This window comes from Elephas maximus, chromosome 11, assembly GCF_024166365.1.
Source record: "Elephas maximus indicus isolate mEleMax1 chromosome 11, mEleMax1 primary haplotype, whole genome shotgun sequence".
In the NCBI taxonomy this organism is placed as follows: Eukaryota; Metazoa; Chordata; class Mammalia; order Proboscidea; family Elephantidae; genus Elephas; species Elephas maximus.
Window position 1 is genome coordinate 94,380,706 of NC_064829.1, and position 60,948 is coordinate 94,441,653.

At 40.8% G+C, this 60,948-nt stretch overlaps 1 protein-coding gene and 1 pseudogene across 3 annotated transcripts; both read left to right on the forward strand.

Annotated features, from left to right (window-relative positions):
• The first annotated feature begins 9,901 nt into the window (after positions 1-9,901).
• Positions 9,902-10,815, forward strand: LOC126086216 (zinc finger protein 879-like; annotated as a pseudogene).
• Positions 10,816-30,636: 19,821 nt separating this feature from the next.
• LOC126085960 (zinc finger protein 501-like) lies at positions 30,637-45,880 on the forward strand. 3 transcript variants are annotated; one of them, XM_049901867.1, is made up of 4 exons: positions 30,637-30,704; positions 32,862-32,947; positions 35,071-35,197; positions 41,321-45,878. In XM_049901867.1, the coding sequence occupies exons 2-4, from the start codon at positions 32,894-32,896 to the stop codon at positions 42,847-42,849; spliced, it is 1,710 nt and encodes a 569-aa protein (XP_049757824.1). In that variant the 5' UTR covers positions 30,637-30,704; positions 32,862-32,893; the 3' UTR covers positions 42,850-45,878. The 3 variants fall into 3 exon arrangements, with proteins under 3 accessions (XP_049757824.1, XP_049757826.1, XP_049757825.1); XM_049901869.1 differs by lacking the exon at positions 30,637-30,704 and having other exon boundaries at positions 32,869-32,963; positions 41,321-45,880; XM_049901868.1 differs by lacking the exons at positions 30,637-30,704; positions 32,862-32,947; positions 35,071-35,197 and adding an exon at positions 35,208-35,408 and having other exon boundaries at positions 41,321-45,880.
• The last annotated feature ends 15,068 nt before the right edge of the window (positions 45,881-60,948 follow it).

A 60,948-nucleotide genomic window follows, 5' to 3' on the forward strand; every position in this document is an offset into this window, starting at 1 on the left:
TTAGAAAACCATCTGATCATTTGGTGAGCCATAAGCACCTGATTTACATAGCCCTCCCCAATCATTTTGTGGAAATTACAAGACCATAGTTAGAAGGGCCATGTAATAGCAGTTCACTGCACCATACTATTAAAGTTTACTTTTCCCATTTAAATTAGTTAAGTTTTTTACATTAGGAGTTTTGTGTATCTTTGGAATATACACTTTGTATTAAGTGACTCTCTTAAATCTGACAAATACCATAAAATTAACATGCCATAATTTGTTACGTAAAATGTGTTGGTTTTTCTATAGTACATTTTAAAATTTGTAAACATAGCTTGTTGGGTTTTGTTTACATTTAGATAAAGGTTTTTTTTGTGTGTGTGTGCAATGCCTTGTTATTCTTCCTGCCTAGATTTATCATACACATCTTTATATATCAAACTAATATTTAAATATCTTGTATTTTACAAAAAAAACTTTATTTTTTGCACTTCATGTATTTCTTCACCCCCGCCTGCTTATAATGCCTGCATTTGCCACAAAATTAATAAAGGTTTGGAAATTACGTTCTTCACTTTACATTTGATGACTCATATGTTCCTCGTCTTTCTTTAAAACTCAATAGAGGGGGCCAAGATGGCTGACTAGGTAGAAGCTACCTTGGATCCTCCTTGCAACAAAGACTTGGAAGAACAAGTGAATCGATCACATACATGACAATCTACGAACCCTGACCATCAAACACAAATCTAAAGAGTTGACCTAAGTGACAGAGACTCAGCCAGCGCAAGCAGGCTGCACACTCATGCGGCTAACGAGAGAATGAGCAACCATGGGGAAGCAGTGACTGTTTTCGGAGCCTGGAGCCAGTGTTCCAGTCAGAAAACCTTGGCACTGGGCTTTGGACTGAGCGCAGGAGACCTGAGCACGGCATCCTGAGACGGCGCAAACACGGGATGCAGCCCTAGCCCCCAGAATTGACCTCGGGGGAAGCCCAGCCAGTGCACGCAGCGACGTGGCTGACAGGATGAGAAGTCATCGGGAGGCAGCGACTGGTTTTGGAGCCTGGAGTGCAGCATCCCAGCCAGGCAACTTTGGCGCTGGGCTTTGGATTAGGAGTGGAGGAACTGACCACGGCTTCTGAGACAACACAAGAACAGGACGCGGGCCTGACCCTCGGGGGCAGTCTCGACCCAGCCAATGCACACAGGCTACACACTCCTCGGGAATCTCAGATAAAACAGTCATCACTGAGCAAGATGAGTAACTATATTCCTGGGTGCTACTCTCTCCTATCTATCCAATCCCTCCCCTTCCCAGGCGACTTCATTAACATTGGAATTTTCTGAGCCAGAGAGTGAAGTGCTCTGTGTTTTTTTTTTTTTTTTTGTCTTTTCCTAACCCATTCTCCTGGCCTGAGAGAAGCAGCTACAAAAAACCCAGGGACCAAAAATCCTTCCCTGACTTCCCGAAATTCACTAAAAATACAGAACCAGCTGCAGCCCAGCATATGAGATCCACAGTCTTGGGCTTTCATCCCTACAGGGAACAAGGTGGCTATTATAATGCAAAGGCAATTCTGATAGGGATCTGACTGTAATAGTTTTAGCGGATTACTGGAAAGACAAGTTTCCCAGGTCTGATATCTCTACCTATTAAACAGAGCCCTCACTGACCGACAATGGGGAACTGAGGGCTGAAGCTCCACCCAAACCACCTAGCCTCCTGCCATAGGGGTCTGAGGATAGTGACATCTACCAATCTGTAGAGGTACATGCACTGGGTGCCTAAGGTACAGCTGCAGAGTCCACCCACCAAAGTGCTTTAGGAATAGAGACACACCTACCTCACTGGCACTTGGGGGAAGCCTGTCAGCATCCTGCCCCCCCCGGAGTGTGACCCCCTGCTGCTACTAGAATCTGATGCACACAACTATCACCACTACTCCTCTAAGTGAATAGGTGACAGTCTACACCACACACTTCGTGATCCAAGATCAGATTCAACTCAAGAATAGTGAATGGACTCTTAGGCTTATATATCTGGTAACAGCCCAAACTAGCTGGTAATAGGACATAAGTGACTCAAGGGCTACAGCAATCAAGACAGCGCAATCTAGTAGCCTATCTACGTATATTGCAGGAAAACAAAACAAGATAAGACTCGGTGAGCAAATATAAAATAAATCATTACAATCTCTTATAGATGGCTCGGAGACAGCAGTCGATAACAAACCACATAAAGAAGCAGATCATGATTGCTTCTACAACTCCCCAAATTAAAGAATCAAACTCTTCCCCAAATGAAGATACAATCCTGGAATTGCCAGATACAGAATATAAAAAACTAATTTATAGAATGCTTCAAGACATCAGGGATGACCTCATAAATGAAATAAGGCAATCTACAGAAAAAGCCAAGGAACACACTGATAAAGCAGTTGAAGAAATCAAAAAGATTATTCAAGAACATAGTGGAAAAATTAAAAAGCTGAAAGAATCCATAGACAGTATTCAGAAATCCAAAAGATTAACAGTAAAATTACAGAATTAGACAACTCAACAGGAAGTCAGAGGAGCAGAATCGAGCAATTGGAATGAAGAGTGGTAGACCTGGAGGATAAGGCAATTGACACCAATATAATTGAAGAAAAATCAGATAAAAGATATTAAAAAAATGAAGAAACCCTAAGAATCATGTGAGACTCTATCAAGAAGAATAATTTGTGTGTGATTGGAGTTCCAGAACAGGGAGGGATAACAGAAAATACAGAGAGAATAGTTGAAGATCTGTTGGCAGAAAACTTCCATGACATCATGAAAGAAGAAGGGATATCTATCCAAGATGCTCATTGAACCCCATATAAGATTGATCCAAAAAGAAAATCACCAAGACATATTATCATCAAACTTGCCTAAACCAAAGATAAAGAGAAAATTTTAAAAGCACCCAGGGATGAAAGAAAGGTCTCCTACAAAGGAGAATCAATAAGAATAAGTTCAGACTACTCAGCAGAAACCATGCAGTCAAGAAGGCAATGGGATGACATATATAGAGCACTGAAGGAGAAAAACTGCCAGCCAACGATCATATATCCAGCAAAACTCTCTCTCAAATATGAAGGTGAAATTAAAACATTTACAGATAAACACAAGCTTAGAGAATTTGCAAAAACCAAACCAAAGCTACAAGAAATACTAAAGGAAATTGTTTGGTCAGAAAATCAATAATACCAGATAACAACACAACCCAAGGTCACAGAACAGAACATCCTGATATCAACTCAAATAGAGAAATCACAAAAACAAATTAAGATTAATTTTAAAAAGAAAAAAAATGCTCAAAATGGAATCATTGAAGTCATTATGTAAAAGATCACAATAATCAAAAAGAGGGACTAAATACAGGAGGCATAGAACTGCCATATGGAGAGGAAAACAAGGCGATATAGGACAATACAAGTTAGGTTTTTACTTAGAAAAATAGGGGTAAATGTTAAGGTAACCACAAAGAGGTCTAACAATTCCATAACTCAAAATAAAACCCAAGAAAAACATAACGACTCAGCAAACATAAATTCAACTACTATGAAAATGAGGAACACACAATTTACAAAGAAAAACCTGTCAGCACAAAAAAGTAAGTGGAAAAATGAAATTGTCAACAACACGCAAAAAGGCATCAAAATGACAGCACTAAACTTATCTATAATTACACTGAATGTAAACAGACTAAATGCACCAATAAAGAGACAGAGAGTCTCAGACTGGATAAAGAAGCACAATGCGTCTATATGCTGCCTACAAGAGACACACATTAGACTTAGAGACACAAACAAACTAAAATTCAAAGGATGGAAAAAAATATATCAAGCAAACAACAATCAAAAAAGAGCAGGACTAGCAATATTAATTTCTGACAAAATAGACTTTAAAGTTAAATCCACCACAAATGATAAAGAAGGACACTACATAATGATTAAAGGGACAATTTACCAGGAAGATATAACCATATTAAATATTTATGCACCCAGTGACAGGGCTGCAAGATACATAAAACAAACTAACAGAACTGAAAAGTGACGTAGACACCTCCACAATTTGTAGTAGGAGACTTCAACACACCATTTTCGGAGAAGGATAGGACTTCCAGTAAGAAGCTCAACAGAGACACGGAACACCTAATTGCTATAATCAACCAACTTGACCTCAGAGACTTATACAGAACACTCCACCCAACAGCTGCAAAGTATACTTTTTTTTCTAGTGCACATGGAACATTCTCTAGAATAGATCACATATTACGTTATAAAACAAACCTTTGCAGAATCCAAAACATCGAAATATTACAAAGCATCTCCTCAGACCACAAGGCCATAAAAGTGGAAATCAATAACAGAAAAATCAGGGAAAAGAAATCAAATACTTGGAAATGGAAAAATACCCTGCTGAAAAAAGACTGGGTTATAGAAGACATTAAGGAGGGAATAAAGAAATTCATAGAATGCAACGAGAATGAAAACACTTCCTATCAAAACCTCTGGGACACACCAAAAGCAGTGCTCAGAGGTCAATTTATATCGATAAATGCACACATACATAAAGAAGAAAGAGCCAAAATCAGAGAACTGTCCCTACAACTTGTACAAATAGAAAGCGAGCAACAAAAGAACCCATCAGGCACCAGAAGAAAACAAATAAGAAAAATTAGAGGTGAACTAAATGAATTAAAAAAACAAATAAGAAAAATTAGAGCTGAACTAAATGAATTAGAGAACAGAAAAACAATTGAAAGAATTAACAAAGCCAAAAGCTGGTTCTTTGGAAAAATTAACAAAATTGAAAAACCATTGGCCAGAGTGACTAAAGAAATACAAGAAAGGAAACAAATAACCCGAATAAGAAACGAGATGGGCCATATCACAACAGACCCAACTGAAATTAAAAGAATCATATCAAATTAGTACAAAAAATTATACTGTAACAATTTTCCAAACCTAGAAGAAATGGATGAATTCCTAGAAAAACACTACCTACCTAAACTAACACATTCAGAAGTAGAACAACTAAATAGACCCATAACAAAAAAAGAGATTGAAAAGGTAATCAAAAAACTCCCAACAAAAAAAAAAGCCCTGGCCCAGACGGCTTCACTGTAGAGTCCTACCAAACTTTCAGAGAAGAGTTAACACCACTACTACCAAAGGTATTTCAAAGCATAGAAAATGATGGAATACTACCTAACTCATTCTATGAAGCCACCATTTCCCTGATACCAAAACCAGGTAAAGACACCACAAAATAAGAAAATTACAGACCTATATCCCTCATCAACATAGATGCAAAAATCCTCAACAAAATTCTAGCCAATAGGATTCAACAACATATCAAAAAAATAATGGACCACGACCAAGTGGGATTTATACCAGGTATGCAAGGTTGGTTTAATGTTAGAAAAATCCTTAATATAATCCACCATATAAATAAAAGAGAAAAACCACATGATCTTATCGCTTGATGCAGAAAGGGCATTTGACAAAGTCCAACACCCATTCATGATAAAAAAAACTCTCAGCAAAATAGGAATTGAAGGAAAATTCCTCAACATAGTAAAGGGCATCTATACAAAGCCAACAGCCAACATCATTCTCAGTGGAGAGAGCCTGAAAGCATTTCCCTTGAGAACGGGAATCAGACAAGGATGCTCTTTATCACCGCTCTTGTTCAACATTGTGCTAGAGGTCCTAGCCAGAGCAATTAGGCTAGACAAAGAAATAAAGGGCATTCAAATTGGCAAGGAAGAAGTAAAATTATCTCTATTTGCAGATGATGTGATCTTACACACAGAAAACCCTAAGCAATCCTCCAGAAAACTTCTGAAACTAATAGAAGAGTTCGGCAGAGTCTCAGGTTATAAGATAAACGTACAAAAATCACTTGGATTCCTCTACATCAACAAAAAGAACATCGAAGAGGAAATCACCAAATCAATGCCATTCACAGTAGCCCCCAAGAAGATAAAATACTTAGGAATAAATCCTACCAAAGATGTAAAAGACCTATACGAAGAAAACTACAAAGTACTACTGCAAGAAACTGAAAGGGACTTACATAACTGGAAAAACATACCTTCCTCATGGATAGGAAGACTTAACATAGTAAAAATGTCTATTCTACCAAAAGCCATCTATACATACGATGCACTTCCGTTCCAAATTCCAATGACATTTTTTAATGTGATGGAGAAACAAATCACCGACTTCATATGGAAGAGAAAGAAGCCCTGGATAAGCAAAGCATTCCTGAAAAAGAAGAAGAAAGTGGGAGGCCTCACTCTACCTGATTTTAGAACCTATTATACAGCCACAGTAGTCAAAACAGCCTGGTGCTGGTACAACAACAAGCACATAGACCAATGGAACAGAATTGAGAACCCAGATATAAATCCATCCACATATGAGCAGCTGATATTTGACAAAGGCCCTGTGTCAGTTAATTGGGGAAAAGACAGTCTTTTTAACAAATGCTGCTGGCATAACTGGATATCCATTTGCAAAAAAATGAAACAGGACCCATACCTCACACCATGCACAAAAACTAACTCCAAGTGGATCAAAGACCTAAACATAAAGACTAAAATGATAAAAATCATGGAACAAAAAATAGGGACAACGTTAGGAGCCCTAATACAAGGCATAAACAGAATACAAAACATTACTAAAAATGACAAAGAGAAACCAGATAACTGGGAGCTCCTAAAAATCAAACACCTATGCTCATCTAAAGATTTCACCAAAAGAGTAAAAAGACCACCTACAGATTGGGAAAAAATTTTTAGCTATGACATCTCGACCAGTGCCTGATCTCTAAAATCTATGTGATTCTGTTAAAACTCAACCACAAAAAGACAAACAACCCAATCAAAAAGTGGGCAAAGGATATGAACACGCGCTTCACTAAAGAAGATATTCAGGCAGCTAACAGATACATGAGAAAATGCTCTCTATCATTAGCCATTCAAGAAATGCAAATTAAAACTACGATGAGATTCCATCTCACTCCAGCAACGCTGGCATTAATCCAAAAAGCACAAAATAATAAATATTGGAGAGGCTGCGGAGAGACTGGAACTCTTATACACTGCTGGTGGGAATGTCAAATGGTACAACCACTTTGGAAATCTATCTGGCGTTTTCTTAAAAAGTTAGAAATAGAACTACCATACAACCCAGAAATCCCACTCCTCGGAATATACCCTAGAGAAATACGAGCCTTTACACGAACAGATATATGCACACCCATGTTTATTGCAGCACTGTTCACAATAGCAAAAAGCTGGAAGCAACCAAGGTGTCCATCAACAGATGAATGGTTAAATAAATTGTGGTATATTCACACAATGGAATACTATGCATGGATAAAGAACAGTGATGAATCTGTGAAACATTTCATAACATGGAGGAACCTGGAAGGCATTATGCTGAGTGAAATTAGTCAGATGCGAAAGGACAAATATTGTATAAGACCACTATTATAAGATCTTGAGAAATAGTATAAACTGAGAAGAACACGTTGTTTTGTGGTTACGAGAGGGGGGAGGGAGGGAGGGTGTGAGAGGGCTATTTACTGATTAGTTAGTAGATAAGAACTACTTTAGGTGAAGGGAAGGACAATACTCAATACAGGGAAGGTCAGCTCAACTGGACTGGACCAAAAGCAAGGAAGTTTCCGGGATAAACTGAATGCTTCGAAGGTCAGCAGAGCAAGGGCGGGGGTTCGGGGACTATGGATTAAGGGGACTTCTAAGTCAATTGGCAAAATAAATTCTATTATGAAAACATTCTGCATCCCACTTTGAAGTGTGGCGTCTGGGGTCTTAAATGCTAACAAGTGGCCATCTAAGATGCATCATTTGGTCTCAATCCACCTGGATCAAAGGAGAATGAAGAACACCAAGGTCACACGATAACTATGAGCCCAAGAGTCAGAAAGGGCCACACGAACTAGAAACTTATATCATCCTGAGACCAGAAGAACTAGTTGGTGCCCGGCCACAACTGATGACTGCCCTGACAGGGAGCACAATAGAGAACCCCTGAGGGAGCAGGAGAACAGTGGGATGCAGACCCCAAATTCTCATAAAAAGACCAGACTTAATGGTCTGACTGAGACTAGAAGGATCCCAGCGGTCATGGTCCCCAAACCTTCTGTTGGCCCAGGACAGGAACCATTCCCGAAGACAACTCATCAGACATGGAAGGGACTGGACAATGGGTTGGAGAGAGATAGTAAGGAAGAGTGAGCTACTTGTATCAGGTGGACACTGGAGACTGTGTTGGCATCTCCTGTCTGGAGGGGAGATGGGAGGGTAGAGAGGGTTAGAAACAGGCAAGACGGTCATGAAAGGAGAGACTGGAAGGAGGGAGTGGGCTGACTCATTCGGGGAGAGTAAATGGGAGTATGTAGTAAGGTGTATATAAGCTTATATGTGACAGACTGACTTGATTTGTAAACTTTCACTGAAAGCACAACAAAAATTATTAAAAAAAAAAAAAAACTCAATATAGTATAACATTCGTCTGTTCCTTACTGATTCACATCCTTGTGGTGTCCTGTTTTTGTTCTCTGGTTATTGTTGGCTGCTTGTGTTGCTGACTGCCTCTCTCTACAATGAATTCATCCCTTGGTTTCGGTGGAACTGCCAGAAAACGTTTCAACACCCGCTACTACTACCAGCACCATTCTGCACAAGCTATTCTGCACTTTGGTTTATTTATTTACCCAAAAAGGGTGAATCAGCATATTTTAAATATTGTGTTTACATGAACATGATATTTCAAAAGCAGGTGTTCTCATCATATGTTGTCTTTCTCTTACTGTATTTTCCTTCTGGAATTGTGCTTCAATCCTCTTAAAAGATAATTCTTGATAATTCTACATACTATGATTTTGTGTTTTTGTAGTTAACTTACGTACTTGCTGGATTGTTTATGTTTTACTAGATTGTGTTGTGAATTAACTTTCATTATGATTTACAGATGATTGTTTTTCAGTATCTGTTATGGCATATAACTGCCATGCACCAGTTGTTACTGTTGCAAATGCCTATTCCACATGGGTACAAATAGTTTTGTTAGTCTTACAATGGTGTTTACTCAAATTCTTTCTTACCTTACTCACGGTTTTTATTTTGCAATTCTGAATTGCCACTTATTTATCTCCTTCATTAGAAAACTTCATTCAGGATTACTTAGCATTACATTGCATAGGTCTGTGCTTGAGCATTTATTTTTAAACAATATTTATGCTTCAACATGCTTTAATATAATATTTGTTTTGTTTTTTAATATGAGCCAGCTACATACCTTTGTCACCTGTTGTGTGATTTAGGATGGTGGCCTTCTCCTAGGGCTTACATTTTTACATAGCGTAAATGGTATGGCCATAGAGTATTTGAAACTTAAATTCCCTGAAAATCATTTGAATTACATGAAATCATACTTTCTTTATTGAGGAATCATTTTAATTTTGTGTGCCTAATCATTGGAAATCCTTTGGGTAGAAGTTTCAAAACTCTTAAATCATAAGTATTCTTGTTAACAGAAAATGATATTTTTCAATGTAAAATATTTTCGTACTGGTGTTAATAGGAAGCCTATGGTTCTTTATATCTTTTAGATGTCTTTTCTACATCTGCGATCAAGGAATTATCACCAAGAGAGATCACTAATAAAGGAGAATTATTCCAGAGAGTGATGTTGGAAAGATATGAAAGTCATGGCACCGAGGATTTTGACTTCAGGCAAGTCAAAGAAAATATACATGAATTTGAGAGTCAGTGGGGAGATGATGAAAGGAATGGCAAAGGAGTGATAACAACCCACAATAAAATTCTCAGTGCCTTTTACAGTGGCTCAAACTTCAGTAAACATCAAAGACTCCATAGTGGAAAGAAACTATATAAATGTGATGTATGTGGGAAGGTCTTCAGTCAAAATGAACATCTTGAAGCTCATCCAAGAATACATATTGGAGAGAAAGTTTACAGGTGTAGTGTTCGTGATAAAGCCTTTAATTTTGGCTCAGACCTTAGTAGACATTAGAAAACCTATACCGGTGAAAAAAACCACATAAATGTAATATATGTGGCAAGATCTTTAGTCGATATTCAGGCCTTACAACTCATCAGAGAATTCATACTGGAGAGAGACCTTACAAATGTATTGAATGTGGTAATGCTTTTACTCAATGATCAAAACTAGTAGAACATCGGAAAGTTCATGCTGGAAAGAAACTTTACACATGTAACGTATGTGGAATATCCTTAACGAAAGGCTCAAGCTTAACCAGGCATCAGAGAATCCATACTGGTGAGAAACCATATAAATGTAACGTATGTGGCAAGGTCTTTAGTCGAAATTCGGGCCTTATAACTCATGAGAGGATTCATACTGGAGAGAGACCTTACAAGTGTATTGAATGTGGTAAGACATTTATCCAAAGATCACATCTTATGCAATATGAGAGAATTCATACTGGAGAGAAACCTTACAAGTGTAACAGATGTGGGAAGGCTTTTATCCGAAGAGCAAACCTTACAGAACATCAGAAAATTCATTTGGTGCAGAAATCTTACAAATGTAATTTGCGTTGTAAAGCCTATAACTCTGCCCCACTCTTCACTACACAACAGAGCATTCATACTGGTAAACAGCAATATAAATGTAACATATATGGCATAAACTTTAGTCAGAATTCAAGTCTTACAATTCATCTGAGAATCCATTTGGGAGAGAAACCTTACAAACGTAATAAGTGGCAAAACCTTTAACTGGAGTTCAGTCCTCACTAAAAAAAAAAAAAAAATTGCCATTGAATTGATTCTGACTCATAGTGACCCTATAGGACACAGCAGAACTGCCCCAACACCAGAAAATTTATACTGGAGTGAAATTGTAAATGCAGTCTATAAAGCAAGGTCACTACTTAAAATTTGCAGCTTGTAAATATTCATTCTGGAAACTAACAAATGTTTTATATTGGGTAAGCTTTTATCAAGCATTTACACTTTTGAGGACCAGAGAGAATTCATACTGGAAAGAAACTTTATAAACAATTTGGTAAATCATTTTTCCAGTCTCACAATTTGTTACTGTATTTTTTCATGAATGAAGGGTGTACACATATAATGAGCAGAAATGAAATCAGGTAAAACAATTCTGGAATAGTGCACTCATGCATATACTGTGCATGCCTCATGACATTTTCAGAAGTGAATTTGGGCCTAATCACCCATCCTTCCATATTAACAGATAAATCATATCATTCCATTCATTTTCTTTAATCTCTCGGTTATACATATAAAAATAGTCCAAAAATGTTACTTTTGATCACAGTTGTATAATAAACCTGTAACCACAGTCAGGAACTTATGGATCATGTTTAGTAGTCTCCTGGTAATAGGAAAATAAGCAATAGAAATTGTGCATTTGTTTGTATAAATTTAAGTTGATAATTATAGTGAATTAGTTCAATAGTTGAATGCAAAAACCTTGTCAGATTGTTTTAGGTTGTGTTGCAATACCTGTTGTCACTGAGTCGATGCAGACTCAGCAATCCTTTAGGCATAGTAGAACTGCCCCATAGGGTTCCCAAGGCTGTAATCTTTACGGAAGCAGACTGCCACATCGTTCTCTCATGGAGTGGCTGTTGGATTTGAACCGCTAACCTTTCAATTTGCAGCTGAGTGCTTTAGCCACTGTGCCACCAAGCCTCCTTTAGGTTATGTTAGGTCTGCAATGTCTTTGATCGGTGATCATAAGTCACTGTAATCACATGTTTGGGAGCATAGACCTATAAAAGGACCCTTCTGTCTTGTATACCTCACATTTGAATTTTCCAGTCTCTGCTAGAATCAGTTACTGATTATATTGTGCATATTTATTCAGTTTATACACCTAAATCTTAGTTTTTTTTAAAAGGACAACGCCAACTCAGCTTTAGTAAATTTTCCGAAGTTATGGGTAAGATCTCTAAACTCCCTTATTTTATAGGTTGTGGTACAGGTCTTATTCTAAAATGAACTGTATTAACCATAGGTACACGACTTGCCCCAAGTTTCCTAAGTAGGCTAAATTACATATACAAAACCAAACCTGTTGCCATCAAGTCAGAATGACTCATAGCAACCCTATAGGACAGAGTAGAACTGCCCCATAGGGTTTCCAAGGAGTGGCTGGTGGATTCAAACTGCTGACCTTTTGGTTAGCAGCTGAGCTCTTAACTGATGCACCACCAGGGCCCTAAATTAACACAGGCCCATATATTATTTCCTAACTTTTTAAGATCATGCCAGGAATTGGATGGAAATCTTACACCATCAGCTTCAAACTGAGAGTTGTTACGAGAGCGGAAGGAACAAGCAACGGCAGCAGAGGGAGAACCCAAGGTTGGAAAGTCTCCATTCCCAAATGCAGAAAAGAAAAAGGAGTTGGAGAAAAATGCACTCACGAAAACGCACACATCATGGACCCAAAGTGAAGTGGCCTCAGCTGGAGAATGACTTGAAAGAGTGGATTCTTTCTCAAGAACAAAATCCAGCTGCCTCTACTGTCACAGCTCAGATGAAAGCAAATGTCCTGGCAAATGAAGGAGGAATCTCAGATTTCAGTGTGCGTTTCCCCTGAATTTCTCAGTTCATGACAAGGAATGGCATTTCTGTGAGAATGAGAACCATTGTTGGCCAGTGGCTTCCAGATGACAGCAAAAGATGGTTGACTTATGCAAATTTGTCACCAAGGAAAATTTCTAAACTAGGTATCTTTGCAATGAATGTAATTAATATGGACAAGGTTCTGCTGTCTCTCCACATTTTGGCCACCATGACTGTAGCTGCTTCAGGTACAAAAACTGTAGCCATTACGTATAATCACTGGGCACAAGGGGGCTTGCTTCACTGTAGTCCTTAGTTGCACTGTGAGTGTGGTGAAATTAAAGCCAGCAGTGATTTTTAAGAGAATTACCATGCCCCTCGAAAAACTTCCCACCAGTGTGGCTGTTCATGGTAATAAGAAGGGATGAATGGATGGTGACTTTGTGAAAGTATGGGCAGATAAATGTTATAGGGCTAGGCAGGGTGGATTCTTTTTGAAGAAGTCTTTACTAATTTTTGATGCCATGGCTGCCCACAAAGAAAAAATGTTCACAATTATATTAACTGGTGCCCACTATCAGTCATACCTGATGGCCTTACCTGCAAGCTGCAGCCATTAACCACCCATTCAAGACTTTCATCAGAAGAGAGTGAGATGGATGGATACATTCTGGGGCTTACGAGTTCACACCATCACGATGACTGAAGTAGGCACCACTTACGGGTCTGCAAGTGGGTGGCATCTGTTTTGGGGAAAATAACTCCAGAAACCATCTACAATGGCTTCGGAAAGGCTGGGATCGTATACCAGCAGAGTGAGGAGCAACTGAATACCAATAACAAAGATAAAGATGCCAAAGGCAGAGACAATGATGGCATCAGTTCAGAAGTCACAGCAGAGCATCTGCTGGCATCTTGGGATACTTCAATGATGATAGTGATGAGGGATCTGACTTTGGAGGGTTCCAGGCGTTGGATGATGATGAATGAATAAAATGGCCTATTTTAAGATGAAAACAGTTTCTCCTGGAGACTTGTATTTGTTGAATTCAAATACTGATTATCCTAAATTGTGTTTCAGTTTAAGATTTATGAAAGCAATAAAATATTTTTTAAAAACATCATGCTTTTTGGTTTTAGGCCTAGGATCATTTCTTAGTTACGAATTTGTAATTTTTCGTGCATTCATACTCTTTGGTTTCAACATGGCGTCCCACTGGTCCATTCATGTTTTATCAGGAAATTACAAAAGTTAAATTTTATATCACTTTTGATCTGGTAAGTACTTTGGTTAAATTTCAAATAATATAAAATCAATATCTACCGTAAGTGAAATTTCCATGTCATCAGAAATAGAAATTGAAGTCAGCAACATGTTAAAAAAAAAAAAAAAAAATTGGCATAGTACACTTATGAAGATAATGCACAGGCAGGATTGCACATGTGGCAAAAAAAAGTATGTGCACATTATTTGAGTAAAGATATGATACACATTGGAATTTATACTGGGGAGAACTAAGTCTCTAGTCCTTAAATCAGCCTCAGATGTTACATTCTACATTATATACTTGAAGGTCAAAATCTCTTCAAACTCAGGAGGTGTGTGTCAATGGATCAGTGACGTGTGGAAAAATCCATTTATCTTCATTTAATAAAAAATTTTCATTTGAGGTTTCTTGACAAGGCTTCATTACTATTCATGACTTTCTACCTAAGGTTTAAAATCTGGCCATTATGCCTTCATTATTAGCCTTTTACATGTTCCCATGTGGTCTCCTAGAAGTGATGAATGAGATGACAGGTCTCCTTCATTAGGTGGGGGTGGTGCAGTGAATTACGTAGGTATATCTGACCACCACTTCAAAGGAATCCACCTTGGGCTTACGCTGATGGTGATGGAGGTCAGACTCTTCTACACTATTTTTTATAGTGGGGATGATTCATATCCATGTACCCTAAAAGAACAAGGACCTTGACTTTTAACATACATTATTGTTGTTAATTGCCATCAAGTCAATTTTGATAGATGGTGACCCCATATATGCAGAGTAGAACTGGTCATAGGGTTTTGAAGGCTGTGACCTTAAGGAAGTAGACAGCCAGGCCTGTCTTCCAAGGTGCCTCTGGGTGGTTTCGAACCACCAACCTTTTGGCTAAAAGTAGAATGCTTAACTGTGCCACCCAAGGACTCTTTAACATACATTATGGTGACAATTTGAGAGTATGGGGAGGGGTGAAGAATTGATGTAAAACAATAACTAAATCATGATAAGTGTGTTCAGAGCCACCTTCAACGGCATGTCATTTTGAGTAATAGGACTGGATTATTCTACCAAGAGACGATGAAACAGAGCAGGCCAGGACATTGAGTGTCAGACATTTTCACAGAAGCAGATTGGTAATAGGGACAGTTCATGTGGTAGAAATACTGGAAAGCTATTGATGGTTACCTCATTTGAATTGCAATAGCTGTTGTATGTCACGGTGAATGAAAACTTATAAGTCTTGTTCTTGGAAACTGAACTGAGAGTAATTATTGGGGAGGGTTTAATCAAAAGAACAAAAATACATTGTATATGTGTTGATTTCACATTTAGCCACTAGCATTGCATTTTGCTTCTGTTTTATTCAGAATGTATCATAGGTATTAAGGTTTCTAGGTGGTGTAAACCCTTTACCCTCAGTTATTAACTGAAAGGTGGGTGGTTGTCCTAGTTATCTAGTGATGCTATTCTACAAACAGTCTCTCCAAGGCAATCTAGGCTTTTATTATTAAGTACCTTAAAACTTCTCCGGTCTCTACCCATTACCCAATTCCATAACCACTTCAACACTTCAGGTGTTTGTCAGAGGAGTGCCCTCATTTCTGGGTACCAGTCTATCTTAGTGAACTAGTGCTGTTATACCAGAAATACCAAGTGGGTGTCTTTCACAAACAGAAATTTATATTCTCAGTTTCAGAGGCTAAAAGACTGCAATCAGGGCACCGGTACTAGGGAAAGTTTTCTCTCTGTGTCGGCTCTGGGGAAAGGTCCTTGTCTTGTCAGCTTGGTTCCCTGGAGATTACCATGTGGCTTGGCATTTATCTTCTCTGTCTCTGCTTGCTCGCTTGTTTAATCTCTTATGTTTCAAAAGAGATTGACTCAAGATACACCATACATTAATCCTGTCTTGTGATTCCTGGCACCATTTCCCTACCATTCAGCTGTGCTGACTTGTCATTGTTTCTCTGCCACTAGGCCCTCTTCTGGACCACTTGCTTCAGTGCTACAGCTCTCTGTTACGGGTACATGAGGTTCTCAGCACAGGAAACCTAGGTCCAAAGGACTTGGCTTGTTCCAGACTCTTCTTGTTGATAATGAGGTCCTCCTCAACCTGCATGGGGTTGGCCACTTACATAAACAAACTCCTTGTCAATTTCAAGGTGTGGCCCTCCCAGCAGGTCCCCTTGAGGACCGCAAGTCAGACAATCCTATTGGATGGCTTTTCACACCACTATTTGAATAGCAAATAGACCAGTCCCAGCGAGGTGCATAAAATAAACCAATCACCGGGCAGACTGTTACCCAACCAACCATTTGTGACAAAATTATAAGCCCAGGACCAGAAAGGTCATATATAAGAGAAACCCATTGCCCTGCACCATCCCACCTCTCCATTCCTTGTCACCAGCCACTTCCGTGGTTGTTCCTCTCTCTGACTTTTACCACTCAGAGGTTGATCAGACCTCATCCCCAGCTACCTTGAACCAGGCCAAAACATCCCTGGCCACCCAGGGCCAGGGTATCAGGAACCAGCCATAGGCTCAGGAGTCTACACAACTTCCTGCAGTTCAGCCCAGCTCATCTCCCCTTTGTCTATCCCTGGTACTAGGTTGCAAGGTAGAAGGACTCTGTCATTCTACAAGTTATTGCATATAAAGAACAACAGTAAAATGAACATAACATTGTGTTAATCAAAAAATAAAAGAACCACTAGAAATTTATAAAAACCTTTATATTTAGAAGACTTATTGAATCACAAAGGGAATATGGTAACTGTATGCCCACATTTGTGTATTTAGGATAAACTGCTTATTTTCTAGAAAAAGAAGTGTGACATGTATTAACTGAGGGAAAAAAAAATACTCTAATTTTACTTTGAAATTATAATGTAGTAAATATATATACCAGATATTGCAAAAAATCTGATATTTTAAGGGCAAGTTACATAAACATTTCCAGCAGCAGGTAGCTACCAAACTGTAATCTCTGTAAGTATTTTTTAAAGAATAAGACATCCTCCACCATTCTGTCTAGTTTATATAATAAAATTAAAGAAAAATCTAGAATAATTAAATTCATATTTATATCAAACACATATAAAGAACAATATAAGGTAAACATTAGCAATTTTAATGCACTGGTATGGTATAGTCTTCCAGAAAAGACAAAATTGCTAAGTGGAGTTTATTCTACCAGTGTGAGAATAGTTCAATTAGGTGGCCGTGGGTTAAATAATTTAACTTTACCCAAAGCAATTTGGTTTTTGTCCTTGGCTCCTGAGAGATAACTCTAAACTCTTGGAATTTCCTGAGTAACTGTGGTATCTTTCTCATCTACAAACCTCCAGTCCATATTTTGTAGATTATGGTAATCATGTGACAAAGGTGCCAGCTGGCTAGTATAGAAGGACCACCTTGTGACATCAAACTGGTGTGCAGTGGAGGACATGATTCTATCAATCATGCCTACAAAATGAGGTCCCAGTGAAAGGTCTGGACACAGAAGCACCATTGGCTTCCCGGTCAATGAAAGACATTGATGCACGTAGGAGGGTAGCACATCTCTTTTTAGGATATTAAAGTTCTATGTTGGAAAATCTCTCAGACCTTGCACTATGTGTCTCTTGTGTCCTTTTTTCAGGAATAAAACTGTAATCATATGTTTAGCTGTAAAAACATTCTTGAGCACCAACTGAAAGGCCAACCCTGACCACAAGAATCAGCACAAAACTAGTTTCCATAAGGTGGAGATCAAATATGTCCCCTTTCTCCAACTTTTCCACCATTTCTGACATCAGCAGTTCTCACCACGGCGCTCTTTATTGGGTTGATAATTTACTGAAACCATCACAGAGAACTCATGGAAACGACATAACTGCAATAACAACTTTAATAACAGAGAAAGATACGAACACAAAAACGAAGATATGCAAGGGGTGAGGTTCCGGGTTAGTCCCAGGATGGGGCCTCAATGTTCAAAAGGAGACCAGTTTACATCACAAAGGGGACCCACTTACCCTTCTGGAAAACCGAGGTTCATTCTTACTCATCAGTAAATATCAAAGAGGAAAATCAATGCTGTCACTTGGTGGGCTTGGCTATTCGTCAGTCCTCTCATCTCTCAGCTGTGGTTATGTATTTACACTCTATTGCCATGGTGTGGATCTGCTCATGGCTTAGGTTAGGCACATGTTAGTCCTTAAAGTGACACTTCTGCTTTTTAACACTTTAAAGAGCTCTTTTGCAGCAGATTTGCCCCAAACAATGCATCTTTTGACTGCTGCTTCCATGGGTGTTGATTGTGGATCCAAGTAAAATGAAATCCTTGACAACTTCGACCTTTTCTCCCTTTACCATGATGTTGCTTATTGGTCCAGTTGTGAGGATTTTTTTTTTTTTTTATGTTGAGGTGTAAGCCATACTGAAGGCTGTAGCCTTTGATCTTCATCAGTAAGTGCTTCAAGTCTTCTTCACTTTCACCAAGCAAGGTTGTGTCATCTGCGTATCTCAGGTTGTTAATGAGTTTTCCTCCAATCCAGATGCTGAGTTCTTCATATAGTAAAGCTTCTTGGATTATTTGCTCAGCATACAGATTGAAAAAGTATGGTAAAAGGATACAACCCTGCTGCATACCTTTCTTGACTTTCAATCAGGCAGTATCTCCTTCCTTGTTCTGTTCAAATGACGGCCTTTGGTCTATGTACAGGTTCCTCATGAGCACAATTACCACCAAAACCAAACCCACCGCCGTCGAGTCGAATCCAACTCATAGTGACCCTACAGGACAGAGTAGAACTGCCCCATAGAGTTTCCAAGGAGCGCCTGGCGGATATTGAACTGCTGACCTCTTGGTTAGCAGTCGTCACACTTAACCACTACGCCACCAGGGTTTTCGAGCACACTTAAGTGTTCTGGAATTCCCATTCTTTGCAAAGCTATCGATGATTCGTTATGATCCACACAGTCAAATGCCTTTGCATAGTCAATAAAACACAAGTAAACATCTTTCTGGTATTCTCTGTTTTCAGCCAGGATCCATCTCACTTCAGCAATGATATCCCTTGTTCCACGTCCTCTTCTGAATCTGGCTTCAATTTCTGGCAGTTCCCTATGTACTGCTGCAACAACTTTTAAATTATCTTCAGCAAAATTTTACTTGTGTGTGATATTAATGTTATTGTTTTATTATTCTGCATTCTTTTGGATCACTTTCTTTGGAATAGGCATAAATATGGATCTCTTCTAGTGGGCAGCCAGGGAGCTGTCCTCCAAATTTCTTGGCATGGACGAGTGAGCATTTCCAGTGCTGCATCCATTTGTTGAAACACCTCAATTGGTATTCCGTCAATTCCTGGAGCCTTGTTTTTCACCAGTGTCTTCAGTGTATCTTGGACTTCCTCAGTACCATCAGTTCTTGATCATCTATTACCTCCTGAAATGGTTGAACACTGACTTTTTTTTTTTTTTTTGGTACAGTGACTGTGTATTTCTTCCATCTTCTTTTGATACTTCCTGCATCATTCAATATTTTACCCATAGAATCCTTCAATATTTCAACTTGAGGCTTCAATTTTTTCTTCATTCAGTTTGAGAAATGCTGAGTGTGTTCTTCCTTTTTTGGTTTTCTACCTTCAGGTGTTTGTTTGCACATGTCATTATAATACTTTACTTTGTCTTCTCGAGCCACCCTTTGAAATCTTCTGTTCAGCTCTTTTACTTCATCATTTCTTCCATTCACTTTAGCTACTTGACATCCAAGAGCAAGGCTCAGAGTCTCTTCTGAAATTCATTTTAGCCTTTTCTTTCCTGTCATTTTAATGAGCTCTTGTTTTCTTCATGTACGGTGTCCTTGATGTCATTCCACAACTCTTCTGTTCTTCAGTCATTAGTGTTCAATGTGTCAAATCTATCTTGTGATGGTCTCTAAATTCAGGTGGGATATACCCTGGTGAACTTGTTCTAATTTTCTTCAGCTTCAGCTTGAAATTGCATGTGAGAAATTGGTGATCTGTTCCACAGTCAACCCCTGGCCTTGTTCTGACTGATAATATAGAACTTTTTCATTGTTTCTTTCCACAGATGTAGTCGAAACAACTCCTGTGTATTCCATCCAGTGAGGTGCACGTGTGTAGTCACCATTTATGTTGCTGAAAAAAGGTATTTGCAATGAAGAAGTTGTTGGTCTTGCAAAATTCTTTCATGCGATCTTCAGCATTATTTCTATCACCAAGGCCATATTTTCCAAATACCACTCTTTTTTTTTGTTTCCAACTTTCACATTCCAATCTCCAGTAATTATCAATGCATCTTGATTGCATGTTTGATCCATTTCAGACTGCTGAAGTTGGTAAAAATATTTGATTTCTTCATCTTTGGCCTTAGTGGTTGGTGCATCCATTTGAACAATAGTCCTATTAACTGACAGCATTGTACTTCAGGATAGATCTTGAAATGTTCTTTTTGACGATGAATGTGACACCATTCCTCTTCAATTTGTCATTCCCAACATAGTGTACCATATGATTGTCTGATTCAAAATGGCCAAAACCAGTCCATTTCAGCTCACTAATGCCTAGGATTTCGATCTTTATGTGTTCCATTTCATTTTTGATGACTTCCAATTTTCCTAGATTTAAACTTTTTACATTCCATGTTCTAATTATTGATGGATGTTTGCAGCTGTTTCTTCTCATTTTGAGTCATGCCACATCAGCAAGTGAAGGTCCTGAAAGCTTAACTCTATCCATGTCATTAAGGTTGACTCTACTTTGAGGAGTGCCTTCCAATTTGAGGGGCTCATTTCTGGCACTTTATCAGACAATGTTCTGCTATTATTCATAAGGTTTTTACTGGCTAATTTTTTCAGAAGCATACTGCCAGGTCCTTCTTCCTAGTCTGTCTTAGTTTGGCAGCTCTGCTGAAACCTGTCCACCACAGGTAACCCTGCTGGTATTTTAATACCAGTGGCATAGCTTCTGCATCACAGCAACACACAGGCCACAACAGTATGACAAACTGAGAATGTACAAGGAACCTAAAAATTTGTAGCAAGCATTTAGTTTTTATATCAGAAGTGAGGGTGTCATGTAGATTCCCAGCTGGCATCTGAAGTCTTGTGCTGACCTGGCCAACTAGAGGGCTGTGCCCTGTAACTTATGAGATTGAACCTAGCTCCAGGTAGTTAGGGTCGGAGGAAGAAGTCTTGCATATGCAGCTTGTGTCTGGACAGAAGTGGAAGAAAGAGTGGGTTTTGATTTTTGTTATATATTGATACAGTGGTATATTAAAATGATCTATATTAATACAATGAAAGGGAAATATAATGTGATCACTGCAATTTAAGCTGATGAAAATGATGAGACAAAATCCATGGTAAATATGGAAAAATATTTTTTGTACAACAACTTGCAAGAACGTCATAATAAGGGTCTACTTGTGAAGACCTACCAAGCTGCTCCCGTAAAGATTATAGCCTAGAAAACCCTATGGGGCAGTTCTGATCTGTCATGTAGGGTCACTATGAGTTGGAATTGACTCAGTGGCACACAACAAAAAGCGTATATATGTAAAACCAAAAGACCCAGAATAGCTAACAGAATAGTGAAGAAAGTAAGAATTGGAGGAATGCCACTACCCAGCTCCAAGCTTTACTATAAATCTATAGTGACCAAGATACTGTAGTACTGGGAAAGCACAAATAGATCAATGGAACAGAATACAGAGCCCAGAAATAAACACGCATCAATATATTCAGCTCATCTTTGACCAAGAGGACTGGCAATTCATTGGAGATAGAATAGTCTTTTCAACAAACGGTGCTAAAACAGTATTCTGTATTATAATGAATTCTATGAAAAATTTGCTCAATACATAACTCCCTTTTGGTTAGATAACTGGGGTATGGATTACTTCATGAACCTTCTATATTTATGCCGATTCCATTTAGGTTGATTCCATTTTATTTTTTAATCATTTGCCAAATAAATCAAATGAATCATCTGGTTTAAAAGGTAGGAATTATATTTCACTGATATTAATGGAATTATTATTCTAATGCATTGAATTCCTCTATTTTGTTTCCAGTAACAGTGTGAATCGCTTTCTCTAGATGTCTTATCATTTTACAATCTGTCAGAGCAAGTTTTCCTTATTACTCTTCTTTTTCAGAATTTCATTCTGGTCCATTAATATCATTCATTCAAGTCTCGAGTCCTGCTCAACATAGAGCTGATCACCCCTTCAGAAGGGCTCTGAACTACATTCTGTCCCTTCTCAAAGATACCAACACCCGACCCTCTCTTTAATAGGAATCTTGTGTATCAAGGTCTTCCCAGATCGATTTGCCCTAAAGGGACCTTTTCAGTAATTCCAGGATATTAATTCATAGAGAGAGTTCTACAGGGAATAAAAGAAGCCAGAATGGAGAAAAGAGAAAATGGAGAGAAACCTCTAGGGTATCACAAAAAAAACCAAACCCATTGCCATCGAGTCGATTCCAACTCATAGTGACCCTATAGGGCAGAGTAGAACTGCTCCATAGAGTTCCCAAGGAGCATCTAGTGGATTTGAACCACTGACCTCTTGGTTAAGCAGCCATAGCACTTAACCACTACGCCACCAGGGTTTCCCTCTAGGGTATAAAAAGTATAGTTGAGAAATATTCCATAAAGATTTTCTTGACCATAATAAGGTAAAGAAACAGCTGAAAACAAATATCTTAGGCAGAAACATAGGATGTAGAGAAGGAAAGACAGTCACATTCTAAATTCAAGGACTTCCAGGAGGAAGAGAGAACTTGGGCCCTGACCTGGGAAACCACATTCACCTGAGAAACAGCCATTCCCTCCCTTTCCTCCTCCTTTGTCCTTCTGCCTCAGACTATCTTCACAAAACACAAGCAACATTGTGAGAATACAGCTTTTGATATCAACATACCCCTTCCCATGCCACCACCACACCCACAGGCAGAAGTACATCAAATTATAAGCAGGCCCTCCTGTAACTTTTGTCACAGGAAAGATGCAGTGAGATTCATGGAATCTGTAAAATGCTAGTACTGTAAGAAATAGTAGTAGTAGCATCAGAACCTGTCTAACTTCAGATGGGATAATGACTAGTATCAGCCCAAAGCTGATTCAGACATGCCTCCACTCTCCAACCTTTTTACCAATTCTGACACCAGCCATCTTTCCCACAGCATTCTCCTCTTTTCTTCTGAGTTCAATAACCATTACAATGGCCACAAAGAACTCACAGATCATACTTACAGTTAAGTGGTTTATTAAGGAAGCAACAGGGTAAAACTTGGGATCAGGATCAACAGGCTACAACTCAAGTTGAGGATCGGAAAGTATGCAGGCAAAGTCTGGAAGGCTCCCCAAAAAGAAGAGTATATCCTTCCTTCTTCAGTTCAGGACGGCTCTCTCAGCTTCTCTCTGCCACGCAAGCAAGGAGGTTCTTCTCTCAGCTATACATGCCCCCTCTCAGCCATGCAGGCCTCCTCTCAGCCCCTTGATACAAGCTCCTCTAGGCCTCTTCAGAAAACCCTGGTGGTGTAGTGGTTAAGAGCTACGGCTACTAACCAAAAGGCTGGCAGTTGAAATCCACTGGGTGCTCCTTAGAAACCCAATGGGGCAGTTCTACCCTGTCCTATAGGGTCTCTATGAGTCAGAATCTTCTCGATGGCAACAGGTTTGATTTTTGGTTTGGTTTAGACCTTCTCAGGACAGGCTCCTCTCAGCACCCATCCCCTCAGGACAGGCTCCTCTTGGCCCCTTCAAGACAGGCTCTTCTTTTCTCTGCCATCTGTCACCACCAACTCTGCCACAGGGCCCCTTCCGGCCCTGTCACTGCAGACTCAGCTGCTGGGCCCCTTCTCACTGTCTTCAGTGTTATAGCTGTTTTAGGAGGTTTCTTGCCTTCTCTCACTCTGCTTGTCTTCTCTACTCTCTTCCCTTTCCTTCTCCCTGCTTCTTCCTTCTTCCTGTCTGAAAAACCTCTGTGGGGCTGGCTGCATAAATAAATGTCCTCATAAATTTCAAGGTATGGCTACCAGGGCCATGAACTGATGAATCACCTCTTAGTAAGCCACAGATACTTCTTTGCATAGTAGGCTATAGTCACTTCATTGCATAAATTACAGTCAATTCATTTGCATAGTCCACTGACCAATCCCTGCAAGGCGCATACCAATCACAGGTCAGGCAGCAGCCCAGGACCAGACAAAAAGTATCAAACCAAGTTGTTTACAGCTTACCCAGGAAATGTAACAAACCCTCTGGGGTAGAAAACTAGGCCAAAGGTAACTCCTCAGGGCTTAGGGGGAAAAGCTATATTTCCAAAGAACCAAGGCAAAGGGCCACATAAAGGAACTCATTTCACAACAGAGACCAAATGTGAGTTCTCCTGCCCGTCATTAGGTGCCTTATAGAGACACACCTTAACTTCTGCTACAGCAATGGGCATGTGGGCAGGACTGGCCCCCTCCCCCAACTCCTAAACCCATGTAAAGCAAGAATTCCTTGGGCAGCTATGGTCTCAGGAGAGGATCTGGTAGAGACGTTAGTCCTATGAATGTGTTCAACCTGCTGTTTGTGTCTGTACAGAATGAAAGCCATGGAGCTGCTGGTCAAGATCGTGTGTCAAAATCCAAAACCCTAGGAAGTTCTTACTGGGGGAGATCTTAAAATTATAGTGAGTGAGGCAATGTATTTAACCAACAGTCAAGTTTGATAAATAACAGAAAGTAAATACCTGACAGAAATGTTAAAAAATAGAATGTGTGTGGCAAGGTTATTGTTCAAAATTCAATCATTGGTGATCATCAGAATATTAATTTCCAGATGAAAACTTACAAATTTTATGACTGTGGCAAAAAAAAAAAAAAAAGATTTTTTTTTTTTTAATGTTCAAGCCTTACTATTTCTCAGATAATTTCAAATGTGATAACATCACAAAGACTACAGCCAATGCTTCAAGCTTATCAACCGTCACAAAATGTACACAGCAGTGAGACCTTATAAATGTACTACAGGTAGTCCCCGATTTATGACAGGGTTCCATTCTGAGGACTCTGTCGTAAGTTGGTTCTAAAGGAAGTCAAATACCTTTTTTTTTTTTTTTTAGCTTTCATTATTATTGATATCTTTATAAATCTGAACTTTATTTGTCTTTGGGGGTTGGAAACATTACATATAAACTTACAGATATATTTTAATACATTCATACATACCGTACCCAAGCCATGGTATTTTTAATCGCATCATATGCATGCAAAGGCTGGACAATGAATAGGGAACACCGAAGAATTGACGCCTTTGAATTGTGGTGTTGGCGAAGAATATTGAATATACCATGAACTGCCAAAAGAACAAACAAATCTGTCTTGGAAGAAGTACAACCAGAATGCTCCTTAGAAGCAAGGATGGCGAGACTGCGTCTTACATACTTTGGACCTGTCAGGAGGGATCATTCCCTGGAGAAGGACATCATGCTTGGTAAAGTACAGGGTCAGCGGAAAAGGGGAAGATCCTCAACGAGATGGATTGACACAGTGTCTGCAACAATGGGCTCAAGCATAACAATGATTGTGAGCATGGTACAGGACTGGGCAGTGTTTCATTCTGTGGCACATAGGGTCGCTATGAGATGAAAGCGACTCGATGGCACCTAACAACAACAACATACATACATTAAAAAATACATAAATCATAAACATTTACTCTGACAAGGAATAAGAGTTGGACAACATTGACACAGACTTCATCATATACCAGGCCATAGCCTGCTATGCGGCAACGTTTTGAACAGTGTGAATCATAAATTGAACATCTGAGAGTGATCATCTGAGAATAACATAAGCAAGTTTCTTGCTGCAACATTGTATATAGTACATTTTGCTAACAATAAGATGTACAGAAAAAAAAAATGGTCATAAGAGCAGTTCATCCTGACTCGAATATGTTGTAAGTTGGGGACTACCTATATATGTAAATAGGCTTTTTATCCAAAAGAACTTCACTTCATCAAAGAGTTTTGACTTAGAGAAATTTTCCAGATGTATGGACTTCAGTTTACCACATACTTCATACTAGATGTTAATTCACAGGTCATGCCTTACAAATTATTGAGAAATGAAGCTTTGGGAAACATGAAGTTTTTGTTATTGTTAGGTACTTTACAGTCAGTTCCGAATCAGAGGGACCCCATGCAAAACAGAGAGAAACACTGCCTGGTTCTGTGCCATCCTCAAAATCGCTGCTACACTTAAGCCCATTGTTGCAGCCGCTGTGTCAATCCATCCCGTTGAGGGTCTTCCTATTTTTCGCTGACCCTCTACTTTACTAAGCATGATGTCCTTCTCAAGGTACTGTTCCCTCCTAATAATATGTCCAATGTATGTGAGACAACGTCTCCGTATCCTTGCTTCTAAGGAGTATTATGACTGTACTTCTTCCAAGACAGAATTGTTTGTTCTTCTGGCAGTCCGTGGTATGTATGTTCAATATTCTTTGGCAATGCCATAATTCAAAGGCACCAATTTTTCTTCCATCTTCCTTATTCATTGTCCAGCTTTCACGTGCATATGAGGTGACTGAAAACACCATTGCTTGGGTCAGCCACACCTTAGTCCTCACAGTGATATCTTTGCTTTTTAACACTTTAAAGAGGTCTTTCACAGCAGATTTCTTGACTGCTGCTTCCATGAATGATGATTGTGGATTCAAGTAAAATTAAATCCTTGACAATTTCAGTGTTTTCTCCGTTTATCATGACGTTGCTTATTGGTCCAGTTGTAAGGATTTTTGTTTCCTTTATGTTGCGGTGCAATCCATACTGAAGGCTGTGGTCGTTGATCTTCATCAGTAAGTGCTTCAAATCCTCTTCCACTTTCAGCAAGCAAGCCTGTGTCATCTGCAAAATGCAGGTTGTTAAAGAGCCTTCCCACAATCCTGATGCCACATTCTTCTTCATGTAGTCCAGCTTGTCAGATTATTTGCTCAGCATACAGATTGAATAGTTATGGTGAAAGGATACAACCCTGACATACACCTTCCTAGACTTTAAACCATGCAGTATTCCCTTGTTCTGTTTGAATGACTGCCTCTTGGTCTATGTACAGGTTCCTCCTGAGCAAATTAAGTGTTCTGGAATTCCCATTCTTCTCAAGGTTATCCATAATGTGTTATGATCCACACAGTCATGATTGCCTTTGCATAGTAAATAAGACACAAGTAAACATCTTTCTGGTATTCTCTGCTTTTGGCCAAGATCCATCTGATATCAGCAAAGATATCCCTTGTTCCACATCCTCTTCTGAATCTGGCTTGAATTTCTGGCAGTTCTTTGTCAAACTATGGCTGTAACTGCTTCTGAATGATCTTCGGCAAAATTTTACTTGTGTGTGATATTAATGATATTGTTCAATAACGTCCACATTCTGTGGGATCTCCTTTTGTTGAGGTTTGAATTGTGTTCTCCCAAAATGTGTGCCAATGATTCCCAGTGTTAAGTGATTTCCAACATTTTGTCATGTAATGTGATTTTCCTATGCCTTTTTTTGTTTTTTACCATTGCCTTCAGTTCAGCTTAAACTTCTTCCTCCAGTACCATTGGCTCTGGATCATATGCTACCTCCTGAAATGGCTGAACGCTGACCAATTCTTTTTGGTACAGTGACTCTGTGTATTCCTTCCATCTTTTTTGATGCTTCCTGCGTTGTTTAATATTTTCCTGTAGAATCCTTTAATATTGCAACTCAAAGCTTGAATTTTTCTTCAGCTCTTTCAGCTTGAGAAATGCCAAGCATGTTCTTCCCTTTTAGTTTCCTAACTCTGGGTGTTTGCACATGCCATCATGACACATTACTTGTCTTCTCTAGCTGCCCTTTGAAATTGTTCAGTTCTTTTACTTCATCATTTCTTTCATTCGCTTTAGCTATTCTACATTCAAGAACAAGTTTCAGAGTCTCTTCTAATGTCCGTTTTGGTCTTTTCTTTCTTTTTAATGACTTCTTCCTTTCTTCATATATGGTGTCCTTGATGTCATTCCACAATTCGTCTGGTCTTCGGTCATTAGTGCTCAATGTGTCAAATGTATCATTGAGATAGTCTCTAAATTCAGGTGGGATATACTCAAGGTCTTACATTGACTCTTGTGGACTTGTTATAATTTTCTTCAGTTTCAACTTGAACTTGCATATGAGCAATTGATGGTCTGTTTTGAAGTCAGCCACTGGTCTTGTTCTGACAGATGATATTGAGCTTTTTCATTGTCTCCTTCCACAGATGTAGTCCATTTGATACCCGTGTATTCCATCCAGTGAGGTCCACGTGTATAGTCATCATTTATGTTGTTGAAAGAAGGCATTTGCAATAAATAAGTCATTGGTCTTGCAAAATTCTATCATGCAATCTCTGGCATTGTTTCTATCACCAAAGCCATATTTTCCACCTACCAATCCTTTTTGTTTCCAACTTTTGCTTTCCAATCACCAGTAATTATCAATGTATCTTGATTGCATGTTTGATCAATTTCAGACTGCAGAAGTTGGTAAAAATCTTTAGTTTCTCCATCTTTGGCCTTAGTGGTTGGCACATAAATTTGAATAGCAGTCGTATTAATTGGTCTTCCTTGTAGGCATGTTGAGATTATCCTATTACTAACAGAGTTGTACTTCAGGATAGATCTTGAAATGTTCTTTTTGATGATGAGTGCAATGCCATTCCTCTTCAATTTGTCATTCCTGGCATAGTAGACCATATGATTCTCTGATTCATAATGGCCAATACCAGTCCATTTCAGCTCACATATTCCTAGGATATCAGTCTTTATGCATTCCATTTCATTTTTGATGATTTCCAGTATTCCTAGGTTCATACTTCGTACATTCCATCTTCCTGTTATTTATGGATGTTTGCAGCTGTTTCTTCCATTTTGAGTCATGCCACATCAGCAAATGAATGTCCTGAAAGCTTGACTCCATCCATGTCATTAAGGCTGACTCTACTTTGAAGAGACAACTCTTCCCCAGAGTTTTTTCCAACCTCAGGGGCTCATCTTCTGGCAGTATATCAGACTATGTTCTGCTGTTATAAGGTTTTTACTGGCTAAATTTTCAGAAGTAGAGTGCCAAGTCCTTCCCCTTAGTTTATCTTAGTCTGGAAGCTCAGCTGCAACCTGTCCACCATAGGTGACCCTGCCGCTACTTGTAATACCAGTGGCATAGCTTTCAGCATCACAGCAACACACAAGCCATCCAGTAGGACAAATTGACAGATGCATGGGAGATTGGAAACTTGATAATCTACTTTTACTTTCTTTAAGGTTTGTATAAAGAAGAATAGGCCTACCTATCAAATTCTTTTAGAAATATTGTAGAATTATTCTTTATTTGAAATGGAATACAAATGCATTTTACAGGCTTTGTTATTCAGACCAGAGAGAATATTTCAAAACATAAATCAAAGAAAATATATAAAATAGATACAAATTTTTAAGCTAAATATATGCTTTCTAGTTACTCTCACAATAAACGTCAAGTAAATTTGAAATTATAGAAATGAAAGATTTAAGCAAAATACGATGTTGCCCAAATTTAGCTTAGTGGTACTTGAGTTCATTATTCACCTCAAGTTTTGAATAAAATTGAGAAATACAACATAATTTATATCTATTTTTAAAAGTTATTGGTTTAAAAAAAAAAAAGCTATTGTGGTTTTTAAGCAACAGTTGGTGACCTAAATACCACATGCCTTAGCCCTCCAGGCCACACACCCCATGAAATGAACCTCTGGGCAACTGAGCACAGGGTTGAGTTTCTGCCTACAGGGTGCATGAGGGAGAGAAATGAAAATAATATTCAGTGTGGGGTCAGGATGGAATTGTACATTTGCACAGGCACAGTTTTGCATTTCACCTTTTAATCTGCATCCCCTATACAGACAACTGCGTTAAGAGCTAAGGCTGCAAACCAAAAAAAGGTCGGCAATTCCAAGCCACCACCCGCTCCTTGGAAATCTTTTGGGACACTCCGTCCTGTAGAGTCACTGTGAGTCGGTATCGACTGGACAGCAATGAGTATACAGACAACTCCAGCCCTTCTTAATTAAAACGCTTAGATTAAATTCCAATTTCTGAAGACATTACTCATCCAACCCGTTCCAAATATCGACCCCCTCACCGAGGTCTCAGGGCCCTGACCCCTGAGTCGCCACCACCTCACCCAATCCAAAAAATTCGATGGACTTAAACCCCTTTTATCATGAGGAAAATATTGCAGCTTCCAAAGTAAAATATAAAGCCCACACGACTCATCTTTTATTAGTACCTTAAACCCTCTGAAACACTAATTTAAAATATGCAGAAAGTAACGCTTCTCCACGCCATACTAAAGACATTCAGCAGTTTCCAAACCTGGGAAAAAATGTCTCGGAATCTAAGCCAGAAGCCCTGGTGGCTTAGTGGTTGAGCGCTCAGCTGCTAACAGGAAGGTGGGCTGTTTCCTCCAGGAGACAAACATGTTGCAGTCTGCTTCTGTAAAGATTACAGCCTTGGAAACCCTATGGGGGCAGTTCTTCCCTGTCCTATAGGGTCACTATGAGTCCAGTCAATTCGATGACAAAAACTCAGGTGGAGGGAAGCCCAGCGCCTGTCCACTGAGGCTCGGTCCCTCCCGAGCTGGCCTGTCTACTCGCCCCGCCCCTTACGCTTTGGCCCCGCCCCACGCCGTTGCGTCACTAAACGCCACGCGCCTGCGCGGTTTACGGCAGGGGAAGAAGCGGGTTGTCTGGAGTGTCACAGTGAGGTGAGCTTCCGACTTTCTGGTTTAAATCTGCATTTCGTGGTCCCGGGCTTCCACTTGCGTGCCCGGGGGGTGCTGCGGACGTTAGAGCCCCCGCACCCGCCCATCCCACCACTGGAGATGCCGGCGCTGTCGTGAGACGTTCCGAGTCCCGGTCGCTCCGCCGCCGGCCGCGGATTCGCGTTCGTTTTGCTGTAAAATCGCACTGAAGAGGGTCCCCGCCCCGGGCTTTCTGCCCTCGGGCCCTGCAGGCGCCGCCTGCCGCGTCGTCTTCCTGCTTAAACCGTCCCCTGGCCCCCGCCCGCCTGCGCCGAGTCCGGTCCTCACCGGGGGTCTCTGGCGACATCCCGTCCCTTCCCCCCTTGTGTCGCCCCTGGAGGGCAGCGCGGGTCGCCCGTCCTCTCCTGGCCCTGGGACTCTGAGACCCCATTCCATCCCGAGACCCCGACCACGCGTCTTCTTACATGTAAAGCCCACTTAGTTGCCCTCCTGTCCGCAGTTTACTGCCGGCACATCCCGCTCTGCCGCTGGGCCTCTCTTCCCGGCCTCTCGCCACCGACTCAGCGGCTGGTCCCCTTTGTCCCGTTCTGTTGCTGGGCCTCTCTGTGCCTCTCCCCTAGTCTCTCTCTCACCCTCTACTCCCCCTTCCCCCCCTCCCCAAAGCCTACCGTGCTATCCCCAGTGTTACAGCTGCCTTGACCTGTATTGCAGTTCTTTTGGAGGTTCCCTGCACCCCTCTCTCCTCTTACCTCTCTCAAAATCACTGTGGGTTTAGCTGCTTATATAAGCAAGTTCCTTACCAATTTTAAGGCATGGCCTTCCCAGGAGAACCGCAAACTGACCAATCCCACAAATCACTCAGTCCTAGTGGGTGGTTTTACCATCTCCATTCGCATTTGGAGCCCTGGTTGCTCAGTTGTTAAGAGCTACGGTTGCTAACTAAAAGGTCGGCAGTTTGAATCCACCAGCTGCTCCTTGGAAACCCTATGGAGCAGTTGTACTCTGTCCGGTAGGGTCACTGTGAGTCCAAATGGACTGATGGCAACGGGTTTGGTTTTTTTCTTTTTTTACATAACAAATTGACCAATTCCTGCAAGGTGCATAAAACAGACAGGGCAGACTGTTGCCCAATCAATCATTTTTGGCTGAATAATAAACCCAAGGCAATATGTAAATAGAAAACTACTGCACTGCACATGGTTTCCACAATTCTTTTGGGATATGGGCAAAAAAACTTCTTGCAGACCTGGGCCCTTCCTGACCTGCTATCCCAGGGCCTGTCTGACTTCATGCCCTTCTTGTCTCCTTGTTCAGTTACTCTGCTGGAGCCATCAGGCCTCTTTCCCTCCTTCTGGGGCCAGAATCCCTAACTCCTCAGGACTTCCACATGGCTAGTTTCTCTGCCTGTAACTCTGTGGTCCCTCACATGCATGTGGCAAATACCCTCCCTCCCTCAGCTTTTTGTTCTGATATCACATTCCCAGGGTTATCTTCTCTGGCCACTATTTAACATTCCAGCCACACCCTCACCCCCATCCCTGGCCCATAATGCCTGCTCTGCATTTTTCTCTCTGCTCCTGCCCCTTGCAGTTACTGAATCCAGGTGACAGCATGGCCCTACGGGAGAGTAGAGTCACAGGTGGAAGGTGTGCTGGGTCTGGCTCCTCTGAGAGGGCTCACCCCTGGTTGCACCCTAGATTGCTGAGGCATTTTGCAAATACGTGGCTAGTTCCCCCTCCTGCCCTCTAGGGAGTCCCTGTCAAAATAGTCTAGGTATGGCCCACCCTCAAGAATAATTACAAGTGCTCCAGTTTTGAGCGCCAAGGCTTTGGGTCTGAGACCAGTCCCTGTTCTGTGGGGAGGAGGGAGGGGCTCTGTCGTGCTTGGCTTTGGTATCTGGACCAGGTCTGTGATATGAAGAGGAGGTCACCCCAGCCCAGATACCCCTGCTGCAGCACAGTGTGAGCTTCACCAGGAGAGGATGATAAACTCACCTGTTGGTCTCCATGTAGGAGTTTGTTGTCTCTGAGTCCCTCCTGGGACAGTGGGCAGCAGGGACCGTCTTTCCCCCTGGTGAGGTCCTCCCTGTGTGTGTAATTGTGACATGGGAATAGGGGTCTGTTCATTCTAAGTATTTAACAGCGCATTGTTGACATTCAGGATTGCCATCTCGAGACTGATCTTGCCTGAGAATGAAGCTGGGAGGAGGAGGAAAAAAGAAGGTGTCTGGAATGGCTCTTTCCCAAGTAGGTCATATTCTCGGTTAGTGACTTTGTCCTCTCCTTCCCAAAATGCTGTGCTGAGAAATCTTTCATCTTCTCTGATGTGTCCTGCCTGACATGTTTGCTCCTACTCACTCAGGGCCTTCCCTCAGTCCCCTTTCAATTCCACACAGATTCCATCTCACCCTGTCCCAGTGACATGGGACTTATGAAGAGGTTCCATTTGGGGAACATCATGGGAAGTACTTCACAGCAGGCCTAAGGTGGGAGATGGGGAGTGGGCCCATGGGGAAAGTGATTGTGGGCAGTAGAGAGGGGTTATGACCCGCATCCCCTTGCTCTGTCAGCTCTCTGGCCCAGCATTAAAGCAAATGCACATTTATGTGCGGTATTAGTCTGCAGGAACAGTTGGAAATTCTGGAAAAGAAGACTCACAATGGGAAACCTACTCTGACTTACTTTATAATACATTGGAAGCTAAGCAAGCGAACCTGCGTTACTGGTTCCAAAATATTAATGATTTGAAATGGAATGGAAAGTTCAGTAACAGAAATCAGGGATAGAGGATGCTTTAGTCCATAATCAGTTTTGAAGTATGGAATCAACCTGAATGTCTAACAGCAGGAAGCTCTTTAAATCATTCACATTTGCTGAAAATCACATCCCAGTTCTCCCTTCCCTGATACCAAGTGTGTTGATCAGTGCAAATGAATCTCTTATCAGTTTTGTTCACCTCTGTTTCACTTTTTTTCTGACACCAGCTGTATACGTAGCACTTACTCCTCTGACCCTAACCACCTGGAGCGAGGCCAGATCTCACAAATAAAGGACACAGTTCTCCAGACTGCCACGTCTGCCCCAAACTTCAGATGCCAGTCAGAAACCCGGGGACCTCTGTGGGCTCCCTCACTTCTGATCTGCTCGCTACAAGTTTGAGGATTCTCTTTACCATCCTCAGGATATCAGCCGTATCTCAGGGGGGCTCAGCTTCCCTCACTCCTGACCTGCTGGCTCCTACTACTCCCTTGGGTTCGATAATTTGCTAGAATGACTCACAGAACTCACAGAAAATGCCATACTTATGATTGCTGCTTTCTTATAAGTACAAGTCAGGATCAAAATAAAGAAGAATAAAAAAGGAAAGCCGGGAGGGTCTTTAAATATTCTTATTTCAGTTACTTTAAATGTTTGCATGTGTGTATGAATGCAAGCTTATATGTACAAGACTGGTTTTTGTAAAACATCATTTAATAAGTAATTTATATTTTTTTAACACTTGAAAATGTGTCTTAAATATTTTCAACGGCCTTAAATTTTTGTAAACTATGTTAACAAGTTAATAGTATGAAGAATAGCAACTCGTGTGTGCATGCATGTACATGCATATTTAATGACCCTCTATCCAATTCTGTGTTACTGGCTTTTACCTTCTTTCAGATTTTCTGTTTGGAATCCCTCTGTCACCATCCTTTTAATCCTGTATCAGTTATTTCACTGGTGGGTTGTTTGGATTCATTTCTAAAGCTCGTCCACCTGGGTCTGGCTTTGCCACTGATTGGCTCTTTCACCTGAGGAGAGTTTTTTGAGAGTGTCTGTGACACAGTTGTCTCCCCTGTAAAGCAAGAACACATCTATTTCTCATAGGTGTTATGTTGTTATATATGAGTTAATTCATGTCAAGCCTTTAGGATACAACTTAGCAAATGGTAAGCGTCCAAAAATTTGTAGCTTTTGCAATTGTCTTCATCACCACAATTTTTCTATTCTGAGTTTCTTTAATGCCACTTTGTCATCCCTAAAGATGCCACTCCTGCTGTAGCTCAGCTGAGAAGCTGAATGTCACTTGGTGTGCACAACATCAGATCGAGTGCTTCTACGTAGACCACCCTGTGGGAGTTCTTTTCATTTGCATATTTATTGTCCACAAAAATGAAATCCCCGGAGATTTAATGGATTTCATATCCTCTGCTGGAAAAGTCTAGTAAAACACAGTTAGGGACATACAAGTTGCTCAGCATTATCTTACGCTGACTGGTCAAAAGTCTCACATCAATTGAATTGATATGCATACCTTTCTTATTTTATCATTTTGTGTGAAAATAAGAACTCTCCCTTGTCCACTTGGTGAGATGTGTTTCTCATTTCAGGGACTATTGACATTCAGGGACGTGGCCATAGAATTCTCTCAGGAGGAGTGGGCATGCTTGGACCCTGCTCAGAAGGCTCTGTACAGGGACGTGATGTTGGAGAACTACAGGAACCTGGTCTCCCTGGGTGAGTATAACCTCCCTCCGGAAGTCGGGATCTGCCCTTGTATATCTTTGCATTTTCCCTTATGAGTTTCTTGTAAGCCTTTCCTCTGCTTGATGTAGCTTGGAATCTGTGTTCTTAAGGCAGAGATTGAGGTTGTTTCAGAAATCAAAACTTCATGATGACCTTCGGATGATCTGCTCAGTTCACACTATGTCATTCCTGGTTCCAGGCCGTAAGTAACCACACAAGCTTATAACCAACTTTTAATATATCTAATTCTCTGGCTGGAAACCCTGGTGGCGTAGTGGTTAAGTGCTACGGCTGCTAACCAAGAGGTCAGCAGTTCGAATCTGCCAGGCGCTCCTTGGAAACTCTATGGGGCAGTTCTACTCTGTCCTATAGGGTTGCTATGAGTCGGCACTGACTCAACGGCAGTGGGTTTTTGGTTTTTTGGAATTCTTTGGCTTTACTTCTGTGCTTTTGTTTGAATACTTGTTGCAGAGGGCTTGATATCTGCTTAATTAATGCATTCCTTAAGCATTAAGAAGGAGGTAACCGTGGATGAATTTCTGGAATACTTTTGTCGAGACATCTGTGACGTCCTAAGCTTACAAACAGCTTGGATAGTACTCTGCAAAAGCTACCTTAACATCATGTTCCTTTATTCATATAAGCAGGAATCTATCCTTCTGAGGGAAACCCTGGTGGCATCGTGGTTAAGTGCTATGGCTGCTAACCAAGAGGTCGGCAGTTCAGATCTGCCAGGCATTTCTTGGAAATTCTATGGGGCAGTTCTACTCTGTCCTATAGGGTCGCTCTGAGTCGGAATTGACCTGATGGCAACGGGTTTGGTTTTGGTTTTTTGGATCCTTCTGAGATGAATATTATCTCCATTTCGAAGAAAGGGACAGAGCTCTGGACTATGGAGAATAAGATGAAAATTGGAAAAATCCCAGGTAGCTGGGAATGTATCAAGGTGTTAACAAATGGTCAGATGTGTAAGAGGTCAGATGGTTATAGAAGAAAACCCTCCATTAAAGATTGTTCGGCAAAACTCTCCCCAAATGAGAAAACACAAGTTTATTTCTTGTGAGCTCTCAAAGGGAATTTTTTCATCCCCACTCTTCCCCGTCCCTCATTTTTCACTCTCTTCAGACGTGTGAAGTTCATCCTCCAGTGGTGTTCCAACTCAAGGAAAGACAAAGGTGCAGTCTTTATTATGACCCACGGCACACTATTACGTGGTCCCTGTAAGGCTTTGGTGCCAAGGCTCTGAGAGGGCTGTTTCAAAGATGTCCTTTCACCCCTTGGCTTCTCCTTCTGTACTTGATTTCATCTCATCCTCAGTCTTAGTTCATATAGGTCAGAGCTGAGGGCTCCATCATCCTGAATCACCTATCCAGGTTCCATTCTCATTCCATGTACTTGGGAGACCTCAGGAGATGGTAAAACATTGCCAGCTCTTCCGTTGCAGATGAGCTCTAGGATATTGCACAAGACTTTCTCAAGACCTCTCTGTCTGTTCAGACCCTCAGTCAGTTCTTCTCTTTTGATTTTCTATACTATTTAAGGAGTGTATGTGATAAGAGAGTGGGTCAGATAGTCTGAGATTTTTACTCAGCAGTACTGTAAAGGCAATAGACAGATACTCTTTTAAAACCCCCGTCCTACATGGCAGCCATTTCTCTTTGTCTTTCAGATTCTAAGCCTGAATTCTTTGGGCAGAGCACACAGCTCCTTCTCAAGGACCCTACCAATTCTGACAGCCTTACTTTACTTGCAGTTTTTGTACTTTTCACTTTCTTTCAGCTCTCCACGTAGACTAGGAATCTTGAAAAACCTTGGCTCTTCTTGTCAATTGCATTCTTTTCAGTTTGTGTGATTTTTCCTCTGAAACTTGCTTTTGAAGTACATGTTTCTAGATTCTGAAATTCCACCCTGTTTTTCTGCTGTGATACCCTACCTTTAGGTGATGGACAGTTTGAGGTGAACTTCCCCAGAGTGGGGGCTTACTGGGTACAGTTGTTGTTGTTAGGTGCCATTGAGTCGGTTCTGACTCACAGCGACCCTATGCACAGCAGAACGAAACACTGCCTGGTCCTGCACCATCCCCACAATCGCTGTTATGTTTGAGTTCATTGTTGCAGCCACTGTGTCAATCCACCTCCTTGAGGGTCTTCCTCTTTTCCGCTGACCCTGTACTCTGCCAAGCATGATGTCCTTCTCCAGGGACTGATCCCTCCTGACAACATGTCCAAAGTATGTAAGACGCAGTCTCACCATCCTTGCTTCTAAGAAGCATTCCGGTTGTACTTCTTCTAAGACAGATTTATTTGTTCTTTTTGCAGTCCATGATATATTCAGTGTTCTTTGCCAACACCACAATTCAAAGGCATCAATTCTTCTTTGGTCTCGCTTATTCGTTGTGTCGCTCTCACAGACATATGATGCAATTGAAAATACCATGGCTTGGGTCAGGCACACCTTAGTCTTCAAGGTGACATCTTCGCTCTTCAACACTTTAAAGAGGTCCTTTGCAGCAGATTTACCCAGTGCTATCCGTCTTTTGATTTCTTGCCTGCTGCTTCCATGGCTGTTAATTGTGGATCCAAGTAAAATGAAATCCTTGACAACTTCAATCTTTTCTCCATTTATCGTGATGTTGCTCATTGGTCCAGTTGTGAGGATTTTTGTTTTCTTTATGTTGAGGTGCAATCCATACTGAAGGCTGTGGTCTTTGATCTTCTTTAGTAAATGCTTCAAGTCCTTTTCACTTTCAGCAAGCAAGGTTGTGTCATATGCATAACGCAGGTTGTTCACGAGTCTTCCTCTAATCCTGATGCCCCGTTCTTCTTCATATAGTCCAGCTTCTCGCTTTATTTGCTCAGCATACAAATTGAATAGGTATGGTGAAAGAATACAACCCTGATGCACTCCTTTCCCGACTTTAAACCACTCAGTATCTCCTTGTTCTGTCCAAACAACTGCCTCTTGATCTATGTAAAGGTTCTTCAGACCATCTGAAGAATGGATTTGACGCATTGAACACTAGTGACCGAAGACCAGACGAGTTGTGGAAGGACGTCATACGTGAAGAAAGCAAGAGGTCATTGAAAAGACAGGAAAGAAAGAAAAGACCACGATGGATGTCAGAGGAGACTCTGAAACTTGCTCTCAAATGTCGATCAGCTAAAGCAAAAGGAAGAATTGATGAAGTAAAAGAACTGAACAGAAGATTTCAAAGGGTGGCTTGAGAAGACAAAGTAAAGTATTATAATGACGTGCAAAGAGCTGGAGATGGAAAACCAAAAGTGGAGAACACGCTCAGCATTTCTCAAGCTGAAAGAACTGAAGAAAAAATTCAAGCCTCAAGTTGCAATAGTAAAGGATTCTATGGGGAAAATATTAGACGACACAGGAAGCATCAAAAGAAGATGGAAGGAATGCACAGAGTCATTATACCAAAAAGAATTAGTCGATGTTCAACCATTTCAAGAGGTAGCATATGATCGGGGAACTGATGGTACTGAAGGAAGAAGTCCAAGCTGCTCTGAAGGCATTGGCGAAAAACAAGGTTCCAGGAATTGACAGAATATCAATTGAGATGTTTCAACAAGCAGATGCAGTGCTGGAGGTGCTCACTTGTCTATGCCAAGAAATATGGAAGAGAGCTTCCTGGCCAACTGACTGGAAGAGATCCATGTTTATTCCTATTCCCAAGAACGGTGATCCAACTAAATGTGGAAATTATAGAACGATATCATTAATATCACACGCAAGCAACTCTTTCATTCATCTTGCACTTTCATATTTTATGAATGAACTTGTTTTTTATTTATTTAATCATCGGTTACGTATTTTTCATGATACTCTCAGTGTTCTGTATTTCACATCTGCAGTTTGTGGGGCTGTGGGATTGAAGAATAAGCATTCTTTCATCTGTTTTGCAAGAAGATTTCCTAGGTGAGGATTGAATTCATGAGTCACCATCCATTTCCCCAAAACCTATGAAACCTCCAGAATTTTATTTAAACATAGTCTTACTTATTCCTTTTACTTTTGTTTCACTAGCAGACTTAGTACCTACTCTCAAAGTTCACTTTTTCCTCTTAAATTAATTGAATTTTTATATTAGGAATTTTGAGCATCTTCAGAATATACTTTTTCTGTTAACTCTCTTAATCTGAGAGTTACCACAGAATCGACATGCCATAACTTGTTATATAAAGTACTTTGCTTTTTCTATTGTGTATTGTAAATTCTATAAACATAGCTTGTTGGGTTTTGTTTACATTTTAATGAGTTTTGGTTTTTACTACAAATGCTTTTTTATTTTTGCTGTCTGTATTTATCATAGAAACCCTGGTGGCATAGTGGTTAAGAGCTATGGCTGCTCACCAAAAGGTGGACAGTTCAAATCCACCAGGCACTCCTTGGAAACCCTACAGGGCAGATATCTTTCATTTTACAAGAAACGTAGCCAATTTTTTGTACTTCATGTACTTCTTTACCATTGTTGCTTATGACACCTGGATTTTCCACAAAACTACCAAAGATTTGGAAATTACATTCTTAAGATTTGAAGGCTGATTTGTTCCCCCTCTTCCTTTAAAGCTAAATTTAGTATAATGTTCACCTATTCCTTGTTGATTCAGAGCTCAGTGCTATCTTGATCTTTTCTGGCCATTTTTGGCTGCTTATGTTGCTGACCACCTCCCCCTGTGCAGCGCATTCCTCGGTAGATCTCTGTGGGATGTCCAGAAACTGCTTCTGCGCTTAACTGCCGTTACGGACACCACTCTTGCTTACAAGCCATTGTGTGCTCTGAGTCGTTTAGTTATATACCTATTACAGACAAATCTGGATTTTCATTCTTTTAATGTTATTTATTTAGCTGAATATAGTATTTAAAAATCAGCTATTCTCAACATATTTTCTCTTTCTCATTCTGTTTCCTCCCTCTGGATTAGAAGCTCTTTTAACAGAGAATTCTTTATAATTCCACACACTGTAATTTTGTATTTTTGTGTTTACTTATTAAGTAACTGCTGGATTTATTATGGTTTATTAGATTGTTTTATGTATTAGTTTTCATTGTGCTTTGCAGATCCTGGTTTTTCAGTATCTATTATGGAATGTGGAGCCCTGGTGGCATAGTGGTTAAGAGCTTGCCTGCTAACCAAAAGGTCGGCGGTTCAAATCCACCAGCCACTCCTTGGAAACCCTATGGGGCAGTTCTACTCTGTCCTTTAGGGTCACTATGAGGTGGAATCAACTCGATGGCAACGTTTTTATTATTATGATAATGATGATGATAATGGAAGATAATTGCCATGCATCAGTTATTATTGCAAACCTGTTTTGCTTGGGTACAGATAGTTTTATAAACAGATGTTCAGAAGAATATTTTGTTATTCTGACAAAAGTGTTTTCTTAAATTCTTCCTGTTTTTATTTGTGCTTTTTCTTGGTTTGTAATATCTTTTTCAGGTTTGCAATATCTTATTCATTAGGTAACTTTTTTTACTTACCGTTAACGTTATGTAGGTCTCTTCTTTAGCATTTGTTTGTGTATAATAATTCTGTATCAATGTACGCTAATATAATACTTGTTTTCATACATGAGGCAGCCACATACCTATGCCAGTTGGTGTGTGCTTTAAGATGGTGGTGAAAAAATACACCTTCTCTCGGAGCTTCCGAGTATTCCCATAGCCCGAGTGGTGTGGTCATAGGGCATCTGAAACTCCACTTCCCTGAGAATGATTAGCAATACATGTAACCAGCCTTTCTTTTGTTTTTTCCCTTCCTTTTAATGATATTTTATTATGTTTTTGGTGAAAGTTTAAATGGTAAATTATGTTCCAGTTTGAAAATTTTTATACACATTGTTCAGTGATAAACATTTTCCACAATGCATCAGCCTTCTCCTTAATTGTGTTTTGGTTCTTCTATTGTAATCATCCTTTCTTTGTTGAGGAGTTATATTTTTTGTGTTCCTAAACATTTGAAGGCTATAGTGGAGAAGTTTTTTAACTCCTCCTTTTAAATATTTCTATTTTTCTGATGTAAAATTATGTTTTTCAATATGAAGTATTTTCCAGCTATTGTTAATAGGAAGCCTATGGTTCTTTATATCTTTTAGATGTCTCTTCTACATGTGTAAGCAAGGAATTGTCACCAAAAGAGATCATTAATAAAGGAGAATTATTCCAGAGAGTGATGTTGGAAAGACATGAAAGCCATTGCACCGAGGATTTTGACTTAAGGCAAGTCAGGGGAAATATGCAAGAGTTTGAGACTCAGTGTGGTGATGATGAAAGGAACAACAAAGGAGTAATGACAACCCATAAAAAAATTCTCACTGATAGAAGAGATCAACACGTAAGAAGAAATGTAGGAAACGAGTACATGATATGTATTGAAAAAAAGGTTGAATTAAGCTTTCATTCAAATCTGACTGAAATGCCGAAATTTCAGTCTGGAGGGGAAATGTATGAATGCGATCAAGTAGAGAACTCTATCAACAGTGATTCTTCAATTACACCACTCCGAAATATTCCTCTTAGTGTGAAAACCAACATTTGTAATGCATGTGGGGACGTTTTCATGCATACTTCATTGCATACACAACACCAGAAAACACACATTAGAGAGGGACCTTATAAATGTAATGAATGTGAGAAGGTCTTTAGCAGCAGGGCAATCTTTACAAATCGTCAGAGAATTCATTCCATGCAGATACCTTATGAATGTAATGAGGGGGCCAAAGCCTTTTACTGTGGCTCAAACTTTACTGAACATCAAAGAATCCATCCTGCAAAGAAGCCGTATAAGTGTAATATATGTGGCAAGGTATTTGGTCAAAAAGGACACCTTGTAGTTCATCTGAGAATTCATACAGGAGAGAAACCTTACAAATGTAATGTATGTTGCAAGTCCTTTTACTGTAGCTCAAACTTAACTAGACATCAGAGAATCCATACTGGTGAGAAACCATATAAATGTAATGTGTGTGGCAAGAACTTTAGTCGACCTTCAGGCCTGACAAATCATCAGAGGATTCATACTGGAGAGAGACCTTACAAGTGTATTGAATGTGGTAAGGCATTTATCCGAAGAACGAAACTTGTGGAACATTGGAGAATCCATTCTGGAGAGAAACCTTACAAATGTAACGAATGTGGGAAGGCTTTTACCCAAAGAGCAAACCTTGTAGAACATCAGAGAATACATTTGATGCAGAGACCTTACAAATGTAATGAGTGTGGCAAAGCCTTTAACTCTGCCTCACACCTCACTAGACATCAGAGAATCCATACTGGAAAGAAACCATATAAATGTAATGTATGTGGCGTGGACTTTAGTCAAAATTCGAATCTTAAAATTCATATGAGAATCCATACGGGAAAAAAAGCTTACAAATGTAATGAATATGACAAAGCTTTTAGCATTCAATCAGTCCTTTGGGGTAATGAGAGAAATCATACTAGAGAGAAAAATTACAAAGGTAAAAAGCAGGTGAAAGCCTTTAATTGTCACCCAAATTTTACTGCACATCAGAGAATCTGTCCTGGAGAAAAACCCCATAAATGTAATACATGTGGCAAGGTCTTTACTCAAGGTAAAAGGCTTACGACTCATTATAAAATTCATATTGTGGAGAAACCGTAACGGCATTATGAATATGGTAAAGCTTTTACCCAAAGATCAGATTTGCAGAGCATCAGACAATTAACGGTAGAGACAAACCTTACCAATGTAATAAGTGGCAAAACCCTTAAATGGGGCTTGGCCCTCACTAAACACCAGAAAATTCATAAGGGAATGAAATCAAATCAAACTACAAGGCAAGATTGTTACTTCAAATTCACAGCTTGCAAACCATCTGAGAATTCGTCCTGGAGAGAAAACTTATATTTGGTATGCTTTTATCACGTGTTCACATGTTTGAGGTCCAGAGAATTCATACTGGAGAGAAATAAGTGTAAACAATGTGGTAAATCACTTTTCTAATTTCACGTTTATTACACATCAGTTTGTACTAGGGAAAAATACGTAGTCTTTAAAGATAAATCAGCGTCAATTGTTACATTCTACAGTGTAATTAAAGGCTGAAATCTCTTCAAGCTCATGAGATGTGTGTCAAAGGAGCAATGATGTGTCTAAACACAATATTTTTGTTCAGTTATTTGAGGTTTCTTGAAAAGGCTATATTACTATTGATAACTTTCTCCCTACGGTTTTAAATCTTGCCTTCATGCCTTCATTGCTGCCCTTTTGCATGTTACCATGATGGTCTCTGGGGAGTGATGAAGGAGGTGAAAGTTCTCCTTCATTAAATGGGGATCATTCATATCAATGTTCCCTGAAAGAACAAGGACCCTGAATGTTAACATACAGTGTTGTTAGTTTCAGTCAAGTCCATTCCAATTCCTGGTGACCTGATGTATGCAGAGTAGAACTGCTGCACAGGGCTTTTGAAGGCTGTGGCCTTTGAGAAGCAAACCAACAGACCTGTCTTCCGAGGTGTCTCCGGGTGGCTTCAAACCACCAACCTATCTGCTAGTAGCGGAACACTTAACTGTTTCTGCCACTCAGGGACTCCCTTTAACATACATTGTGGTGATAATTTGAATAAGAGTATGGGGAGGGGTGAAGAATCGATGTAAAACAATGACTAAGTCATCATGGTAAATGTGTTCAGAGCCACCTTCAACAGAGTGTCCTTGTGAGTTATAGGAAAGGATTATTCTACCAAAAGACCATGAAACAGCAGGCCAAGACATTGAGGGCCTGACATTTTCATGGGAGCAGATCGATAAATTACTAGGACAGTTCGTGTGGTAGAAATACTGGAAGGCTATTGACGATCAACTCATTTGAATTGCAATAGCTACTGTATATCAAAGATGAATGAAAAATTCGTCTTGTTCTTGGAAACTGAAATGAGAGCAATTATTAAAAAAAATCAAAAGAGCCAAAATACAGTGTATATGTGTTGACTTCACGGTGTTTAACCACTAGCGTTGCATTTTGCTACTATTTATTCAGGATGCATCATAGATGTTAAGGTTTCTGGTGCAAACATTTTGCCCTTGGCTATTAACTGAAAGGTTGGTGGTTCAAATCCACTCAGTGATGCCGTGGGAAAAAGGCCTGGAGATCCACTACCGTAAGATTAGAGCCAAAGAAACACTATGGAGTACAGTTCTACTCCAAAGATAGTGGTATTACCATGAGTCAGAATCAATTAATAGCTGCAGGTTTTGTTTTTGTTTTTGTTTTTTTTGGTTATCATAGGTGCTGTTGTCTTAATTAATAAGCTTTAGCTTTTTTTTTTCCTGACCCTGAATGACTCATGTTCCTTCTACCAACAAAGTCGTATCCCACCTCAGTAGATATTTCATGCCAGGCATTAACAATGCACCATTAGACTGTCACACTTAAATGGCATATATAACAACTTCTTTCCATGGTGGAATTAAACAGTATACAATTAGACTGTCTTCATTCTGTCCCTGATTATATAAGTGTCTAATAAAAATACAAAGGAAAACAAGCTGCTGCCATTGCGTGGATTCCGACTCATGGTGACCCCATGTGTTTCATAGTAGGAAGGCATTCTATGGGTTTTCAGTAGCTGTATTATCAAAATTGATTGCCAGGGCTTTGTTCCATGCTGCTGCTGGGTGGATTCAAAGCACTGATACAGACGGAGTTGCTAAAAACTATTGTCAGAGCAGAGTAAATGAAGCTAAAATAGGGTTCAGGTTTGAAATCCATTCTGTGTGAGAAAACTTGTGAAACCAGTTCTGCCTGTTAAGAAAATGTGGGTTTTTTCCTTTTAACCACACCAAAACCTAATGTTGCCAGTTTATTTCCAAGGGGCTTTTATGTAGCTGTGACCACTCTGTGGACTCTTTCTGGTAACTAAGTGGCAACTAACCAACAAAGCACCCATATCACTAAGTAGTAACTGTCTTACCTCACCAAGCACCAATCAGAATTTTGTTAGCTTGTTTCCAAAGCAGCCTTAACCCAAACAACTCATGTCCACGATTTGTTTCCAAATGGTCTTAAAACGAAAGTTGTAACCATCACCAATCAACTTAATGTCAGTAAGTAGGTAACTAGTCAACAAAGCTTTGTAAACTAGTCATTATTAAGGTACCACTTTGTCATTCCACCTTTGAGGATGATGTATCTTTACTTCCTTCTTTAACAATATATTAGCTGCTCCCAAACTCTAATTCAGTGGACTCTGCTAGCCTCCTGTGCCTAGTGCACACTAGCAGAACTCCATTACAATGATTGTCTTTGTCTTGGCTTAATATAAAAATCTCGTAATTAAATTTGAGTCTGGGGTCTTTTTGCCCTACGACAGACACCACAAACCTTTCAGTTAGTAGCCAAGCACAAACAATTTGTGCCACCTTGTCATATTCTGAATTCCTAAACCCAGCTTCTCTGTTCATGGATATGGACTGTATGATCGTATATATACACACCATTTTTTTTTTTTTTTTGTACCTAAATAGGACCTATGACTTGCATTGGCTTTGATTTCCATGTGGTAAAAAGTGCAAATGTATTAAGCATATGGAAAATGTTAGATAATAAATGGAAATATCAAATAAAGGTGAGAATAATTTTATTGTCCTTGGAGTACTCACTGAAATAATTTGAAAAGGTCAATTTAATGAGTTTTCCCCTAAGAGTGAGGATACAGAATGGTAGTTTTCTAGATAAACAAAGTATATACCACCCAAAACGTTTTTATTAACTTCTACTGCTGACCAGTCTACAGGAACAGAATGGGTTTTCTTTTGTTTCTCTAGGACTGCCGTAACAAAATATCACAAACTGGGTGTCTTTAAGCCATTCTCAGTTTTAGAGGCCAGAAGTGCAAAATCAAGGTATCAACAGTTATGGTTCCTTCTGGGTGGACTCTGAGAGGGATTGTGTTGGAGTGCAAGGAACTGTCTAAATTCATGATGGTTAACCAGGATCAGCACAGAGCAGGTTCCTGTGAGGTGGAGGTCAGACACACCTCCACTCTCCAACTTCTTCACGATTTCTGACACCAGTCGTATCCCTTCACAGCGCTCTACTTTCCTGCTGGGTTCTGTAATTCATTACAGTGACCACACAGAATTCACAGACCATACTCAACCTTATGTGGTATTTTAGGTAGTAACAGGCCACAACTCAGGATCAGGAAGCACATAGGCAAGGTTTAGAAGGCTCCCACAAAGTGGAGAGCACGTCCCTCCATTCTTCAGTGCAGGACAGCTTCCAACCAGGACACAATTCACAGGGTCTGTCTGCCAGCAACTGTCACTGTTAGCAAGCTACTCTGCTACTTAGTGGCCCAGCTAATAGTGTAACAGCCCACTCAGCTCTCTTAGCTGCTTTCTGCCATCTGGCCTCTTGCTTAGGGGCCCAGATCATGGTCAGTGTAACACTCTGCTCACTGTGCAAGCCCTCTCAGCATTGCTACTCTGCCACAAGCCTTTTCTAGACCTCTCGCCATCAGCTCTGCGCCCAGACCCCTCCTAGGCCTCTCAGCCACCAGCTTTGCCACCAGGCCCCTTATAGGCCTTGCCGTCTGCCCCGAAGCCAGCTCTTCTTGGTTGTGTTTTTCTCCTTCCCTTCTACCTGTGAAAACGGCATTGTGTCTTCAGACCTCCCTGTCTAACTTCACAAGGGGAAGGAGAGAGAATCAAGATCAAGATCAGCCCAAGGCTGATTCCCGTGAGGTGGATGGAGGTCAGACATTCTTACCAATTCTGACACCAGCTGTCCCTCCCACAGCACACTCTTCTCTCTGGGTTCACTAATTTATTGTGATGGCCACGCAGAACTCAAAAGCCATACTCACAGTTAAGTCATTAACTAGGGAAGTAACAGGTTACAACTCAGGATCAAGAATGACTCAGGATACCGTTCTTCAGTCAGGACAGAGACTCAGCTGTGCCTGCAAGCAGGCCTCTTTCTTGCCCCTCAGCACCTCAGCTCTTCAGCACCTGCCTTGCTCAGGCAATTGTTACAACACCTTTCAGCTCCTCCCATAAGTTCCTGGAGGCATCCCACTCTGCCAGTAAGCCTGCTGCCCAAAGGTGCTCAGCTCTCTTCGTGGGTTAGTACATCGACTGTAGCCACCTTGCATGGTGGACAGGGAAGCCCACCATGCCATCTTGTGCTGGTCTCCCGGTTCTGCTGCTGCCGTTTCTCTGCCACACTTACCAACATCTCGCGCTGCCTCTGATGTTATAGCTGTCTCTCTGTCTCCTTGGTCTAGGAGCCTCTCAGCACGGGGACCCCAGGTCCAAAGGATGTGCTCTGCTCCCAGCTCTTCTTGATGGTAGTGAGGCCCTCTTTCTGCTCTGGAATTCACTCTCTTTTTAAAAGTAGAGAGATGGCAAAACTGACCAATCCCCTCATTAGGGTTACATACACCTTATTTGCATGGTCCCTGTCTTGGTTATCTAGTGTTGCCATAACAGAAATACCACAAGTGGATGGCTTTAACAAAGAGAAATTAATTTTCTTATAGTCTAGTAGGTTACAAGTCCAAATTCAGGGCATCAGCTCTACGGGAAGGCTTTCTCTCTCTCTGTTGGCTCTGGAGGAAAGTCCTTGTCCTCAGTCTTCCCCTGGCCAAGGAACTTCTCAGGTGCAGGTACCCCATGTCTAAAGGATGCACACTGCTCCCGGTGGTGCTTTCTTGATGGTATGAGGTCCCCAACTCTCTGCTTGCCTCCCTCTTGAGAGATAAAAGGTGGTGCAGGCCACACCCCAGGGAAACACCCTTTACTTTGGACCAAGGGTATGACCTGGGTAAGGGTAGTGTTACAATCCCACCCTGATCCTTTTTAACATAAAATTGCAATCACAAAATGGAAGACAACCACAAAATACTGGGAATCATGGCCTAACCAAGTTAATATACACATTTTTGGGGGGACATAATTCAATCCTTGATAGTCCCACTCCCACAGGGGCTCCATACACCTTATTTGCATTCCTAGCAGGCTATCCAATCCCTTTAGTAGGCCAGAAACACCTTATTTGCATAACCTGACCCAGTCAGGGTGTGGGAGTTACAAGACCATGCATAGCTGAAAGGACCATAATAAGTAATTCACTGTACCACACTACCTCTGTGGGGTTGACCACTTACATAAGCAAACTCCTTGTCGATTTCTAGGCATGGCCTTCCCAGCAGGACTACAAACTGACCAGTCCCCTCGGTGGACTGCCAGTCTCAATCCCATTGGGTGATTTTATACACTATTTTTCTGGCTACTAAACCAACCAATCCAGTTAAGATGAGTATAACAGACCAATCACAGGGCACACTGCTGCCCAGGGCCAGACAAAAGTGTCAGACCATCAAGTTGTTTACAGCTTACCCAGGAAAGACAATCTCCCACAAAATACCCTGGGCAAAAGTAATAAAACTTCTGGGATACAAAACGACCTAGCAGCCACATTCTGCCCACCCCCCAAGCTATTTTTCTAACATGGTCATTCTTCAGGGCTTAGGAGGAAAAATCTCCCAAGCTCTTTTTCCAAGGAACCATGGCAAAAGGCCCCATAAATAAACTGATTTCACCAGAAGGACCTTGGATTTTGTCAATTACTTTTTCTGCATTATTTGGTATGCCCATGTAATTTTTTAACTTACCCTGTTGGTGTCCTAGATTGTATTACTTGACTTGCACATAATGAACCAGGCTTGCATGCCTGGAATAAATCCCACTTGGTCATGATGCATTGTCCTTTACATACCATGTTGAATCCCATACTGCCATGACTGCATTTAAAAAAAGGGCAAGGTGGGCAAACTCCACCATTATCACTGAATGGAAAGGATCAGCACAAATCCAGTTCCCAGCTAGGAATGGATTCAGGCTTCACTGTTTGTAATCTAGTGCCTGAATTCGTGTAACTTCCTGAGGGATAAAAATCAGGATCAGCACAGAGCTGATTCCTATGAGGTGGAGGTCAGTTATACCTCGCCTCTCCAATTTCCTCATTTCTGACACTAGCCATTCCCTCCACAGCGCTCTCTACTTCTCTAATGGGTTTGCTAATTTATTGCAATGGCACCATGGGCTCACAGACCATACTCACAGTTGTGTGGCTTATTAGGGAAATAACAGGCTATAAACCTCAGGATTAGGATGAACTTGGAACAGGAACAATTCAGGGTCAGAATCAGGAAACACATAGACAAGGTTTGGAGGGCTGCCACAAGGTGAGAGTACATCCCTCCCTTCATTGCAGGGCAGCTTCAAACCAGGACAGCTCTCTCATTTGCTGTCTGCCATGCAAGCAGGCTTCTCTGAGTGCTAGCAGACCTCTCTGCCACTGGGACCCACTACGCTACCCAGGCCTGTGTTCTCTCTCTGAATACCCGGGAGAGGGGGAGGGTTTGCAACCCCTGAGCAGGGCACATCAGGTCCCTGCACTGCCTGGACATATGTTACAGCTCTTTAGCTTCACCTGCAATCCTCCCGCCTGGAGGCACACACCAGCTTTCTCTCTCCATGGGCCAACCTGCCACTGTGCCATCTCCCTCTGTGGGCTGACAAGCCCACTGTACCTTCTCTCTCAACATGGGCCAACAAGCCCACCGCTACGGTCTGCTGATCTTGTGGTTCCCACCACTCATAACTGCTGCTGTCATTTCTCTGCCACTCAGCTCTGCTGTGCTTATCACTGTTTCTCTGCCGCTGGGCTCCCTGTTGAGATTCACCATCTTTAGTGGTACAGCTGTCTCTTCTCAGTCAAAGAAGTTCTCAGCACAGGAATCCTGTGTCCAAAAAACTAACTCCACTCCAGACTTTTCTTAATGGTAGTGAGGTCTCCCTCAACGCCTGTAGGCCTGGCCACTTGTATAAGCAAACTCCTTGTCAATTTCAAGATATGGAGCTCCCATCAGGGCCACGAACTAGCCAATCCCTCAGTGGACTTCAAGTCAGTCAATCCCATTGAGTAGATTTTCAAACCACTATTTGAATAGCAAATTGACCAATCCTTGTAGGTACATAAAATAGACCAATCAAAGCACAGACTGTAACACACCTAGTGCCAGAAAGGCCATATGTAAGACATTTGCATTGTACCTCCCCACATCTCCACTCCTTGTTACCAATCATTTCCATGGCAAATTTTCTCTCTGACCCTAACTGCCCAGAGTTGGATCAGATCTCACCTCCCACTACCCTGAGACAGGAGATAACATTCCTGGGTGTCCAGGGCCAGATTATCGGGGACTAGCCATGGTTCAGGGGTCTGTACAACTACCTGCACTTCAGTCCAGCTGGTCTTTCCCTCTCTATCCCTGGTACTAGGTCACAAGGTAGAAGGACTCTCTGTCCTTCTCTAAGTTATTACCTATAATATGCAACAATAAACTTTAAAAATAAATACAGATTGGAGAAAAACAGTGAAATAAACAAAACATTGTCACATTAATCAAGAAATAAAAGCAGAGCCTGCTTTTATTTCTTTTATTTCACATTAATCAAGAAATAAAAGCAGAGCCTGCTTTTATTTTTATGTATAAAAACCTGCTTTGCATTTAGAAGAAATATTAAGTCACAAAAGAGAGTTGGTAAACTTTATTCTATACTATATTTTATTTGTGTATTCAGGCTAAACAGCTTATTTTCTAGGGAAAAAAAAGAGCTATAGTAACTGGGGGAAAAAACTAATAAATCAATTTTATTTTGAAATTATTAATTTAAAAAATCCCAAATATTTCAGGAAATCTGATTTAAGGGTAAGTTACATGAAAATTGCCAGCAACAGGTAGTTACCAAATTTTGTAATATCTTCGAACATTTTTTTAAAGAGATGTTCTCTGGCATTCTGTCAAGCATATACAGCATGATTTTTTTTAAAGCAATGAAAATGAAATTTAGAATAATTAAATTCATATTTATATCAAACACAGGCTGCTGTATTTAACATAAGGAACAATATAAATTTGGCATTAAGAATTTTAATACACTAGTATGGCATTGAACACTAATAACAAAAGACCAGATGAGTTGTGGAATGGCATCAAGGACATTATACATGAAGAAAGCAAGAGGTCATTGAAATGATAGAAAAGACCAAAAGGGATGTCAGAATAGACTCTGAAACTTGCTCTTAAATATAGAGCTGTTGCTGTTGTTGTTAGGTGCCATCGAGTTAATTCCGACTCATAGTAACCTATGCACAACAGAACAAAACACTGCCCAGTCCTGCACCATCCTCAAAATCGTTGCTATGCTTGCGCCCATTGTTGTAGCCACTGTGTCAATCCATCTTGTCGAGGGTATTTCTCTTTTTCGCTGACCCTCTACTTTACCAAGCATGATGTCCTTTGCCAGTGACTGATCCCTCCTGATAACATGTCCAAAACACGTGAGATGTAGTCTCGCCATCCTTGCTTCTAAGGAGCATTCTGGTTGTACTCCTTCCAAGACAGATTTGTTCGTTCTTTTGGAAGTTCATGGACTATTCAATATTCTTCGCCAACACCAAATTCAAAGTTTTCAATTTTTCAGTCTTCCTTATTCGTTGTCCAGCTTTTGCATGCATATGAGGTGATTGAAAACATCAAGGCTTGGGTCAGGTGCACCTTAGTTCTCAAAGTGACATCTTTGCTTTTCAACACTTTAAAGAGGTCTTTTGCAGCTGATTTGCCCAATGAAACGTGTCTTTTGATTTCTTGACTGCTGCTTTCATGGCTGTTGATTGTGGATCCAAGTAAGATGAATTCCTTGACAACTTCAATCTTTTCTCCGTTTACCATGATGTTGCTCATTGGTCCAGTTGTGAGGATTTTTGTTTTCTTTATGTTGAGGTGCAATCCATACTGAAGGCTGTGGTCTTTGATCTTCATTAGTAAGTGCTGCAAGTCCTCTTCACTTTCAGCAAGCAAGATTGTGTCATCTGCGTATGCAGGAAAGTAGAGCAGCTAAAGCAAATGGAAGAAATGAAGTGAAAGAGCTGGACAGAAGATTTCAAATGGCAGCTCGAAAAGACAAAGTAAAGCATTACAATGACATGTGCAAAGATCTGGAGTTAGAAAACCAAAAGGGAAGAACACCTTCAGCATTCCTCAACTGAAAGAACTGAAGAAAATATTCAAGCCTCAAGTTGCAATATTGAAGGATTCTATGGGAAAAATATTAAACGATGAAGGAAGCATTAAAAAAAAGGTGGAAGGAAAACACAGAGCCACTGTACCAAAAACAATTGGTCAGCATTCAGACATTTCAGGAGGTGACATATGATCTAGAACCAATTGGAGGAAGAAGTCCAAGCTGTACAGAAGGGATTTGCAAAAAAAAAACAGACTCCAGGAACTGACAGAATACCAACTGAGATGCTTCAACAAACAGATGCAGCTCACCTATGCCAAGAAATTTGGAAGACAGCTACCTGGCCAATCAAGTGGAAGATATCTATATTTGTGCCCATTTCAAAGAAAAGTGGTCCAACAGACTACGGAAATTATTGAACAATATCATTAATATTGTACACCACTGAAATTTTGCTGAAGATCATTCAAAAGCGATTACAGCAGTACACCGACAGGGAACTGCCAGAAATTCAAGCTGGATTCAGAAGCCAGATGTGGAATGAGGGATATCATTGCTGATGTCAGATGGATCTTGACTGAAATCAGAGAATACTAGAAAGATATTTACCTGTGTTTTACTGGCTATGACGAATGGGAATTCCAGAACACTTCATTGTACTCATGGAGAACCTGTACATAGACCAGAAGGCAGTCGTTCAAACAAAACAAGGGGATACTGCATGGTTCAAAGTCAGGAAAAGTGTGTGTCAGGGTTGCATCCTTTCACCATATTTATTCAATCTGTATGCTGAGCAAATAATCCAAGGAACTGCACTATATGAATAAAAATGTGGCATCAGGTTTGGAGGGAGACTCATTAACACCCTGCGATATGCATGTGACACAACCTTCCTTGGTGAAAGTGAAGAGGACTTGAAGCACTTACTGATGAATATCAAAGACTACAGCCTTCAATATGGATTGAACTTCAACATAAAGGGAACAAAAACCCTCACAACTGGACCAATAAACAACATTATGATAAACAGAGAAGATCGAAGTTGTCAAGGATTTTACTTGGGTCCATAATCAACACCCATGGAAGCAGCAGTCAAGAGATCATATGACATATTGCATTGGAAAGATCTGCAGCAAAAGACCTCTTGAAAGTGTTAAAAAGCAAACATGTTACTTTAAGGACTCAGGTGAGCCTGACTCAAGCCATGGTGTTTTCAGTCCCCTCATATGCATTACAAAGCTAGCAATGAATAAGGAAGACCGAAGAAGAATTGATGCCTTTGAATTATGTTGTCGGTGAAAAATACTGAATATACCACAGACTGCCAGAACAAACATATCTGTCTTGGACGAAGTACAGCCAAAATGCTCCTTAGAAGAAAGGATGGCAAGACATTTTACTCACATACTTGGACATGTTATGAGGAGGGACCAGTCCCCAGAGAAGGACATCATACTTGGTAAAATAGAGGGTCAGCAAAAAAGAGAATGACCCTCAACGAGATGGATTGACACAGTGGCTGCAACAATAGGCTCAAGCATGACAATCATGCGATGGTGCATGAATGGTCAGTATTTCAGTCTGTTGTACACAGGGTTGCTGTAAGTCATAATCCACTTGACAGCACCTAACAACAACAGCAATGTTTAAGACATGAAACTGCTAAGTGGAGTTTTTCTACCAATGTGAGGATGGTTAAATCAAGTGGTTGTGGGGTGAAGAATTTCACATTGCTCAAAGTAATTTTGTCTTTGTCCTTGGCTCCTGAGAGGTAACTCTATACTCTTGGAATTTCCTAAGTAATTGAGATGTCTTTCATATCTTTAAGCCTCCATAATTTATAGATTATAGAAATCAAGTGACAAAGGCAGGGGCTGGCCAGGCCAGAAAGTCTACCTTGTGATATCAGGTCCCAATAAATGCTCTGGACACTGAAGCGCCATTGGCTTCCTGGTGAAAGACATTGATGCACATGGGAGGGTAGCACATCTCTTTTTGGGATATTAAAGTTCCGTGTCTCAGACCTTGCTCTATGTGTCTCTTCGTTTGTATCCTTTTTGTTGGAATAAAACTTTAATTGTGTATATAGCACATTCCATGAGTTCTGTGAGTCATTCTATTGAATTATCAAACCCAAGAGAGTAGTGGAAACCAGCAGGTCAGAAATGAGGGGAGCTGAGAACCCCATGACTTGAAAGATGATATCCTGAGGAGGGTGAGCAAACCTGGAAATTGGTAGCCAGAATGTCAGAAGTGAGAGCGTCATGGGGACTCCTAGATGGCATCTGAAGTCTTGTGCAGACCTGGCAGGCTGAAGGGATGTGTCCTTTAACTTGTAAGATAGGATTTAGCTCTAGGTAGTTAGGGTCAGAGGAAGAAGTGCTGCCTCTGCAGCTTGTGTCAGGAAATAAGTGGCAGAAAAGTTTGATTTTTATTTTTGTTGATATATATTGACAATGGATTATTAAAAAAAATAGTTCTCATAGACTGAAAGAGAAAAATCACGGAATCACAGAAATGTATGCTGGTTAAAAATGATGAAACAAAAACCCATGGCAAATAGGAAAAAAATTTTTTTTGTACAAGAAACTTCCAGCAAATATCATAATCAGGGTCTAATTGTGAAGCATTTCTCCTAAAAGTAGAAATGACACAAGTAAATCTGCTATACGGCAACTGTGTGTACGGAAAGGCAAAAGACCCAGAACAGCCGACACAATTCTGAAGAAAATCAGAGTTGGAGGACTGCCACACCCAACTTCAAGATTTATTACAAACCTACAATGATTAAAAATAGTGTAGTACGGGGAAAGCAAAGACAAATAGATCAGTGGAACAGATTAGAGAGCCCAGAAATAAAACCACACCAATACATGCAACTGATCTTTGACAAAGGAGCACTGGCAATTCAATCTTTTCAACAATTGATACTAAAATAGCATTTTTTGTTATAATGAATGCTATGGCAAAGTTAGTATATAACTACCTACAGTTGCATGATTGAGGTATGGATTACTTGATGAACCCTCTATATTTATGCCTAGGTTGATTTCATTTTATTTTCTATTCAATCAATGAATAAATAAAATGAGTCATCTGGTTTTAAAGGCAGGAATTATATTTCATTGATCTTCATTTATGAAATTATTTATTCTAACACATGTAATTCCACTATTTTCTTTTTCAGTATCATTCTGAATCACTTTCTCTAGATGTCGTACTGTGGTGCAATGAATTACTTAATATGGCCTTCTAACCATAGTCTTTTTGAATCAAACAAAATGATTGAGTGGGACTATGCAAATAAGGTATATGGAACCCTAACAAAGGGATTGGTCAGTTTTAACATTCCACTAGGCTTAAAGTGAGCCATCCCAGAGGTGGGGAGGAGAGGATCTCACCACCACCAAGAAAGAAGAGCCAGGAGTGGAGCACATCCTTTGGACTCAGGATCTCTGCACTGAGAAGCTCCTGGAACCAGGAGACCTAGAGAGAGAGAACTGTAATACCAAAGACTGCGAGAAGCTGTGGCAAAGAAACGGTGGCAGTAGACTGGCAGCTGAGGCAGGAAAATGGCAGCAGACTGGCAGCAGATGGACAGAAGATGGTGAGGTGGGCTCCCTGGCCCATGGAGTGAAAAAGCTGAGAGGCTTTGGGCAGAAGGCTTGTTGCTGGAATAGGGAGCCTTCAGGTACTTGGTGGAGCTAGGTTTACCAATCCACAGAGTTAGAACTGAGTGCCTTCAGGCCCAGGCTTTTTGGCAGAGTGGTGTGTCTCAGGACACTTATCACCAGAGCCAAAAGACCTTTGCAGCACTTGACTGAGCAGGGCAGAGACTGAGAGTCCAGAGAGAGGAATGCCTGTGGGCACAGCTGAGAAGAGGCTGTCTTGGTCAAAGAAGTGTATCTTGAACTTTCCTTAACATGTATGGTAACCTGTTACTTCCCTAATAAACCTCATAATCGTGAGTATTGTCTGTGAGTTCTGCGTGGCCACTGCAATGCATTATTGAACTCAGTACAGAAACAGAGAGTGCTGCGGGAGGGATGGTTGGTGTCAGAATTGGTAAAGATGGCAGAAAGAGGAGTTATGTTTGACCTCTGCCTCATAGGAATCCACCTTGGGCTGTAGATCTTGATTCTCCTTCCACTTTGTGAAGTTAGAGGGGGTCATATGCTTCTGTCACGCCATTTTTACTCACACAGATTTTAAAACCTATAGAGCAAGTTTTCTTCATTACTCTTCTTTTTTCAGAATTTCATTCTGGCCCTTTAATACCATGTCATTTAAGTCTGGAGTTTCTTCAGTCCTGCTCAACATAGAGTTGGTCACAGCTCTAGAAAGGGCATAAACTACATTCTGTCCCTCCTCAACGATATCCAACACCCAACCCTCTTTTTAATAGGAATCTTGGGTATCAAGGCCTTCCCAGGTCGATTTGCTCCAAATGGACATTTTCAATAGGTCCAGGACATGGATTCATGGAGTTGGTTGTACATTGAATAAAAGCAGCCAGAAACCCCTGAGGGAGCAGGAGATCAGTGGGATGCAGACCCCAAATTCTCACAAAAAGACCAGACTTAATGGTCTGACTGAGACTAGAGGAATCCCGGCGGTCATGGTCCCCAAACCTTCTGTTGGCCCAGGACAGGAACCATTCCCAAAGACAACTCATCAGACATGAAAGGGACTGGACAGTGGGTAGGAGAGATATGCTGATGAAGAGTGAGCTATTTGTATCAGGTGGACACTTGAGACTGTGTTGGCATCTCCTGTCTGGAGGGGGGATGGGAGGATAGAGAGAGTTGGAAGCTGGCAAAATTGTCACAAGAGACTGGAAGGGCTGACTCATTAGGGGGAGAGCAAGTGGGAGTACGGAGTAAGGTGTATATAAACTTATATGTGACAGTTTGGCTTGATTTGTAAATGTTCACTTGAAGCTCAATAAAAGTTAATTAAAAAAAAAAAAAAGCAGCCAGAGCAGAGAAAAGAGAACGTGAAGAGAAACCTCTAGAATATAGGAGAGACATATTTTGGAAAGCTCACCTTACCAATAATAAGAAAAAGAAACAAAGTAATTGAAAACAAACATGTTAGGCATAAACATCAGATGTAGAGAAGATATTCACAATTCTAAACTTAGGGACTTTCAGGAGGAAGAGAGGACCCAGGCCCTGACATGGGAAAAGACATTCACCTGAGAAACAACCATTCCCTCCTTTCCTCCTCCTTCTTTATGCTTTGAAAACCCAAGTGGCATAGTGGTTAAGTGCTATGGCTGCGAACCAAAGGGTTGGCAGTTCGAATCCGCCAGGTGCTCCTTGGAAACTCTATGGGGCCGTTTTACCCTGTCCTATAGGGTCACTATGAGTTGGACTCGACAGCACTGGGTTTGGTTTTTTGGTTTCTTTACGCTTCTGCCTCAGACCAGATTATCTTCACAAATCACATGCCTGTTTTGAGAATATGCCATTCTGATGGCATCAACATACCTCTTCCCAGACCACCAGCACACTCACAGGCAGAAGGATATCGAACTGTAAGCTGGGTGCCCTTCTGTGACTTTTGCCACAGTAGAGACGCAGTGAGATTCATGGAGACCAAATGTGAGTTCTCCGTATCTTCAGGTGCCTTCCCAGAGACACCCACAAATTCTGCTATAGCAGTTGGCGTGTGGGCAGGACTGACCCTCCTCAACCCAAACCCATGTAGAGCAAGAATTCCTCCAGCAGCTGTGTCTCAAGGAAGAATCTGGTAGAGATGGTGGTCCTATGAATGTGTTGAACCTGCTGCCTTTGTCCATACAGGATGAAAGCCATGGAGCTGCTGGTCAAGATCATTAGTCCAAAATCAAAACACTGCCAAAATTATTACTGGGGGAGATCTTAAAATTACAATGAGTAGGACAATGTATTTAACCAACAGTCAATCTTGATAAACAACAGAAATTAAATACCAGGGTTTCGAACTCTTTCTCCACAGTTCAGTCAAGGCTGACGAAGCAAAACTGGATCAGATCCAAATTTTTTAATGTGGATGAACCAGAACAGGAAAAATTACAGGTCACAGCCCTGTAGAAACTTAATCTCCCTCTTAGAAAATCTCCCTCTTAATCTCCCACAAGGGCAACATGCATATTGCACAGTGTCCAGGCATGAACCAGCAACTTGAAATATGCCACCAAAATTGGAGGAGGCAGAAAGACCAAAGAAAGAGGTGGGACTAAGATGCACCTGTTCCAAGCCATGATATTTTCAATTGCCTCATATGCATTCAAAAGTGGCTGCAGTGGTATATCAACAGGGAACTGCCAGAAATTTAGGCAGGATTCAGAAGAGGATGTGGAACCAGGGATAACATTGCTGATGTCACATGGATCCTGGCTGAAAGCAGAGAATACCAGAAGAATGTTTACCTGTGTTGTATTGACTATGCTAAGGCATTCGACTGTGTGGATCATAACAAACTATGGATAACACTGCGAAGAATGGGAATTCCAGAACACTTAATTGTGCTCATGAGGAACCCGTACACAGATCAATAGGCAGTTGTTCGAACAGAACAAGGGGTTACTGAGTGGTTTAAAGTCAGGAAATGTGTGTGTCAGGGTTGTATCATTTCACCATACCTATTCAATCTGTATGTTCAGCAAATAATCTGAGAAGCTGGACTATTGAAGAAGAATCAGGCATCAGGATTGTAGGAAGACTCACTAACACCTTGCATTATGCAGATGACACAACCTTCCTTGCTGAAAGTGAAGAGGACTTGAAGCACTTACTAATGAAGATCATAGACCACAGCCTTCAATATGGATTACACCTCAACATGAAGAAAACAAAAATCCTCACAACGGGACCAATAAGCAACATCATGATAAATGGAGAAAAGATTGATGTTGTCAAGGATTTCATTTTACTTGGGCCCACAATTGATACCCATGGAAGCAGCAGTCAAGAAATCAAAAGACACATTGCATTGGGCAAATCTGCTGCAAAGAACCTCTTTAAAGTGTTGAAAAGCAAAGATGTCACCTTAAAGACTAAGGTGCGCCTGACCCAAGCCATGGTATTTTCAATTGCCTCACATGCATGTGAAAGCTGGACAATGAATAAGGAAGACTGAAGAAGAATTGGAGCCTTTGAATTGTGGTGGGCGAAGAACATTGAATGGACTGCCAAAAGAATGAACAAATCTGTCTTGGAAGAAGTACAACCAGAACACTCCTTAGAAGCAAGGATGGCGAGACTGCATCTTACATACTTCAGACATGTTGTCAGGAGGGATCAGTCCCTGGAGAAGGCCATCATGCTTGATAAAATACAGGATGGGCAGAAAAGAGGAAGACCCTCAACAAGGTGGATTGACACAGTGACTGCAACGATGCACTCAAGCATAACAATGATTGTAAGGATGGTGCAAGACCAGGCAGTGTTTCATTCTGTTGTGCGTAGGATCGCTATGAGTCGGAACTGACTTGACAGCACCTAACAACAACAACAACGTATGCATGTGAAAGCTGGACAATGAATAAGGAAGACTGAGGAAGAATTGGTGCCTTTGAGTCATGCCGTTGTCGAAGAATATCGAATATACCGTGAACTGCCAGAAGAACGAACAAGTCTGTCTTGTTCATCTTGGAGGTGAGGATGGCAAGACTTCATCTCACATACTTTGGACTTGTTATCAGGAGGGACTAGTCCCTGGAGAAGGACATTATGCTCGGTAAAGTAGAGGGTCAGTGAAAAAGAGGAAGATCCTGACTGACATGGGTTGACGCAGCGGCGGCAACAATGGGCTCAAACGTAGGGACCAGGCAGTGTTTCATTATGTTGTATTTAGGGTTTTTTTTTTATCAGTCAGAACCAAATTGATGTCACTTAAGAACAACATGTGAATATTGGGAGAGTGTTTGAAATGTCTATTGCTGCCCATTCCAGATGAAGGCAAAGTGGTCTGGGGTGGATGGGGTTAGAGGGATGCTAAAGAAGGCATTGGTTGCTCTAACACAGCATGATACATGCTTCCTAACAAGGGAGTTATGTTCGGGACTGCAGCACATATGGGATGGATCATTTTATTAAGTTCCCTATAGTCCACATCATAGGCCAGGACCCATCGGGTTTCTTCAAGGACACACAGGCTGTTAAGAGCCCTGTGGGCTTCCGAGAGTATACCTACTCTTTTTAATTCCAAAATAGTTTTACTGTTGCGATACTGTTGCTCCGAATTCAGATTCTTCCAAAGACTAATGAAAACCTCGTTCAGTTTATTATTTATCTTGTGTGCACTGCCATTCTGGCAGCCATAAGTCCACCTGCATCTGCCTTTGGGTCACTTTCAAGGCCGTCTCTCAGGTTTCTCATTCTTTTTTCTTTTCCCACGGCTTGCATCCCTTCTCTCTAGCCTTCTCAGTTTCACTCAAAGCGGCCACTAAAGGACTAACAATGGTCACCAGTGTGCCATACCAGAAGGGAGAAGCCACCTGCAGGGTTTTTGCTTTCATTTCTGCAGTAAAAATTTCATTGTCTGGCCCTATGGAAGTGCTCAGCATAAATGGTGTGGCACATGCCTAACTCTTGAATTAGCTGCTTTTTATCACCTCTATGGAAGATCATTTACCAACCGTGCTGGGAAGATCCATGTCATTTGACCAAGCCCT

Bases quoted from the DNA above. Each gene is read 5' to 3' on its own strand.
- LOC126085960 (XM_049901867.1), top strand. From the start codon at position 32,894: ATGAAGCTGGGAGGAGGAGGAAAAAAGAAGGTGTCTGGAATGGCTCTT. The intron at 32,948-35,070 runs GTAGGTCATATT...TTCTCATTTCAG, and splicing joins CTGGAATGGCTCTTTCCCAA to GGACTATTGACATTCAGGGA. The intron at 35,198-41,320 runs GTGAGTATAACC...TATATCTTTTAG, and splicing joins CAGGAACCTGGTCTCCCTGG to ATGTCTCTTCTACATGTGTA.